The sequence below is a fragment of the Populus alba genome, chromosome 3, assembly GCF_005239225.2.
Source record: "Populus alba chromosome 3, ASM523922v2, whole genome shotgun sequence".
NCBI classification, from domain to species: Eukaryota; Viridiplantae; Streptophyta; class Magnoliopsida; order Malpighiales; family Salicaceae; genus Populus; species Populus alba.
In genome coordinates, this window is record NC_133286.1 from 19,500,906 (window position 1) to 19,558,582 (window position 57,677).

Here is a 57,677-nt window from a genome sequence, read left to right on the forward strand (position 1 = left end):
TATTTTAATAAAATAATCCATGTATTTTTAAAATGTAAAAAATAACTGTGAGTGATCACTGTCTTGATACATGCATGTACTCCAATTATAGGAAATTCTCTTTTTATTTCATATCCATGATGAACAAATTATAGGAATCAGGGTGGCGAGATTGGTATTTTCAATCCAATATTTGAGTATATTATTTAATTAACTCTATAATGGTTTTTCCATCACTTCAAATAATGATTAGTTAATAAGGAAAACTAACAAATTAATTATTCATTACCAGTCTTAAACAGTGATATTTAAAAAAAAAATGGTGAATTTGGTTTTTCTTGTTTTAAAAGAGAAGCATAATTCAATAATATGGTGTTTTCTCCTGTGTGGAAGTTTAAATTTATCTTCACAAGAAACTTTGGGGAAATAATCACTAAAAAATAGAAATAAAAAACCTATAAATTTTGCATATTGCTTGATTGAAAGAGTGAGCTCGAAAACATATAATTTTTCTATGATGATTGTCAATAGATTTCTCCTGCATAATTTGGCGGCTGCTGGGTTGTAACTTGTAAGTTCATGGCAACAGCAATCCCGTCTGCCCTAGCTAAGAACATCTCTGTGTAACTAGATTTACAAGAATAACCTTAACGTAACCTGTGAGTTCTTTGTGTTGAACAGGTTATAAAGGAAGTGGGGACGCTATGCATCAGATCGTGGAGACAAGTCCTGGATTTTCATAAGCGGAGAAAGCAGTGATTGAGGATATGATGCTTTGCTTTCTCTCTGTGTTAACCTTTATTTCAAGTTTTCATAAATTAAAAAAAAAAAAGGTGCTGGTAAATAAAAGAAAATAGACATAACAACAACCAAAGATCTGTAAATTTCGAGGAGCTTAGCTGGGCTCTTAAAGTCAAAGCAGAGGAAAAGATTTCTAGAGCAAGCAGCCAGGCCACAAAAAAGGGCACCCTCCTCTCATTCTGCTATCTTTATCTTTTCAGATTCTTTTTCGTACATGACCTAGACTACCCAGAGTTTGAATAATTCATAATGGTAAGTGTGGTTTTCGTAATATGACCATAATGACCTCTGAGCAGATGTTCTTCGGACACAATTTTAGCATCCAATTAATGTAGTTCAGATGTTCACCACAGCACCAAGAGGTAACGTAAACATTTGTGGTCAGCTTACCGGTAATTAATCTTTTGAATCGCATAACTGTTCAACATATTTGTTAATAAATTTCTTCATACTAATCAAGATTTCCTTGAAACTTATTTACTGATAGCACGAGGGGTAAAAATGGCATCATCGAAGCAGGTTATTACAGTACATATTCACATTTTAATTGGTAAGCTTATTATATATAAGCTCCTAGGCTCCTAGCTTTAAAGCATCAAACAATAAAGTGGTCTCAGAATTGTACAACTTCCTTGCCATCTTTTCTATTTCTTGTCTTGGTGTTCTTAGTGGTTCATGGATATTGATCCCTTCTGGGTTACTGGGGGGTGGTTCATTATTACTGATTTTAATTTCATGGCACCAGCTAGAAAATTATCAGTGTGTGAAAACACGACAAAATTGCAAGCTATGGTACTTTTTCTTGGTCTTCTCTTGATTGTTCCTCTTCTTGCTCGTCCCATAGATTTATCCAAGAAATTCACAGCTTCCTCGCCATCTACAAGAGCAAAACAGTTTACCACAGAAATCCATCCACAAGAATCAAAGTACACGCCACCTTCTAGAACCACTGCTGATGCTGCTGCCGTGACAAGCAGCACCACCACGGTTTCTGCCACTCCTGGTTCTGCTTCACGTCAACAGTTTAAAGCAGCTTTCCATGAAGTACCTAGCGGTCCAAATCCTGAGTCCAATTAACAAGTAAGCAAGAGGAACCATGATTGACTGTGGCCATTATTGTTTTCATGATTATAATGATGATCTTCCTCAAATTTGATTAGCGAGTCATTAAGCAGTTGCCGACATCATCTTCATTGTCTATTTTGTCCTACAGAAGTGCTAGATATTGTGTATATATAGCAACTAGCGAGCAATACTTCATTAGTTTCTGTTTTTCTGTGTGTGTTGAATTGTTAGAGTGCAGGGGCTTATACTGTTGATCTTAAAATGTTAGACATTCTCAGAACAAGAATAAGTAAGTGCTACATCTGTAGTAAACTATGTAATGCGATGGATATGCTCAAGCTCATCATGTGAGTATAATTATAACCTGGCCTGGTAGTCCTTTTCTTTTCTCCCTTTTTTCAACAATTATTTATCAGATGAGTGGCGGGTGTTTTGGTTAGTTCTAATCGACAAATATTCAAAGTCTGGTATGTGACCAGTGCATGATGGGTTGCCATGATGGATTTAGTCGCAGGGGTACTGTGTTTTAGTAGTTGAGTTGGTCAGTTAAGGATGCAAATTGTAGCCAATGAAGATATACCTCAACTGACAGTAGAATCTCTCTCTAAAAGGTCTCGTGTTCGAGCCTAAAAACGATGGAAGTTGTGAGAGTGTGGTATCTGTGCACAAGGGCAGACATGAATGGTGTCAGATTTGTCATCAAAACAATGTTCAGTACTGAGTCCTCTTTGTTTTTTCCTTTGTCGCCATTGTAAGAGCTCTTGGGTTCTTGCATTTGTCTTTACAAGCACAAGAAAACAAGATACATCACACCCATAAAAAGTCGATTGGTATGATTTGATAATCATAGATAGCAAGGAACCTCTATAATTGAAGCTTTCCTATAGATAATTGTTTGCTGTATATGACATATTGATGTCCCCAGATTTTGAAAAATAGGCCAACAAAGTTTACAATTGCTGACTTCATTTAATTTTTTGCACTTGGTTCAAATCCCAAGAGAAAAAAGGAAGTATGTATTCACATCTCATTTAGAAATGGGACTGAAGTAAAATTACGTTTTCTTCCTTAATTATCTACGATATGCTTAATCGGAAACGGAGAAAACACAAGATAATAGTATAATACACGATTTCGGATTTAGTGATTAAATCAAATCCCAAATCATTCTGTTAAATCAGTAAATCAAGAATAAAAGTTGTCAGTAACCTAGCAAGAAATTAGTTGAAAATGAAGCTGAAAATGGGATTGGGATTCACGTGAATTTGAATCACATTTGTAATTTAAAAGTAGAAAAAGGATCTATTCAGCTAAGCTTGTGGCCCTTTTCGGTGGAAACAAACATAAAGCTATGTTGGCCTCTGATTTCCTACAATTTGTATTGTCACTGTCAAATATAATCAACCATTCAATGCACGACATACTTTTGCATTTGTTCTGTTTGTTAAGAGGTGTTTTTCTAATTTTTTTAGTTTGGATTTAGGAAAAAACCTCTTACAGACGAGTAAGAGAGTTTATTGATTCAATAGCGACAAGCATTGCATCAAAAGAATCAAGCAAGATGTGAACCGACACCAGCTTGTGATCTCTTGTCTTGGGTGAGAAACATTAACTCTTTGAACTTTACAATCGTAACGCAGGACTTTCCACGGGAGGATTGCCCTTTGAAAAAAATTGGCGTATGCCACCATTTGCAGTGAGCGCACGGTATTCTTTAGTAAAAGGTGAAAGAATAGCTCGCTATGTGCTCATCACGTGGCTTCATGAACGTTTTTATTTTTGTGTTTAAAATTAATTAAAAAAAATTAAAAATTAAGATTTATTTTATTAATTTTAAATTAATATATTTTAAAATCATATATTAATATAAAAATAATTTTTAAAATATAAAAAATTATTATTTAAAAAACAATCACAATTACGCTACATATACGCTGCTTTAGATTGCAGCTCTTCATTTGGTGTAAAAACGCTTTTAGCGATGTGGGATTTCTCTTTGGCAACGGTTTGTTGCTCTGAGAGTCATTAGTTATGATCCCTCATTCAGCTCATTAGCCACAATAAAACGATCGAGAACGGTCGAAACCCATTAGCTAGAATATCAGCGCGGTCGAGTAGAAGTCCAGAGGTGGAATGGCTAGGGAAATCATTCATTCTACTCTTCTTAGAATTATTTGGTGCTCTTGCTTTGTCCTTCATTTGAAAGGAAAGAGAATATGTTCCAGTTACTTGTAGAGTATTTTAGAGTTCTCTTTTTTGGTCAAGTACGAACCTAACGGAACGGTGTGTGGAATTGCCAGCAACGGCCTCACTTCCATGGTTTGTGTTGTGACCTAAGATTAATTGAAATGGTTCGTATCAATTTGGTAAAGTTACGTAGGGATTGGTGTTTAGTTAACTTAACGAAGCTTTAACTTGAAATGCAGGGCTCGCCGTAGGAGAACCCCTTCAAAAATTAGCGTATGCCGTGATTTGCGGCAAACACACGGTATTCTTTAGTAAAAGGCGAAAGAATAGTTCGCTTTGTGTCTACCGCACGGCTGCGTGATTTGTATTGAAGCGGGCATGTAAATTTATAGCAGCTCTCATTTGCTAAGGAGCACTGTTTATCGATGTGGGATTTCTCGTTCAAGGAACTTAGCAAATTTATGAAGCCCGGCATAAAAAAGGTGTGCTAGTCTACATGAAGTGGTGGAACGTCTCTTGTACATTTGCTATTACTGCGTGGCTCGCGTTTTGTCATTAGTTTTATATTTTTTTTTAGTAAATAAATAAATATGTAGGTTTTTTATTATATTTTTTTGACAAAAAAAATAATTATAAATTAAAATACTTATAGATGCATTTAATTAAACAAATTGATATTTAATTAAAAAAATAACTAATATTAAAATATTTGATATCATAAAAAATTAAATATGCAGAAAAAAAAACGAAGAAAAAACACAAAGATCAACTTCTAAAAAATTAAATGTTGAATGAAAAAATTAAAAATAAATTAATTTTAAAAAATAACCTAAAAAATATCAAAATCAACTTTTGTGAATCATTGAAACTCATAATAGTGGTCATGAGGTCAATATTGACTGCCTGAAAGATAAACATAAAAAAACAAGTCAAAATTTTCAATAAAAATATTGAGTAAGAAAAAAAAATCAAATATTCAATGACATAATTAAAAATAAAACAACTCTATAATACTTAAAAAAATCTAAAGTCAACCCTTGTCAACTTTCAAATCTTTGATTCTAGTCATGAAATCGAGACTAACCCTATAGAAAGTCATTTAAAAAAAACTACTATAAAAAGATGAAATAAAAAAAATAAAAAAATATCAACCTGCATTAATTTTTTAAACTTGTTATCAGACAAAAATGATGAAGTCCAATCCCCAGCAATCAAATGACGAAGGATGAATCCAAGAAAAAAAAAAATTACACAAAAAAATCTAAAAATATATAATTAAAAGAATAAGGGTGAAAATTAAAATAAAAAAATAAATAAGAGGGCTCTAAATTTGTTTATTGGAGGCTTAAATTGGAAAGAACAACAACTTTGATTAAAAAAAATCAAAAAAAACAAGGATCAAATTGAAAAAAAAATACATCATAAACTTGGATTAAACGATGAAATTGAAAACCAACAAAATTTTTACAAAAAAATCAAGGAAAAAAATAAAAATTCAAAGAATAATCATAGATACAAAAATAATAAATGTCAAATTGAAATTCAAATACTAAATTAAAAACAAATAAAACTCTTATAAAAAATTAAAAAATAAAATAAAATATTAAAAAATTAAAATACTAAAAGTAACAAAAACATAAGAGTGCTTCCAACAAGACAATAAAAATATCAATTTTAACCACTAAAGGCATCACATTCCTGTCCAAAGGACGCAAATGCCTCCAATACTTTGACGCATGGTTATCACCAACAATTCTTTTTAATTAAAATATTAATTAATCAATTTTAAATGATTAATTTGCCCTCTATAGCTACTATGATAATAAAAAAAACTTTATGGAGGTACTAAAAAGCCACTGTACGAGTGATTTATTTATTATTGAATTTCAAGGACAATTATGTAATTTTAATGTATTAAAAAACAAAATAACTAAAATACCCTAAACCAAAAGCTTATTTTTTGGTTATCCGGGTGGCAAATGGATCATTTTATTGCTCTTAACACATGGAAAAATTACATGTACCCCGACCCCATGCAAGTCATCACTGACAGGGCGGTCATACAAAGACTAAACTACCCCTAACTAATAGCCGTTAATTTTTTCTATGAAGGCCAAAAGGTTTTTTTAACTGTAGCAATACATAGTTTTATATATACATATATATCCACAATGATTCACAGATTCAGTGTTTTGACAGGTACAGTTAGGTTTTTGTCGATGGTGTGAAATGCCTGACCATATATATATATATTTTTTTTCCCCATCTAATAACTATACCATGAAGGCTGAAATGCAGGTCTTGACAAAATAAAAAACATGTTTATTAATTTCTTTTCTCAAGACAGTTTCCGTCTCTTTAAAACCAATGAGCTGGGATTATGAGTTTTTTTTTATAGATAAAATTGATATATAAATAGATTGATTACATGTTTGAAAAAAATATTTTTGTTATTAAATTATTTTTAAATAATATCTCTTTAATATATATAGCTTTGCATTATTTTTTTTTAATTTTTTTTATTCAATCAATTTTATTTATATCTTTATTTTTATTATCGTTTTGTTGAATACAAATGTTATTTTGATAAATAAATTTAGTAAATATAGTTGGGTAAATATCTCATATTTTAAGATTAAATAATTTGATTTATATTTTTTTCTAAGTTTTTTTTATTTTTATATTTAGTTATCATTTATGTTTTTTTTTTCTTTCATTAAAATACATATTATTTGATTTATTTGATTATATATGTATATAAGTTTTTTTTAATTTTCACTTAAGAAAAATTTAAATACAAAAGCATATTAAAAAACCTATATATATATATAATTTTTTTATCTGAAAAAAATATCTAATCCGTGCAAAACATGATCAAGTATCTAGTGTACAATAAAAGGGAATACATTGACCATGAATTTACAAGTAACCATTTAACCCCTTGTGTCCGGGTCAATACGATCGGACATAGGTACAGGTACGAAATGCCTGTGAGGCACCACGTGAAAAGTTTAGACATGGCGCGACCGTGCTTTGACAGGTGCGATGGTGGCGTTTGATATTTTAATAAATAATTATTTTTTAAAAGTATTGTTCATTTAAAAATATATTAAGGTAATATTTTTAAATTTTTAAAATTCATTTTATATATATGAACACGTCCAATAATTAAAATATATATGTATATATAAATAATTATTTAAAAAATACATAATTAAGTTGAAAAAACAAACAACCTCAAAGTCAATTAACACAAAAAAAAACCTTTAAAAATATATGTTGAGAATACGGTTGAATAGTGCTTGTGAAAAAAATGATATATTTTTGTTTTAAATAATTTTTTTAATATTTTAAAATTATTTTGATACTCTAATATTAAAAAATAAAATTTTTAATAAATTTTCAAATAAAAAATAATATTTATCATATTTCTAAACATATTCTACTAAACATAATTGTCTGGCTAACAATTTTACTTTAGTTTATGACAACAAATCATTTAGGTATCAACCCCATAGCATGAATGGATGAAATTGTTTCAAACTACTTGTTTTTATTATTGTTATTCGCACTTTACATTTAATATAAAATATCTTGATAGGCTATATCATCCCTAGTTTTCAATAAAATTATGGAGTATCTTGTTTTTAAAACATTAAAATTCAAAATAATTCAAAGAAAAAAAAGTATATAGAAATTGAAAATTTTAATTTCTCTATTAGTTTTTTTAAAGATAAATATTTTATTAATGAACAATACCTAAAACTAATAACGTTACCTTAACAATTATCATCATCTATGAAAAACATAACTAGGTATATTTCAGTCTATCCAGGTAAATAAAATAAATTATGGAGTGGAAATGATAAATCATGGAGTGACAATAACGCTGCATTTTAAAAAAAAAAAACTTTGAGATTGGATGAACTTTCTAATATCATGATTTAGTAGACTGGCTAAAAAACCAATAAAAATATAAATACGATGACTGACATAACACCAAATTTTAAAAACTAAGAGGGAGCAAACATGGTAATTATAAATAAAATAAATAAAAATAAAATTATTTCAATACCACATTCGAAATTTATACACTTCAATTTGTATCTATAATTCTTTTAGATTTTAGAATCTGACTAATACAACACGAGGATCCATTTAGTGCGATCAATGTAGCTATACGTTTATTTTTAAAAAATTGTTAGATAAATTTAATTTACCACATTATTTATAAACTAGATAAATAATTACTAAAAAAATTTATTTGTCTATACTTGCGGTATATCCGACGTGGTAAAACTAAAAGTCCACAGGCTTTTTAAACTTTCGTCCACGTCACCAACTCAACTCGGCCATATCGAGGTTTCAACTGTGCACGTAATCACGTATAAGGAACCAATAACCCCACCTCAGTTTTGGACTCCCAACCTCGGGCTTATCCCTCCAAACCTGAGCTCCGGATCCAGCTCAAACTCCTCTCTCGAGTCGACTCTCCCCACTTTCACTCCGTTAAAACCTCCTTCTGGCTTCTTAAAATCACAAACCCCCAAGACCTGTTCTCTCTTTCATTAATCGCATAAATTATAGAATTGGAGGTAATAAAAAAGTTAATTATTTTAATTTAATTTTTTTGTTATTTATTTATTTATTTATTGTCTCATAATTCAATCCAGTGACAATGCTTGTTCAATGGAGATCGTTATCACACAGAGTCCGTGATTAGTCGTGCATACTTTTTTGATCCGTTCAATTCTTCAAATTAAGGTCTGTTTTTTTTTTTTTTAATTAATTTATTTAGTTTTAACTTCCTTCGAGTCACTGATTTTATCTAAATTTCGAAATTCAGTGAACTGTGATTTGAATTTGATCGGTCAGTTTTATTGATTGAGAATTTATTTATTTTAATTTAGGTTATTAGCAGTTTTATTTGGTGATTTTTGAGCTGAAATCATGGCACAGAGTAATTGGGAAGCAGATAAAATGTACGTGATCTTGTATTTCTATTTCTTTGATTTTTGTTTTGTTAATATTTTTTTTCAATTAAGTTAATGATTAGGTTTTAGATCATGTTTTGGATTTTTCTCTTAACTGGCTATGTTTGGTAGGCTTGATGTGTACATATATGATTATTTGGTGAAGAAGAAATTGCATGCCACCGCAAAATCATTCATGACAGAAGGGAAAGTTGCCCCCGATCCAGTAGGTAATGTGCGAAATCCTACTTTTACTTTGCTTTTTGAGGAGCATATTTTGACGGGGACAGTAGTTTGTTACACTGGATATAATTATGCGGGTGTTTTTGAAGTCAATGGAAGTGAAAGTAGTCTACTTCTTATGGCTTGGCTTTGAACTAGCTGCTTAAACATGGTGTAAAAGAAATTGAAATGTTTAAGATGTAAGTATAATTTCTAGTTTGAATGTGCAGCAATTGATGCTCCTGGGGGGTTTCTTTTTGAATGGTGGTCTGTCTTCTGGGATATTTTTATAGCAAGGACTAACGAGAAACATTCTGAGACTGCCGCAGCATATCTAGAGGTGAGTTTTTAGATTTTAATGAGAGTTGTAAACCTCCCTGTTGAATATGGATCTTGTTTTGATATTCTTTAGCTGGACTTGTGGTATTGATATATAGGCACAGCAAAGCAAAACAAAGGAACAGCAACAGCTGCAAATGCAGCACTTCCAACTAATGCATCACGCGCAGTTGCAACGAGGAGGTAATAACAACCCTACCATGGGTGGTCCGGTAAATGCTGTTGGTTCCGAAGGAATGCTTAGGCAATCAAATGCGAGTGTGTTGGCTGCAAAAATGTACGAGGAACGATTGAAGCATTCCAACCAAATGGAATCTGAAACATCCCAACTGCATCTTGATGCTAGGATGGCCCTTCTCAAACCAACTACAAACCATCCAGGGTAAGTTTCGTTATAGATGTTAGTAGACAGTGTTTTTACCACTTATTTGAGTGCTGATTCTTTTGCGCTAACACAGCCAGTTGGTCCAAGGAAATCCTGGGAATGTTACTGCTGCACTGCAACAAATCCAGGCACAAACTCAACAGACCACTGTAACTACTTAAACAGCAATAACCATATTCTCTGTGACTATGCGTTCTGTTTATTTGCCTTTTCATTTTCATCGAGTTCTTGATTCAATTTCAATTGGCAGGATGTCAAACAAGAAGTGAACCTGGGTGCTTCCCAGAGATCTTTGCCTATGGACCCTTCAACCATTTATGGGCAGGGAATCATGCAGTCAAAACCTGGAATTGGAAATTCAGGTAAATGCACGGGATCTTGTATTGCAGAACTGGAACTCAATACGAGGGCATATAATTTTCACTGTATCCCTGAAATGGAACTCAATATGAGGGTATATAAACATGTGAATCTACAAATTGATTTTCACTGTATCCCAGAAATGGAACTCAATATGAGGGCATATAAACATGTGCATCTACAAATTGATTTTCACTGTATCCCTGTTTGGGAAAATTAAGCACCTTACTTTTAAGAATAAACTCTTGAGCTAATCTTGAGTTACCTAAATCTTAACTAAAAGAAGAAACAAGAACTTCCACCGCCCTGAAATTACTTTCCTTATTGTTTCCTATGAGATCTCTGGGCCTTTTGACAAAATCTCTATGCAGTTTACAGTTAGTTACTTCAAAAGTTTTGGTAAGAAATAAAAAGAAATATAAGCATGCAAGTACCACGTGCTTCTACTCTAGATGTGGTGATCCAACTATAACATATAGTATGTCAAAATGGGAAAGGTAAAACTGCAAAGTCCTGCAGAGTGCTCGCACTTTTCTCAGTTTATTCGTGCTGCATAACTTGCTTTACTTGATTTTTAACTATTAATTGAGATATTAATGTACTAGCTAGATCCAAAAGAATCTTTCTCCACCAGTTTCCAACCCCAAGAACAGTGTTATAAAGGTCTAGAAGGCTGAGTGTCTCCTGTCTATGTTCATAGTGCTGTATCAACTATTCGTTTTCTTATTTAAGTGAATCCATTAAGGATTCCTCTGTTAGCTAGGTACCTGGCTACTTGCACATCTGAATTATTATTTTGAACAAAGGTCTGCACATATGCCCCTTTATTTTGCATGGTCTAATATGTGGGACTGTTTTTGTATGTACTTATTTCCTACAGTATGGGACAAATACTTTGGCCCATCATCATTGTGCAGTGTGAAGCCTTTTTTGAAATCCAGATCTTGCATAGTAACAGTAATCAATTGTTTCTTGCATATCCAATTGACAACCTTCCGTCATGTCCAAACATATACAATTGACCATCTTCTGTTATGTCCAAAAAATTAATCCTGTCAATTCAAAAAGTATAAATTGTAAACTGACTTGTTTATGATGCCATGTATATCAAAATAGATGTGTCTCATGGTTGATTTAGATTTTAGATAACTAACAAAATGTATGCAGTGCATGGAGGAATGGGGTATGTGGAATCAAGAAAAAAAATAAATGTCTATTCACCACGGGTCCTTCCTCCAACTTATTCTTGAAAATTCCAGAAGAATTCTACTGTACTAATCCTCTTAAAGTTTTATGTTTATAATATATTTTTTTAATTATTTCTAATTTATGTATCCAGGATTGAATCCTGGTGTCAATGGTCTTCCATTGAAGGGATGGCCCTTAACTGTAAGTTCTATATTGGAGTTCATTTTTATGGGGGTATAATTAAATATATACCTAGCTATTCACAACCTAGGCCATTATAGAATATACAGGGAATTGAACAAACTCGGCCGAGTTTAGGTGCACAAGTTCAAAGGCCTCTTTTACATGCTGCAAGTCAGTTTCAGCTTTTGCCACAGCAACAACAGCAGCAGCTTTTGGCACATGTCCAGGCACAAGGGAACCTTTCTGCTTCTCCAATGTATGGAGATATGGATCAACGGAAGTTTAGGGGGTTGCCTAGAGGTCCTTTGAATAGCAAAGATGGCCAACCTAATGTAAAGGATGGATCTATTGGTTCTCCAATGCAATCAACTTCATCTAAGGTAGGATTTTCTTCCTTATAATAATTCAAAATTTGATGTTCTGAACTATTCTAATTGGGTCATGAGTTCTTAATGCTCTTTGTGGTGGGTTTGTCTTAAACAGATGAATTTGCCACAGATGCAACAATCATCCTCTCAACAACAAGATCCTTTGCAACCACAGCAAGGACAGCAGGTTGTGTTTCCTTAAACACACATTATGATACACACCTGGTTTAACCTAGAACAAATTGTGAAGTTACTTGAAACCACATGCTTAAGTATCCACTCTCATGCACTTACCCATGAGTTTTTTATTAACTAGTGCCATGATGAATTCCTTTTCTAAATATGCAATGCATGATAATATTGGTAAATCACTGACCAATGCTTGTTTATGGTGTAATAGAATAACCGAAAGAGGAAAGGCCCTTCATCTTCTGGACCTGCTAATAGTACTGGTACAGGAAATACAGTAGGCCCTTCTAATTCTCAGCCATCTACCCCATCAACTCATACTCCTGGTGATGGAATTGCCACAGCAGGCAATTTGCAGCATGTCAATAGCATGTCAAAAGGCTTGATGTATGGTGGTGATACAACTGGAGCTCTTGCATCATCCACAAACCCATTGGTATGTTCTCTTAACAAACTCACTTGCTTTGACATGAATAACCTAGAGATGCGAATGGAACATCAGGAATCTGCTGTTTGGAACCCACAACTACACCCCATACTGGTTTATGGAATTCAACTAAAGTTTTAGGACAGAATAACATCAATTATTAACATGTCTTGCCTTTGCTTGGTATTCATAAACATAAGGTAGTTGATGGATTTATTATCTGAAATATATGGTCACTAGATAATATTCCGTGAAGGAAATTCTTCAAATTTCATCTTCATGGTGATTCAATTGTGATGTCGTTTGATGATTCTGTTTGTTGGTGGGGGAGGGGGTTGTTGTCTATGTTGTTGTTGGTCCTGCTAGTGGAAAAAATGTCAAGTCCAGGGTTCAGTTTTTTGTATCGTTACAAAATGCAATTATTTTATATTTTTGCCCAATGAAATTTCTTGTCCAAGTATATAAATCCTTTATTGAGTTCTGAGCTTGTGCTGGTATGTTAATGTATTCCTCCCGATAGTGCCCGAAGTTGGTCCTAACCTTTGCCTGTCTTTGATTTTACATCTCTCTGCAGGAAGACATTGAGCATTTTGCAGATGTTGGCTCCTTAGATGATAACGTGGAATCTTTTTTATCACCTGATGATGGAGATGGAAGAGATTTGTTTGGTACCTTAAAAAGGACTTCTGAACATGCTGCTGAAGCTTCAAAAGGTAGGCAATGTTTTCAATTTCTTCTGCTATTATTTTGTTCGAATTGACCACAGCAATGCTTGTTCCTTAACATCTCAGGTTTCAACTTCAGTGAAGTTAGTTCGATACGCAAAAGTAATGGGAAAGTTGTTTGCTGTCACTTCTCAACAGATGGGAAATTGTTGGCCAGTGCTGGGCATGACAAGAAGGTATAATCCATTGTTTTGTAGCGAGCAAGAACTAATTTCATTTCTGATTTATGTGTTTGGGGAAATTTTGATTATTGAACTTTTTACTTCTGTTTTGCTTGCGTTGTTTTGAACTGAATTGCTGATTAGTTAATGCATACCTCCACCAACGTGGAGAAATGTAACGAGCTTATAATACCCATTTTAAATCCTGTTTTTGATTGCCACCCTTTTATTTGCTTTCACCATTTTAAATAGATGATTCAAGTTGGTTTAGAAACCATTGCTTTCATTCCAAGGTTCAATTAAACAGAGCATGAAATTGATGTGATATGCATTGGGAAACTATTCACTAAATCAATGTTATGCGAGGGTATACATAAAAAATGCAGTAATTTAGACAGCATCTTTGTACTTAAGTGATCATTTTTATTTATTTTTTATGTATATGGCACATCTTGTTTGCCCTATGTGCTTCAGCTTTCTATTCAGCAATTAATTGATGGATAATGCACCAAGATAGATTAGCACTGTTACAGTTATGTAGTACTTGGGCTTATCCATTGGGTTAATACTTAGCACAAACCTGCTGCTGTTGTATTTCATTGTTCTTGCTGCTGCATATGCTAGGCTAGTTTGTTATTCTACTAATCTTCTTTTTGTTGTCGCTGTTGTTTCCTGCTATACTATCTCTGTATGGTTCTGTTGGACCTGCAGATGAAGAGTGTGCCATTCCTAAACCTGAAGAGCAAAGGCCTATATAGACCTGATAGGCTGATACAAGGAAGCGACCATGATTAATGTAGCTTATCTGAAGTTAACTAAGACCTTGTTACTTGTTGAATAGGAAGTCAACACAACTAACCTTCTCAAGTTTAACTATTGACGCCAACCACTTTAGGTAGTTTAATTGTGTCAATTTACTATTAAATGTTTCAACACGTCAACTTGGTATGTTCAGAGATGAGCAACTTCACCAGTAGAATCGCAATCTTAGCCAAAGCTTCATTCATTACAAACCATGGTTTATATAGTTCATGTTTGTTGAAGAAAGTAGAAGCATCATGAGAATACAGTGAAGAAGGCAGATGATTGTAGAAGGGACATGATCTCTGAAAAATAAAGACAAGAGCTCCCTCAATTTTCTCAATTTATTTAAGATGATTGCTGTACTTAAAAAGTAATTGTACAGTTGCATACTGTGGAAAGAAGTGTTTACAGTTTAGCTGAAATATTCTCAGATAAAAACGTGATAATGGAAATGTCTCAAATAACTAACTGAATGCGCAAACTTGGTAACCAAAATGTGGATGCCACATCAGGACACTTTTGTGTTTTGCTTTTACTCTATCCTGTTACTGCAGCTTAATGAAACATCAAATGATAACTCCCATAACTCCCATAACTACCCTTTTTTGTTTTTAAATAGTCCCATTAAGAGAAATAGTAAAGTTTCATGTATACTATGCTTTAAAAATTGAAGCAGGTAAACATTTTGGACACCTTGAATGGAAAGGTGGACAAATTAATGTAGGACTAAGCCAGAATAAAACCATTCCATTAGATATCTGTAACAAGTTTGGGTTATTTTTATCAGCAAGAGCAACTATGAACCGTGAAAGTTGGTATCTTGTTGTTAAGAATTGATGTGGATTTATATGTTTTCATGTCAGTAGGTTGTTCTTTGGAACATGGAAACTCTGCAAACAGAGTGCAATCCAGACGAGCATACCCATATTATCACTGATGTTCGTTTCAGGCCAAATTCAACTCAGCTGGCAACATCTTCATTTGATTCAAGTGTACGTCTCTGGGATGCTGCAGGAGTGAGTTTTCTACCTCCAACGCTTCTCATATTAATCATTCATTCTTTTGGATCAACTACTTGTCAGTTCCATAACTTAATTGCTTCCTTTTCCTTTCAAAAACTTTTGGCCATGGGATAACCACGTTTCTATGCTTGCATTTGTTTATTTAATTTCTTGCTTTTGGGGGTGCTAGTTTTTTAATATTGGTAAATCATCACTCTTTTTATTTGAGTTGCATGTCTATATTAATGTCATTTCAATGATCTTTACAACAGCATGAATCTCACCTTTTCATATATTCATTCTATTGAAAGCAATTTTCAATTTAGATAGCAATCTTTTGAAGTGCTATTTTATTCCCTCGATTCATCTTATGTTACATTGAGGTTCTGGTTAGGATGTTCTTTGAAATGTTTTGCTTCTACTCAGCCTGTACATTGCAGCTTCTCTTGTATTATAGTTTGCCAAATACAGTTGGTAAAACATGGTTGTTGTCCCTTTGATCTTGCTGATGTAAGTTTAGATCCTACAAGTGATTTTTTGAGAAAGTTTGATATTCTGGCATCCCTTCTCTTTTAAGTTATAGCCTTTTTATGCCATATTTTATTATGAACTTATGGAAATAGCATCAGGTCCTTTGTGTATTTGAAAGACACAAAAGGAATTGGCATCAGTTACTTTATCATGTAATACTAGGATTATAATGTGGTTTATCCTCGCAGCCAAGATATTCCTTGCAAACATATACGGGGCATACCTCACATGTGGTGTCCCTTGACTTTCACCCGAAGAAGAATGATGTTTTCTGCTCTTGTGATGATAACAATGAGATTCGCTTCTGGAACATCAATCAGTATTCTTGCACCCGGATATCCAAGGTTAGCCATGAAGCTCCTTTACACACACGCACACTGTGCTTTTGTTCTTGAATTTCTGATGGATTTTATTTCTTGTCCATTCTAAATCTTGGTCATTTGTTGGAGCAGGGAGGGACCACACAAGTTAGATTTCAGCCAAGAATCGGACAACTGCTGGCTGCAGCTGCAGAGAATGTTGTGTCCATCTTTGATGTTGAGACTGACAGACAGACACACTCATTACGGGTATTGGTCTTAAACCTAGAAGTTGAGAAAACCAATGAAACTCTGCTTTTTCATGTTTGTTATTTGATCGCCATTAAAATAAATAATTTTTTTTTGATCTAGGGGCACTCCACGGCGGTACACTCTGTTTGTTGGGATGTGAATGGAGATTACTTGGCATCTGTCAGTCAAGAATCTGTTAGAGTGTGGTCATTGGCCACAGGAGAGTGCATTCATGAACTTAGTTCAAGTGGGAACAAGTTCCATTCTTGTGTTTTCCATCCTGGATATTCCACTCTCTTGGTTATTGGAGGCTACCAGGTACTTTTTGCTTGTCTTATGGTGATGATATTTAGTGTTTAAGTTCTGACTGTTTTTATTTGCCATGGAAATGAGCTGTTTCCTGTAATTGAACCTGCTTTGGAGATGAGTACTTCGAGTTCCATTTTATTTAAAACAGATCAACCTTGTTATATTAAAAGGATTTTTGTTTCAGTTCTAACCCACCTTTTGTTTGTTCATAGGAAACTCTTGTGCTTGTATTTTGGGAAACGATGTATCTTATCTTTTTAACTTCATGGGGTCATAATATCCATTTAAGGAGAACTCTTGCACTTACAATTCTTGATATTTTTCACTCATGTTGGTTTCTACTCTCTCTTCCCTGGTTGTAATCATTGTTCTAATTCAGTCATTGGAGCTTTGGAACATGGCTGAGAACAAGTGCATGACGGTTGCGGCTCATGAGTGTGTGATTTCAGCTTTGGCTCAATCACAAGCTACAGGGATGGTCGCTTCTGCAAGTCATGACAAATGTGTGAAGATATGGAAGTAAGTGTCGGCCATTTGGTGCTTCAAATCCCCCATCATCAAGTCTAATGGCCCTTCCATTCTCTGACGTGGTCTTCCAGGGAAAAAAAAAATATACAGGGATGCATTAACTTGATTTATTTTCTTCTACCAGTTTAATATTATTTATATGTAATAAGGGGATTCGAGGTTTCTAGGTTTCGACTTGCTGTTTGAATGTTGCCTTTAGTTATGATCTGAACACAAATTACCCAGAATGAGTAGGTGGAAGTATACTTGCTTTGCTTTGAGAGGTCTCGCATGCTGATGATTGCTATAAACGGCATCTGAGTTTAAAGCTTTGTGATGGAACATTTCCTATATGCTTCTATTCCGTATTGAAGATTATACCGTCATTGCTAGGATTGATGATTGAATGTGAAGTTGTTTCGCCGTATCCTCCACCTTAGGTGACGTGCTGCGTTTGGATGTGAGTTGGATACATTTGTTTCTACCAAAAAAAAAAAAAAATATATATATATTATATATGTAGATTTTTTCAATGTGTTTTTATACCTAAAAAGAAACTTTTAATCGGAAGTGTAAATTTAAAAGTCTGTATATATTTAGGGAAAAAATCATTAAATGAAAATAGAAAAAAATCAAGTGATTAATATAAGTTTTATGTTTAAAGATTTTGTTTATTGAAGTTGAATTTTTATTTAATTAAATGGTAATAGATACATGATGGGGAAAAAAATTATTTATATAAAACATGGAAAAAATTTAGATAAACTAGAATAATAAGAGATATTAATTTAAATATAAACTAAAAAATATTGAAAAATATATCAATTAAAAAAATAAATTTAGAAAAAAAAAAAAACCCAAATTCAAGCAGTTTGCCAGCGTGCCTAACCTATGATTTGGTCCTTAATTTTTTTCTTTATTGCAGTATCTTCTACTTTTATAAAAGAGTAAAATAAGTTAATGTTAGCTCGACAATTATTGGTTATACATTTGATTGTGAATAAAGTGTAATTTAAGTTGATTATGGTAGTTAAATGAAAATCAAGACTCAAATTAATTTAACTCCTTTTCTTTTATATTTTTCAAAACCTTCACCATTCTAATCCCTCACAACTATCATATCTCTTTCTTTCTTTTATGTTACAAACAAAATATCAAATAGCAACTTTTATATGTGCAAATAATCACACTCTAGGTGATATCAAAATTTTCCTATGCTCAAGCTACAATTTCAATGATATGATATTTTTTTTTCAGAATTCTTGTTCAATATTTTAATGAAAAATTAAATAAATATGCTGGTGAGAGAGTGCGTGTATGAGAGGAGGCATCAAATATAGGGTTGGTTTGACCAATTTTTTATTTTGAGCAAAACAACCCTAAGATTTTCAATTAGTGGCCACAGCTTCCATTTATAAAACTCGTGTTCACTAGATGTTTATCACGTATTTATGTGCATCCATGTCTGAGGGGATGCAAGGACCGGTTTTTTAAATATTTTAGGGCAAGCCAAGCACTTAAAAATATTTCTATAATATTTTTTTATGTATTATAACTCTCAACTAAAATATTTTTCCCCATCAACAATACCCAAGTAGTCATTTGACAATACAAGAAAAAAACAAAACAAAAAATAATATGATAAAAAAATATTTTTTTAATAACAATATCAATGGCCATCACTTTGATGCTTCCTCTCATACACGCCCACTTGCTCACTAGCCTACTATATTATATTTTTTATCCAATTCTTCATTAAAATATTGTACAAGAATTCTAAAAGAAAAGATCTCGTACTATTGAAATTGTTGCTCGAGTAGAAGAAAATCAATACAATTAATTAATGATTTGTACGTGCCAATCTAAAGAATTTAGAGCAAGATATTTTTTTTTTTTTATCAATAATTTAAGTTTAGCAAGTGCATTCAAGATTCAAGATAAGAGTAAAAACCTATTTGGGAATGTGGTGAATACCTTGTTTTTTAAAAAATTATTATTTTTTATGTTTTTTAAATTGTTTTGATGCTTTAATTTTTAAAAATATAAAAAATATTATTTTAATATAAAAAATACTTTAAAAAACAGCTACAGTTACATTCCCATATAGCCATATAGTCACTTGGGTCATCCATTTTTTTTTAAGAAAGCACTACAACAAGTTTTTTAAAAAAATCTAGATTTTTCTATGAACCTAACTCGGTGTAAACCTTGAATTTACGAGTCCAAGATCGGTCCACCAGCAGCCACGTTTGAGAGCTACGCTCGCAACTGAAGACGCAGCCGCTGTTCAAATAGGTGTCCCATTACCGACCGACATGGGTTGAATTTTCTTTTTCCTTTCCTTTTCTTTTTATCTTTTATTTTTATAAGAAAAGAAAAAAAGCCAACCAAAATGCGCATTACGCAAATCGAATAACTAGCTTGATAAAGAAGACACCGCCTCGTACTCGTGTCTTCTTTTGCTTTCTGTATCTCTCTCTCTCTCTCTCTGCCTCTCTGTCTCTTCAAATTGAGAAAAATGGAAAATAAAGATAACAACAAAATCCCATCAACAGAAGAATCGAAAATGCAATGCCAATGCGATGATAACAAGAAAACCCCATCACCGAAACATCTTCAGCAAATTGAAGAAGATAATGTCCGAGAAGAAGAGGATTTCCTTGATGAGTTCCAGTGCTCTGTTTGCCTGTAAGTATTTGATTGCCACCATCTTTTTGGTGTGAATCTCTTTCTTTATATATATATATATGTTTTAAAGTTGAGATTTTTCATGTTGAAAGTTACTATTACTATTCTGTAATGCTTAAAGGCTCCTATTGTTGTTTGATTAGTTTGGGAAAATTGTTATGTTTATATCAAAGGATAAGATAGGGCTCTTGATGTTGGGTGGTAATGAACAAAAGCTATAATTTACTGTTTTGTGCTAAAAAGAAACCAATTTTCCAGAGTTCAGCTGAAGACTAGCTTGATTTGGTAGACGAGAAAAAGAAAAAAAAGAGGTCACATTGCAAGATTTTATATTTTTGTTTCGATTTTGTGCTTCACCCTTGTGCCTCGATTGTTTATTAACTGTGTTGGGCTGCTAATTCATGCTTAAATGATTTACAGTTAAGATTTTGTGAAGCTTTTTCAATTAAATTTATGATAAGGGTTCAAGTAAGATGGAGTTCCTTTGTTTTTAGTTTGGATTTAGCTTTTTTAATTTCTGTAGTAACAAGTTGGTTGTTTGGTATCACTGTATTCATTTAAAGAAACTAGGTTGTCAAGATCATTTTTTGAAAATTTCATCAACTCTGTGTGTGTTACACCGTGTACTGATGATGCTGTGTATTGAAAATATGTACTCGAGCATTTCAATTTGGACCATGATTCAGATATAAATTTTGGGGAATTTAGATTGAAATGGAGAAATTTCAGGAAGCTTCCAGCTTCCTCCAATAGTAACAGTGATCATTTGTAGAAACCTTTTGTATAGAAAAATTAGAAAGCTTACTTGAGGATGTGAAATTTTCATTTCCAACTGTTTCGATATTCTCGCAGACAATTTTAAGATGATTGGCTCTTATTTGCAGAAAAAAATGTAGAATTCTAACAGCTTCATGCTCATTTTTTATATTAATTAATGCTTCTTTATGATGTTGATGGAATTTCAGCATCTGTGGTTGAAGAAGCAAATGAATAACTAATCTAAAGTTCTAGAGGCACACAGACTATCCATCCTTAGATCTTTTGGTAACCATGTTTGTTTCCTATGTTTGCATGCAAAAATTTGAGGATCATGTTAATGACCAAAATTGCATCTTTGCAGACTTGAGGACCCCATAGTTATTAATTAAGCAAATCTTCCAACCTATTTTTCTCTAGTGCATGACATGTTTAAAGGGAGTTTTCTTTGTGTTACAGGGACCTACTTTACAAGCCAGTTGTATTAGGTAAGGAGGCAAAATATTGAAGTTTATACTCAGTGTGTGATCTTATTTTTATAAATCCCCCCTTTTTTTTTGTAGCATGTGGCCACCTTTCATGCTTCTGGTGTGTCTTTTATAGCATGAATGGGCTGCGTGAGTCACACTGTCCAATTTGTCGGCACCCGTTTAATCATTTCCCAAGTGTGTGTCAATTGCTGCATTTCCTGCTTATGAAGATGCACCCTATAGCCTATAAGAGAAGGGAAAGAGAAGTGGGAGGTAAATATCTTGCACATCCTTTTCTTTTTCTTTCTTCTTACTGCTTGAATTTCTAATTTTGATCTATTAGTTTCACTGTTTTTTGGTCTTGGGCTATTGACAACTAGCCAATCAAGAATGTTAGAACATCCTAGTGCTAGCGAGTGTATACAAAATGCAGTCGTTAGTTTCCAGAGGAGAATCACTCTTACAGCATACACTCTTTTGCTATGATACTAATTCCTGTACTTGCTTTGCAATTCTGGCCCAAATTTGGCTGAGAAAGAGTTACAAATAGTGAAACCAAATTGTTTGTTTTGGCTGGACATGTGGACTGATTCTGCTTATGTTATTGAAGGGAAAGAAAAATAGCTGCTGATTAATTTTAAGAACAGTAGATAAAACTGTTTTCCTTACTTGAAAAAACTCTTAAAATGGTCTTGTAATTGTTGAAAAGCTTTTTGGTAAATTTTATATTTGAATTACCTGTTCCACCTCCTCAAACTGTCAGCTCTCTCTCTCTCTCTCTTTGATGTACTGTAAATCTGCCATTTGCCTTTTCTTTGTACATTATTAAGGCATCTCTTCATTTTGCTAAAGAAAGAGAAAACAGAATGAAAACTTCTTTTGCTGTGTCATTTCTTTGTTTTAGTGCTCAAATGGCCAGTGAATTTAGTTATAATCATCCTATATCTGCAAAGTGGTGTTGCTAATGAACAGTTGCACATGTTCTTGCTTGTTTGTGGTTAAAAGGAATAGAAGCAGAGCCTTTGGGATGTCAATAACACTTGTAGAACTACAGCTATTAGATCTGTGAAGGCAATTCACATGACTATTTATATTTTTATGGGAACAGATTTTGGAGGGTTGAATCTTCTTGCCCCTTTGCAATTGCTCTTTGTACATTCCTTTCATTTTATTAGGTACCTTGGACCTTCCATTGATCACACTCAAGTGCAACCCTTAATAACACCACCACGGTGCTGAACCTCTTTAGTGGTTTTACTTATTTAACATTCTGACTGATAATGTCAATTGAAACAGACTGATGCTATATTTTCTTATTCGGTTGTGCAGAAGAAGAAAAGAAAGCTGGCCGCTTTTCACCGCAGTTTGTTCATCATCCATTTGGATCACATTCTGGTGAAGAGCTGGATTTCCCAAGCTATTCTCTGCATTTCCCCATTCATCCTCAAAATAAGTTGTGTTATTTTCCAAAAGCAATTGCTCATAGAGAGGAAAATATGAAAATTGTGCCTTCAACACTATCAAGTAGATCTGACGGAACTACAAATGCAGCCATTGAAAATTGCAACTTGATTAGGACAGAGTTTGGACATGGAATTAAGACTCAGGCCTCTGTTGCTGACTTGCTGTGTGCTGAATGCAAGAAATTGCTGTTTCAACCAGTGGTTCTTAATTGTGGCCATGGTAATCTCTATTAAGCTGCATTTTCTCATTGAAAACAAAAGAAATAAATTATTACTATCATTTCCTCAATCTAATTTCTTCTTTGTGCAGTGTATTGTGAATCTTGTATCACCAGTCCCATGCAAGGGATTCCTAGGTGTCAAATTTGTCAAAGTTTGCATCCAAATGGGATCCCGAGTGTTTGTTTAGTCCTAGAGCAGTTTTTGGAGGAGCAGTTTTCTGAAATATATGCAGAGAGACGAGAAGCTTTTTCCAAACAAACTGATTGTCAGTATGCAAAACCTTTAACTTATAGCTTATCATTTCCTCTCATTAGTGTTTGGGCTTCGTTTCCAAATCTGAAAATGGGTTATTAAAGTCACTTTCTTGAAATATAAATTTTCTATTAAGTTACACCATTCTTTTTTGGGGTAAAACTTAAGCAAATTAACCTGTCGAACCAACGTTGGCATGTAATGTGATAAAATTGTATGTCTGAACTGTCTCAACCTTTTTATCCATTTGTTTTTCGCCCAAATTGGTTTTGCATAGATATTCTGACAAATAACTCCATTCCGTTCCTTTACATGTCACTTGTATTTTTCTCTCAATATCCACGTGTTGTACTTGGGCGTTGTGTGTGTGGGGGCACGTGTGTGCCTGCTCATCATGTTTGCATGCGGCTTTCTTGCTTGCTCTAGCATGGAAAGCTAAGAGCATGAATGTTTTGTAATTGAAAAGGGATGAAAATACTCCAATAGCCAACTAGCACACATTTAAACATGATGTGAATGTGTTCACAGTAGCACAGCAATCTAAAAGAAAAATAGTATATGACACCTAAAATGGTTGCACTATTACCCTTTCTAAACTTGAAGGATCCTTCTTCACAAGTCGGTCAATCAGGAAAGGAAAGGAGTAATTGAAACCAAGTAAGATTGACTTTACGACAAATCTGACCCTACCATTTTCACATTTTCCTAGAATGCGAATGGGATTCTAAACTATCCATTTAGATCTCAAACAGTTTATGCAAACACATGCAAATTTTGATTTGGGCCCTTGCGCATTGAGGGCCTGGCAACTTGTTTGCATGAGCATCAGTTGGTTGGTGATCCTCCTTGAATTTGTTCACATTTTAAAGTATTCTTATATTGCAATTTTTATTCTGTGTGCCTTTTGCATTGAATGTACCTTGACTTCAGGTTCAAGTTCAGCACAAACTCAACAATTAGCTACACAGTCATCATCAGTACCTGCTAAGGTCTATTCATCATGGATATTTGGCAATGGACCCAAGGTTCACATTAGAGTTGGTTGTGATTCTTGTGGGGTAATGTTGTTCATCTTCAGTTCCCTTTGTCTATCTTGTTTGATAATTGAAAAAGTATTCATAATTTATTTATGAACAAATTTCAATCTCAGATGCATAATTTCCTTTAGAAGTTTTGGCACTTCTATTGAATGCATGCTCAGAATGAGGATGACATTTTCTTACTTGTTGCTGCATCTATCCTCAGGAAATCTCTTACTTGCCCTCACTGTTTCTGTTTTTGTGCTTATTCTCATTAATTGCCCAACAGAAATGAACTCCCTTCTCCAAAATCTCTTAGACATGCCAATCTTATTAGATGAACATATAATTTTTATTTAGCCAGCAATGTAAATGCTACTGTCATCCTAAACTGGGTTTTTGTTGCTTTATGCAACGAAAGATGGTAAATGTTCATAGTAAGTACATCAAGTACCGATAGACAATTCAGTTTCTTTTTACAATACATGTAGTATTGACACAATGCCATATGGAAGTACTCTATTAGTGAATTAAAAGCTTTGAACTTTCATAACAGATGATACCAATAATTGGGGAGAGGTACAAATGCAAAGACTGTTCAGAGGAAATAAGTTTTGACATGTGTGAATCATGCTACAACAATCCCTCTGAAGTGTCTGGCCGATTTAATCAGCAGCATAAACCAGAGCACAGTTTTGAGATTGTGCAGCCACGGGGCATTGGTGAATTTATATACATGCTGAATCTTGATCAGTCTGATGACACAGATGGCTCAGATGATGATGGGCATGATTTTCTTGCTCAAGTCTTGTCAGATGATGCTCTACAGGATGTAGAGGATGGTTCTAATGATTTGTTAGAAGTTTCTGATTTGGTTTTGTCAGTCGATGCTGCACCAGATCAAGAAGATGATCCTAGTGTCTCCTAGGTCATCAGCTTTGACTAGAGAAAATTGACAAGGTACCACCAGCAACACATTTCTGTAACCCTCTCAAATTTCCTAATGGCTGTGTTGTATGCAGATCTGCTTTTGAAAATTTGAGAAATCTGAACTGTTCCCACACCTGTCATTGAATGCAGATGCCTAAACAATCATATTAATACAAAAGGGTTCGAGTTTTGGACTTTCTAGAAGATGGAACTCACAAATTCCGCATCCCCACACGTCGCATGCATGGGAATAAGCTAGAAACACATTCAAAATGTATCATTTTCCAGCTCTACTTTGTTTGAAGCTAGAAAGCAATGTGGTCTGCTGAGAAGTTTCTTTAGCAGCATAAATGGCCTCTTCATTATCACATCTCACATCTTCCATATGAAATGGCCACTTGAATCTATTACACCAACAAAAAACCACAATATATTAACATTACACCAACAAAAAACCACTAGATATTAACATCAAGGGCACTGCATATACTTGTATTACTATCATAAAATTTCAGTTGTAAAACATAGATTGCGATGCTATTTAAATATTGGGGCCTGTTTTTCAATGGTTGGCACTTTGTAACTGTTTTGATGCAGATAATTGCTTCCCTTCTGGGCATGTTGGGCTGGTTGCACCTGCTGTCATAGGAGGGATATCATTCAGAAATAATCTGTTGAATAGAACGTCGTTGGTATTGTCGTCGGGTGATGTGTTGTTTCAGGTACAGCTCGAACTTTAAGTTGAGATGAAGACGAAAACTGTTTGTTTTATGAAAAATTATTTTTTAAATTTTTATGTGTTTGTTTGTTATTAAATAGTTAAAGAAAAATTTGACTTATTTATGAAATTTTTTTTCTAGAAGTTATGAAAAATTTATGTATTTTGTTTTGAATTTGTGAAAATTTGTTTTGAAAAATTTAGAAATATCATATTTTTTTCTGATTATATTAAATTTGGTGATTAAATTTTTAATTATTATGTATTTTGTTTTGAATTTTTTTTAATTTCATTCTTTAAAATTTAATTTAATTTGATTTTTATATTAATTTTAGTTTTTATTTTTATAATTGTTATTTGCTTTTCTCTTTTTATTTTTATAATTGAAATTTTTTTATCTATTAGATTTAATATTTTTTATTATTATTTATTTTACTTGAAATAATTTATGAAATTATAATTATTATTTTTTTAATTTCATTATCTTTCAATTTTTTTATTTGTTAGATTTAATTTTTATTATTTTGATTGTTATTTATTTTATTTGAGGTAATTTATGAAATTAATTTTTTTTTTCAATTTCATTTTTATTTATTATTTTAATTTGTAAGATATATTTCTTATTATTTTAATAATTTGAAAAAAAATATTAATAAGTGATTTTCTAACTTATTTTTTATGGCATAACTAAATAATAAAAAGTATTTTTTAATTTATTTTTTATAATATTATTAAATATTAAAAAATAATTTATTTTTTTTAAAAAAATTATTTTTCAAAAAACAAACAGGATAAAATTGTTTTGGATCCCATGCCATTTTCTTTTTACCAGCCGAAGTGGAGGGAGCTGGATGACTTCCCCTACTCTGTTCTGATAGCTGTTGGAAATTCCTCGCCCCTAAGAATCCTCATGGAATTGTGCATTGTTTTTTTGTTTTTTTAATTGTTAAAAGTTAGTGGTTTACTATTGGGTTAAAATTTTATGATATAAAATTCCAGAAAGGTCTTTAAATAAAGCTTATAAGTTACTATTCAAGATTATTTTTTATTTATCTTATTATATTAAGATTTTTTTCCAATTTAGCTTGGAACTTTTAATTTAATTAATATTTTATTATTTAGTAATCATAATGTTAAATGGATTCTATTAATTATTTAGGTTTTAATAAGGAATCATTTTCCTAGAAGGATTTTAAATCTAAAGCTAGTATAAATAGAGATATCAAGTTTATTTCTAAGAGAACATTCAGGCTAGTATTTAGATGTATTAACACTTTACCTAAAAAGTCAACAAACTCAACGAGTTATATTCAACACAATTAACAACCAATTCAACATAAATCACATAACATGTAATTCAGTTTCTTTTCAGGTCACTTCATAATTAACAAACACAATTTACAAATAAAAAATATAATTTTATTTTTTGTTGATATAATAAATTAATTGAGTTTTTTTTAATTATGAATTGACTTGAAATGAAATTACATGTTATGTGATTTATGTTGAATTGGTTGTGAATTATATTGAATATAACTTGTTGAATTTGTTGATTTTTTTATTAAAAATGTGAAAGGCCGAGAAAATGCTATTGGTATGACAATTTATGAAACGTGCAAATCTGACATGTACATCTAAGTGAGTCACATAGATTTGAACTATTTATATCTTAAAACTGTGCTATTTTGAAAAATAAATGTTAGATATCCTAGTCTAGGTATATATTTTTATCTACTATTTTATTTTTGTAGAAAAACTCGAGAAATCCTTTTTCCTAGAAAAAAAATGATAAGCTATAGATTACATGAAAATTATGAGCTGATTTGACCGTGAAATTCTTGTTTGGTTATTATTTTTGCTTAAATGGTTCCATGTGTTGCGAAATTAAATCAACTCCAAACTAGATTGTAATCGAGTGACTTCTCTTTCTATTGTTATAAAATTCATAAATCTTTCTTGTAACAAGGAAATTTAATTCAAATACAAATACAAGATTACATATGCTAATCTATTAAGCCACAAGTTTCTTAAATGATAGCAAAAATAAACATAACCTATTAATAACATAATTGAAATACATCAATAGGCACGTTAAAACTTAAGATAAAGTCTTAAATTAATCAATAGGTTTAGGTTTAACTAGATAGGATGCATGCGTTACATTGTGGACTTGCCTGAATTTTTCAAATGCAAAAAATAAAAATAAAAAATACTAAGGTGAGACAAATATATATATATATAACTTGAGATTTGAGTTATTGACTTAATATAAGCTCGACTAGTTTAAATAATATGAAAAAAAATATATAGACAAAAAAAAAAAACTAACAACATAAAAAGGGTAAAAAAAATGAGCTCATCTAGATTAGAATGTGTGGTTGTGAAACCGGGGTGACCCTATTGAAAACAAACCAAATAAAAGCATAAAACCCAAGTATCAATTAACCCAAATGTTTAAGGGCAAAATTTTAAAAAAAAAGCAATAAAATAAAATAATGTCAAATGTTAATCCGTTCATGTCAATCTGTTCATCCCGTGATCATGGGCATAGAATTGAGATAACTAAATAGAGAAAAAAATGAAAAAATAATTTTCAATAAATAAAATATATAAGGATGAAAGTGGAAAAAAAATTCATGTCAATCCGTTCATCCCATGATCACAGGCATAGAATTTGGATAACTTGATAGAAAAAAAATAAAAAATAATTTTCAATAAATCAAATGTATAAGGATGAAAGCAAAAAAAAAAATTCAATTTTAAAAAAGAACCTAAAAAATATATCAAATTCAACCTGTGGTAACTTTCAAAACTTGTGACCTTAATTATAAACAAGAGACCAAACCCATATAAGGTAAACTCTAAAAAATAAAGAAGCAAAATGACAAATCAACAAAATGGTGAGGGGTGAATTTGAAAAACAAATGCCAAAAAAAAAAAGGTTCCAAGACAAGAGAAATAATAATAAAAAGAATGAGAATTAAATTTGATATAAAAATAAATAAAATCTGAATTTAAAGGATTAAATTGAAAACAAAATTCAATTAGAAAAAGGATAAAACAAATCAAAAGAATGAGAACCTAATTTGATATAAAAATTAAATAAAATCAAATGTTAAGTGATTAGATTGAAAACAAAATTCAATTAGAAAAAGGATAAAAAACAATAAACAAAATAAGGATCAAATTTGGTATAAAAATCAAATGACAAGGATGAAATTGAAGGAAAAAACAATTAAAAAAATAAGAATCAAATTGGATATAAAAAATAAATAATAGTACATCTTTATATTTTTGCAAGGATAAGAGAGAGAAAATAGGGAAGAGAATAAAAAAATCAACCAATTCCTCTTTTGCCAACATGTGCGACACCATTGAAAATTAGACGATGTGATACTTTTAAAATTTGCCCTAAAAGCGGTGTTTAGGCATGGAGTGACGCCACATGCACTGTTTAAAAGGCGTGTCGACTTACATTTGTTGGTATGTGTTATACAGGCATCAACAACTTCTTTCTCAATTAATATTCTAATTAATAAAAAGACTAAGTCACCCTTTACCCTTCATTTAAATTGTAGGAAAACCAACTCCTAAAGATGAAAATACCCCCCCTATATGTGACTTTTTCTTTTTTGCCTTTAAGGGTAGACTTGTTTTCATGCTGTGCTCTAAAAAAGGAAAAGACTGTTTTGACCCGACATCCCTTTAACGTTTTTAGCCTCAAAAGGTATATAAGTCATTTCACTATGCATTTTAAAGATTTAAAGACCAAATCACCCTTGATCAACTCTTTATTTTTGTTTGCTTTTAAGGGTTTAGAAGTCATTTTATTGTGTATTTTAAAGTTATAAAGATAAATTATTCCTTGTTAATAACATAATGACAAATTGGTCATATAAAAAAGACAAAAATAACCTAAAAGAGATGAGAAGGAAAAAGTAATAAGATTATTTTATTAGAAGGGTGAAAAATAACTATATTATTTGATGAATAATATGATATGTCTAGTGATACATGGATTTTACCATGCCAATTATAGTAGGGTCGCGCTGCAATGTCATTGGTGACGACAGGGCTTTTTGTCGTGCCTTTTGATGAAGTGTTGTGTTGGAAAGGTTTTTGGATTTAATCATACAATTATGATTAATGTTCATGAGTCGCCACCTATTATTATGATCACTAGAAACCTATAGTTTGCGAGGTCTGGGTAAGGGATTGGTTGAGTAAGGAAAAGACGCATCACCCCCAGTGCACCTTACTTAATATAAGCTGCATTGTTATTTGATTATTTTTCTAGTTTGAGTTTCTATTTGTTGGTATGTTTTAAGGTTAAAGGTTCATCTCTTTTTATGAGAAAGTTTTTACCTTATCGGATTAAATCCTAACTATTCTAAAGTTAAAATTCAAGCACCACATTTTTTTTATGTCTTGTATCTTTAATACTCGAGGGTATACTTTATCATGCAATTTTACACCTAACGGATATTAAAGTCTACATCTGGACCCTAAAAAAAAAATTGTAAAAGGGTTTTTGATATTTTAGTCAAACCCTAATAGATAATCATAAACTAGTTACATATCTCTTTTGCATTTTAAAACATGAGAAACATGCAATTTTTGTTCTTATGAAGATATGCTTTGAAAAATTTTAGGATTTGACCGTATGCATGAAAACAATTTTTATTTTTTGAAAATAAAAATTAATTTAAGAGTTTTGAGATTTTTTAGAAAAATTTCGGAGAAAACCATGTATTTTAATACCAGACTTGTATCTTATAGTGTAAGTATACAAACCCGATATTATGCAAAATTGGTGAAAACATATGCGAGAAAATCATAATTTTTTTTAAAGGATTTTTGAATATATATATATATATATAATATTATAATATTATAATTAAATATATATTAAACATATATGATATTATGCACTGCTGCTGTCGGTACTGGAGAAGGAAGAAAGCCAAAATGGTGGTGCTGATGGGCCGCTGCTGCTGTGGAGAAAGAAGGAGAAGCAATCAGTGGCGAGGGATAAGTGTGGTGGAGAGGGTGGTGGTCAAGCTGACCGTGACAGTGGTGGCGTCACTGAGAGCTCGACGGAGAGAGAGAAAGTGAAGAGAGAGGGACGACAGAACAAAAAATTAGGGAAACATAAAGATTTTTACGTGACGTTGGACTCGATCCCCCCTCGACCATAAAATCTAGATCTATTTATAGAGGGTGGAAGAGGTACATTGTTTCTTTAATGATGTCAACTCCTAGCTTTTGGTTTGGTTGGGAAGAGTCCCAACCATTTATTCAAAGTGAGTATCGTGAGTTGTCAAATTTACAGGAAAATGCTACTTGAGTTGGCCTTTTTAGGCCGACGGCGGGGCCTTATGCTCTCAATCGGTTTGAAAATTTTAGTGTAAGTTGGTCAAATTTGCTTGACGTTAAAAGCATTAAATGCATATGTAAAATAGCCTTCATGAATTGTCATTTTAGAAAAAAAATAAAAAAGAAGATGAACAATAATTAAAACGACGCTGTTTTGGTCAAGTTCATTTCAGTCCCTTTATTTTTGATGTATCTTATATACACCCCTAATTGGCTTCAAACATTCAATTTTATGCAATCGAGTCCCTGGAAAAAACATCAATTTTAACCTCGGATTGGCGCGCCTTTTTCAATATGGTCCTTAGTATCGGATTTAGGCAATTTAACTCTTAATTGAATATTAAACTTTTTATTTCTTCAATTTAACCATCGGTTGTTTGTCAATTAAGCCTCTGTAGATCAACGCCTCTTATAAAATGATTATTGTCTTAGAATTTTTTTAATTTGACCCTTAATTGATCTTAAAACTTTAATTTTCTTGTGATTTTATTCTTGATTTCAATCAATTAACTTGGTAAAAATTAAATTTGATTTTTTAAAATTTTAATTTTCTCAATTAAGCCCAAATTGGGCCTTCGAACTTAAATTTTTACTAATTAAAATTAATTTGACCCGTTAAAATATAATTAAGTCCTTACACTTAATTAAATCCTTAAATTGGACCTAAATTAATTTTTAAACATAGTTAAAATTTATTTTGACCCATGATTAAATCAAATTTGCCTATTAAAAATTTAATTATGTCATTGAATTTATTTTTTATGCAAATTTGTCTAATAATCATTTAATTTGACATTAAATTTGTATTATTTTTCTATTTTTAGGCATAATTGGGTACAATTAGGCCTTGAATTTTCTCTAAAATTGCAGTTGTATTTCCTAGCCTACTATCTCTATGTTACTAGCTTTTATTTATTTATTTTAAATGAATTTTGAGGAATAATCTAGAATTGGCTTAGGACACCAATTTTTTTTTTTCAATATTAATCTTATAAAGTGATAGAGATGAGGTATTAAGTTCAAATTTCTTTTACAATCCATTATTAATATTCTTTAAGAAAAAAAAAACATTGGAGTCCTACAATTGTTTTAAGGCTAGATTAACATTCTATCGTATGCATACAGGTGAATCTGATAACAAACAAATCCTCAATGCTCCATCCTCAAACCCGGTCCAACTCCCATTAAACCCGGTCTAAGCCAACAAAGCACAAATCCCTCAATAAACCCTATTCACTTTTCTCCTCCGCTTGTTCACTCTCAGAAAACCCCCGTCATCTTAAAGGACCCTCACCTTCCTTGTTCGTTTGTAATGGCTCTCTCTCTTTCAAGACCCAGACACAGATCCCTCTCTAACCCTTATCTAATCCACCTCTTCTCTTCCTCTTCCACAACTCCATCAGATGACCCCTCTGTTTCCGAACCCCAGCAGCAGCAACAGCAACAGCAACAGCAACAGCAACAACAAAAGTCCTCTCTCTCTAGCTATTTCAATGATGTCAAAGCCAGTCTTAAGCAACAAAACCCTGAAAACAGGCCAAATTCTCCACCTTCAAGTAAACCCACTTACTCAACAAACCAATCATTCTCAAAACCCACAAGCAATATTGCTTCTTTTGATGAAATCAGAAAGAATCTCTCTGAATTCAGGCTTCGATCCTCTGATCCACCACCCAGAGAACCTAACTCTGCTCCCTCACAGGAGCCATCTTCTAAGCAACAGATCTCATTTCAAGAACTTTATAAAAGAAATGTTCTTGCAAGATCGACGGGTGGTAGTGGAACCACTCAATCAGGTGGTAGCAATGCTAACCAACCCATTTCAGGGAGGCTAACATTTGACGCAATTAGAGAGAGTTTGAGGCAGATGAAGGGTGGTGGTGATAATAACAATACCGCGGTTGGGAGAGGCCGTGTTGGGGAATTGTCATTTTCGAGTTTTAAGCTAAAGCCAGGAAACGAAAATGAACCAATGAATAAGTCGACTATAATTGGTGGGACTGAGGGGTTGCCGAGTGCGGTATTTGGGAGGGAAATGGAGGGGGAAGGGAGTGCAAAAGGTGAAATGAGTACGGAGTTTGTGAAAATGTATAGTCATGGAGAGTTGGGAGATAAGTTGAGGATTTTGCGGCCAAAGGTGAAAAGGGGTGAAAAGGGGTGGTTTACGTTGAAGGAATTGAACGAGAGGTTGAGGAAGTTGAGGGAAATGGAGGAAAAGGAGACAGAGTCGAGGATTGGTGGGGTTTCCTTTAGGGATTTGAGGGAGAGTTTAGTGAAGTTGAAAACGTCCAATGATGAGAAGGCTATAAAGAATTCGGGTGAGTATTTTTTTTGTGTTGATTCTTGAGATTTTTTAAAGTTTGTTTGTTGGATTTTCGGTGATAGCTACTTATATTGTTTTTCAGTGGATCGTAGTTCGATAAATATTTTTGTTTAGCTTGATCAGGAGAAGTGCTATTTCACTTTGTGCATAAGTATCTGTCGCTTAAGTTTTAGCAGATGTTTATATACTCCATTTTTGGGGCTTGGCTCTGTAAACAAGATGAAGAATGCATTGAATTTGTGATAATTTAGGACTGTAACACGGTTTGCTCTGTTTAACCTTTAGATTTATCCCCTGCGAGAAAATGAATGCAAAATTGCATCTTTTTTTCTTTTTTCTAAATGTTTCTGCAAATGTTGTCATTGTCATGTTCTTATCCTGCATGAAATGATATTTCATGCAAACCTCCTCTCTATTGTTTTTATGCATTGAGAGATGATGGTTTATCTTACTATTTACTGGTCAAATTTATTGTTTCAGTTCAGAGACTGAATCTCATGGGCCAGTTACGTGCTTCAAATGTAACGCTGCAGCCTCCAAAGAAGCACTTAGTTGAGAAGGCAAGTATAGTTTTCTTTTGATATTAATTTTGCTTTTTGTTTGGAAGTGTGAACCTTCACAAGATTCCTTATTTCTGTAACATTGAGATGACATCACAATTTGTGATGCCCAACTTTAATCATGATGTCCACTGCCTTAAAGTTTTAGTGGACATTAACAATGCTGCAAACAAGGATATGATATTTCTGCATTATAATGTGCTTGCCCTTCTAGTTTTAATTCATACTTGCACATAAGAATACATCTTCTAAGAGTCATGGACACTTGGTCCGGGTCTTTATATAGGATCATATTTTGCTTTGCATTCCAGAGTGCCTTTGTTTAGTTGACAAAATTTGTCTGCAACCGTTTGAAAGGATGTATTTTCTGATGAAAACAATTGAAGTGGTTTAGTGATATGTGTTAATTGTTTATTCTCCATGAAGTAGTTCTCTTCTTGATCACCATTACCAGCATTCAGTGTCTTACTGCTCTTATGGCTTCATATATGGTTTGTGCAGTATTTCCATCCAGATAACATGTCTTCTTCTGAGAAAATGAAAATTGAGCTTGCAAGAGTTAGAGATGAATTTAAAATGTCAGAGTCAGACTGTGGATCTACACGTGTTCAAGGTAAAGGCCTTTCCATTTTGGTTTTATAGTGATTAATATAAAACTGAAGCAAATATTGCTGTATACTTTGGCATCTGTATACTTCGCTAATTTCTCAAGCATGTTATTGGGATGTATTCTGGTTGTGCAATACCTAAGCTGACTGAAGCAAGTTGCTGTGAAAAAGGAAAAAAAAATTGCAATTGTGTCCAACTTCTGGGACTATTATTCGTCTTCTTTTGAATTCCAGTTTTAGTGGTCTGATTTTTGGCATCTGTATGCTTTGCTAATTTCACAAAAGTGTCCTTGAAGATGTGTTCTGGTTGTGCAATACTTATGCTAACTGAAGCAAATTGCTGTGAAAAAGGAAAAAAAATGTATTAATTGTGTCCTCCCTTTGGGACTATTATTTGTCTTTTCTTCCTGTGAATGCCATTTTTAGTGTTTTGACTTCAGAAGTTAACCCTGCACTGCACCTTGAACATGGCTGGAAAAATGTTATGATCTTGGCATGGCCTTAAATTTTTGAAAATGAAAAAAAAAAAAAAAGGCACCCAAAGCAACTTCAAGTCTCTCTTCTGGCTGGGGTGTTGCTTGTGATGGAATTTCTCAACCAATGACCTCAAAACAAGCTACAATCTTGGTTATCAGTGTTATCTATAGAAGCATTCAAGCCTGTTATTCACCCTTTATGGGTTTGATGCTTTCTTGGAGTTAGTGTATGGACCATTAGATTCTCTTGGGTCATGATAATTTTGGATGGTTTGTTGTGATGGAATTGGATGCTTGAATAGGACATGGTCTTTGTATAACATGAGAAGAAATGTGAGTGTATATCTTGCTGCTCTTTTTTTTTGCTTTTTGCTTTTTTGGAATGATTGCAATACGTGGCTGTCTTTTGTTAATAAGGAGGTTGTCTTAGAGTTTGTTTGTTATGATTTAGCAGCCAGATGTGTCAGATACTTCAAGGATTGGCCATTTGGGCTTCAAAATGGATTATAAGGCAGATTTATTTAGAGTTTGTAAATTATTATTTAGCAGTCACATGTATCAATACTTTAAAGGATTCACTGGTTGGACTGGAAAATAGATTATCAAGCAGATTTATTGAACTGACAAAGGATAAGAGACATGGAGTTGCTGTTACCTAGAACAATCAGGGGACACGTGAATGAACATGGATTTCCATTTTCTAGCATTGACTAGGTATCATTCTCTTAACAGAAGCAATGTGGAAAAGTTCGCATGGCAGTGTGAGTTGCATCAATTATACGAAAATCGAGTTATTTATTTGCTGTTTCCAGTTCCATAGTGGGCTGGTCTTGAAGCTTGATTCCTGATCTCGCTCTCTTCACCCCTCTTATTTCGGTTACTTTCTTTAATACATACCAGGTTTGCATGCACATTGTTTTCTTCGTTATGTTACATCTTTTTTCTGATTGTTTTGCAGTGGCACTACTGACAACTAAGATCAAGCATCTCTCTTCGGTTCTGAACAAGAAGGTTAAACTGGAGCTGAAACAATCCTCTATTTCTTACATTTTATTGTCTTGGAGTGTTGATGCTTCCTGCTCCTTGAATTCACATTTACATGCCATTTTACTAGGGTGAAGGGATAAATGTTTGTTGTGACTGTGGTTATCCTAATTACAGCAAAGAGAAAGTTGACAGAAAGTGCTATATCAACATCTGTAGAAACATATTTACTTCTTTGTTCAAGTACACAGTCTGAGATGCATAAACATAGGGCCCATTATCATTTTTTGCCTTTAATCTGTACTTTGCAAAGTGGAAGTTATCGGTGCTTTTGCTTCTGCTTTTAGGTGCTTTTCAAAAGTGTTTTTGGCTTGAAAAAACATCAAATTGATGCTTTTTTTTAAATGCTTTCTGATGGTTTTGAAGTGTTTATTTCAAAAATAAAAAACATTTATGAAAAAAAATTATTTTGATGCATTTTTAATCGAAAAGTTATTTTGAAAAGCACCCTGCACCACAATCCCAAACACACTAAAGTTTTACTGGATTCTGTGGGGTCATTGCACGGAACCTCATGTTGCCTTGGGTACTATCCAATTTCCATCTCTCTTGATGTGCAACTGGATGGTTGTTTGCCAAATGGTCTTAGCTAAATGATGCAATGTTACTAACTGCAACTTTGAGACCATTCTACATGGTGATTTTTATGTTAGAAGAATTGTTTTATCCCTTTCAAGTGTTTAGGGGATAACCTTCTGTGCTGCTATTCTGATTTTCTTTCGCACAACTCTGCAGGATAAGCATTCTCGGAAGGGTCTTATAGGGATGGTTCAAAAGAGGAAGAAGTTGTTGAAGTATCTCCGGAGGACTGACTGGGATTCTTACTGCCTTGTTCTTTCAAAACTTGGTCTCCGAGACAATCCAGATCACAAGACCTTGACTAGACAATAATGACGAGAACTAGAATAGGGCAACCTGTAAGTTGATTTTACCAAAATTTTGTATGAACTGTGTAGAAGAAATTGTTCTGTTCCTTCATAATGTTTTGTTCTGAAACAAGCAATGCTCATACAGGCTGCGATGAAGTTATGGTTATTGAAATATTCAAGTCCAATGGCAGTGAAAATAGAAATTTCTTGGGCACTGCATATATGGAATTAGTGGAACTTAAAGAAGGGAATGATGCAAGTCTCTTTAGAGGGCATGATTTGCTGATAACACTAGTTTGTTTTAAAATAGAATGTTGGTTGGTTGACCTACTGTTAGCTCGATCAGATTGTAGTAATGTCGAAGGTTAAGAATTAAGCCTTTGGGAGGAGGGGGATAAATTTTTGAAATATGAATGGAGTGTTTGTGGAGATAAATCTGACACTGACAACTAGAAGAAAAGCTTGAGAGCATGCAAGAATTATGAAGTTAGAGAGCATGCAAGAATTATCAAGTCACGAGGCAGTAAAGTAAAAAGTGCAGGGATACAGAAATCAAACACAGATATCTAAATTCAAATCCCAACTTGATTTTTTTTTCAATCTACTACATGTTTCTATTTACACTAGCCAGGAACAAGGGAGCGACAGAGAGTGAGAAAGACCAGGTAATAAATAAATTCATGAAAAACGTAGAGATTAAACGTGTAGCTTGTGGAGCTACAATTGCTTACATAGAAAGGGTAATAAAATAAAATAAAATTGAAGCATGGAAAGAAAATTTCTATCGCCTCTGGAAGTTGAAGGCCTTTATAGAGAAGGCGAAAATGAAGGCAAAGAGGACAGTCCACCCAAGAACCACGGCTGCAACTACTCCAAGAAAATCGTGGTCAAAACCGAAGTAATCCTTGACATATCCTTCCACTGTTTGAGTTGCGGTAATGGGTTCCTGTATATCTCCATACTGTGACACAACCAATCCATACAAGGACCATGACACGGGGCATCCCCAGTAGTACCATCTCCACCATATAGGTATCCGCTGTCATAGATTGCCCACGCAGAGAAATGACGACCATATTAGCCCACGACATAACTAGTCACTGAAGGAAACTCAATGCTTTAAGTAATTAAGATGGCAACCACTTACAGTTCGGGGGATTATAAACCCTGAGAAGAGGTTCCAGATTGCATAAAATGCTGTGGAAACTATGGCAGCTATGTGGTGGTTTGGAGTCACAGCTACAGCCATCATTCCATACAAGGTGAAGTATAATAGTGTGAAGTACATAAAGAATAGATACCAAAAGAACTTGGCAGCAGTCCATTCAAATCCAATCATTGCATAAACTATAACGCCGTAGACTGCAGCTTGAACAAAGACATATGGAAGCTCAATCAGGGCCTGCAGCATAAGATAGCGTTTGGTCAACGAAACGTCCATACAATTCTGACTTGACGAGGTGAATTCTGAGACGCTAGCTTAATGAGCTCTTACCTGTGCAAAGGCATAGGGCAAAGCTGAATACATTCCAGCAGCCCTTTCTCTGTAGAAGACAGTTCTTTCAACAGCCACCACTGGCTGCACAGCTGTTCCGTTTTGAAAACCAAGGAAGAGAACTGCTGCATACATCGAACCCATTGCGTTGGAAAGATCTTGGGTGGTTTTCCTACAGTTCATAAGATAACTTAGATGAGTAGGCAGATTGCAGCAAAACCATCAAAGCCGGAACTGTTAAGTTGTTTTTGAGTTCCTCATCGCGACTTACACTTTGGAACCAAGGTCCCAGAACATTGTTCCAAACATCAAGGCTATAAAGGTTGTGAAAAGAAATCTCACGGCAGTGTATGGTGGGTTCCTCCAGTATGACCACCGTTGCTTCCACAAGCAAGCCATACATTGTGTGAAGAATGATGTTGAATACCGTGTAGGGAAATGAATGTCCTTAGAGCCGGGAGCAGGCGTGCTCAAGTCCGCAATGAGAGCTTTGTTTCTCCTGAGTTATGCCACACATCAGCAACAAACTTTAGACAAATCCAACTCAAGATTTTTAAGCAAATGCTTTACTATTCCTTGCCAAAGCTAATTTGGGATGGCTTTAGAATATTTTTCAGTTTAACCACGTAAAAGAAACACTTTATCTGACCTGAACAGATCTGAATTCTTGTAAATATTAGCAAAATCAACCTCCAAAGCCATCTCTTGTGATGAAGCGGTGACTTCCAACATCCATGTTGCTGGATTATAACCATCTTTAATTTTACTCACTCCTTCAATTGCCTTCACAGATAGAAAGGTCAATGAAGTAGTCAATAGTTAGTTTGAGCATAGGTTAGAAGAAGCTCACAACTCTTTGTGTTGTTTGATTATTGATCAAATCAAATTAACATACCTCAAAGTATTTAATTAGATGGGTAGAATGGTGGCCCAATGGCCCCACATATATCTCTTCTCCTCCTCGCTTCATCAGGAATAGCTGCAATGCCGTGTAAACAATCCAGCTTATTATGGGGATACAGTCATGACAAAGTTGTAGCCCAGATAGTTTTTAGCATTTTTATTACCTCATCAAAAGCTTCAAATATATCAATACTGGGCTGGTGGATGGTGCATACAACTGTTCTTCCTGTGTCCACAGTGTTTCTTACTGTTCTCATCACAATTGCAGCAGCTCTAGCATCTAACCCTGAAGTTGGCTCATCCATGAATATGATGGAGGGGTTTGCAACTAGCTCTACTGCAATGGTTAGCCGCTTGCGCTGCTCAGTGGACAAACCATTCACACCAGGCAACCCAACTAATGCATTGCGCAACGAATCCAACTCCACAAGCTCCATGACTTCCTCAATGAACATCTGAAACCAATTTTGGCAATGGAGAAGTCAGTCAGGTCAGGTGTAGCTGACCAAAAAACCGTTATATGATACCTCTGGAAGCAGAGGAGTTAAATGGAAGCTTTCTAGCACAGACATTATGGAAGATCAACTTCAGCAGAACCGTTCTTAGCTAGAAATAATAGGACGTTGATTAGTAATGCTAATCAAGTTGATTGAACTTGAATGGATGACAAGCAGACCAAAAGGAAACAAGTATCGGAAGGAGAAAAATTCACAGAACCCAAATCTGCAACCTGAATCTCAGATGTCTGAAGTAAATTTAAGAAAATGGGTACCTACCTTTCTGGTTTCGGAATCAACTTCAGGGGGTAGACGAAGCCAGGCTGAGTAGAGTAAGGATTCGTAGACAGTAACATGTGGAGAGTGAATGTCATTTTGTTCACAGTATCCTGCAATTCTAGCAAAAGTTTCTTGCTTCTTTGGGTACCCAGAAATTTTGATGTCTCCCTCAATATATCCACCAGTTTTCCTACCTGCCAGCACATCCATCAAAGTCGTTTTTCCCGCACCACTAACACCCATCAAAGCTGTAAGGACTCCAGGCCTGAAAGCACCACTCACACCCTTCAAAAGCACCAATCTATCCTCAACTACTCCTTGAATTTTCATTTCCTGAAATTTTCAATACAAGATGATCAGTTTGTTCACGCTCTGTAAATATCACATCAAAGCAAGGTATGATCTTCTTTTTACTAAATTTTGATACCTGTGGCATGTCAACGGAGTAAATAACATCATCAAATGTGATGGAATGTGGTTCAAATGGAAGAACCATTCCTCTCTTCCTGTTATAGCTGGCCTCACCAATGGACGCAAAATCATTTCTATTAATTTCATCTCCATTATCTGCTTGTAAATTGCAAATGTATTGGCAATTAGTGTCTGATAGGCTAGGAAACGAAGGGACCATAAACGCACTTCATCAATTGAGTTGTTTTACCTGTTTTGTTTTTGTGGCTACTTCCATGGTTTGATAACTGAACAGCTCCTCCTGTTTTGCCAACAGAACCTTCCCTTTCGGATTCTTCAAATATAAAAGCTTGAGGCTTCTCAAAAGCTGCCAACATAAATTTGCAATATATAAATATAAGCTCCAACTTTCAAGAAGTATGCAGTTGAGGGCTTCTCAATGACAATTACCATTGAGGAAAGTGAGGGCCAAAACGAAGCAGACATTGAACAGTAGCATGAATCCTACTGTTGCCCCTACTCCTATCCAATACCAATTTGCTTCAGTGAAAAATTCGCGACTCTTCAAAACTTGGATTCCTAGTGGTTCTGTGGAGGTTCCAGGAATCTGTGATTTCAAAAACAATTTCAGATGCCAGTTCAGTATTGAGAGCCAAGGGAGAAAATATATAAATGGCCAGTTCAAGAAACTTTACATGACTCCAGCTATGTCCAAGGAACTCATTCACTACTATTGCGTTTTGCCCATACATCAATGGTGAAAGCCAGTAACCCCATATCCACCACTTTTTTATTTGCTCTGCGGCGTTAAACAAAAAAATTGATAAATAATTTCCTCCAGGTTGAGTAGCAAAATACAATCTTTAAGTAGAATAGTATAATTAATCACCCTACCTCGAGACAAGATGAAGCCACCCAATGCAAAAAGTGTAAGCAGCGCAAAAGACCCAAAAGTGTTAGCAACAATCATGTTCCTTCCAGCTGCAGCAATAAATCGAAATAATGCAGATGCCATCTGGTTAATTAGCAAAAGCAGAAAGTACTGCCTTAAAAGCCTGAAAAAAAAGATTAAAAGAAAATTAAAAAAAAAAGATTAAAAGAAAATAAACACCACCTTGTTATAACAGCTGGATCATAATGGATTCTTGTGCTAGTTTACAAAAAAAAAATAAAAATTTGTTTACCTTTCAACATTTGGATCAAATCCAATTACATAATAGGTTAGGAACACCCACGCAGCAACTTCAACAAACGTGATGGGAATTTTCAGGATCCATGGAGGAATTGAATATGCCCATGGAGGAAAGAATAGGAGTTCCCTTTGCTTGTAAAACACAGGAAGCTTTGCGATGGTCATAGATAGCTCTGACATTCCATTAAACATGATCATGATCACAGTGAAGAACAAAGCACCGGTATAAATTCCTCCATCGGCAACGGTATCATGATGCATCTTGGTCCGAAAAAAGAGTGACATGGAAATCAATGCCACTATTGTCAGCTGACAGAAGACAGTAAAAAGTGTCACATTGGATGCAAAATCTGAAAGTAAGAGAAACTTGGATATTGTGACAACTATCCATAATTACCTGGCATAACTTGAAGATATAGACAAATGAGTTCCTCTTCATGAGCAAGTATTCTCTTGAGAAGTTAGCTTTAAGCAGATCCATCTTTCCAGCTCCATATTTTTTGCTTACCAATGCAGCTGGATGGTTCTTAGTCTTGTCAAAAGGTATTGAAAGCTCATCTGCGATCTTTCGTCCCACGTTGAATGACTGAAATGCCTCAGAAAATTCGTTGACCGTGACAAACCTGTAAGGCTGATCTTTAATTGCCCAATACTGCTCTTGATCTTTTTTTGATGTCACCTGCAATGAATTTGTTCATTATTCCTGAAGATTGTGACACTTACATAAGGCTCATATATTGAGAATAGGAGATCCTATTGTTGTCGAGGTTCCATGTAAAAAAGCCTTGTTTATGCTTACTTCTTGAAGAAAGTCTGCCACGCCTTTTCTTTCGGGACACTTGAAGCCCATATGTTCAAAAAATCCAAGCACCTTTTCACGAGGACCCTGGTACACAATTTGGCCATCTGACAGGAGAATGATGTCATCAAAGAGGTCATAAGTCTCCGGTGCTGGCTGGAGAAGTGAGATGACAGCAGTGCAATTGAGAACGTGAATAGTTTGCTTTAATGAGTTCACAATTTGGTAAGTTGTTGAGCTATCCAGGCCTGTAGAAATCTCATCCATAAGCAATGCCCTTGATGGTCCAACCAGCATTTCCCCTACGACAGATCATTGGAGATTTGTGTACATTAAATGGAGAATGAAATGAAATGAAATGATTGTTCTTGATATGAGAATGGACTGATGGAGATGTTTATATACCGGTTGTAACACGCTTCCTTTGTCCTCCAGATATACCCCTTATCATTTCATCCCCTACCAAAGTATCTGCGCAGACTTCCAATCCTAATATCTACAATTATCGGAGAGAGAGAGATCATAAAAGGTTTAGATATTATGTTCACGGTTTCTGATGAAGACTTTCATGACATTTATGTAGTATATATTGATAAATAAAACCTTCAAGACGTAATCGGTGATGACATTGGCCTCTCGACCTTGTGTTGCTACTCCCTGCAATTCCAGAAACATCAGAGAAAGAAAGTTACTTTCCGAATCATCGTAGCTTATTCTAGCAAGTTCAACTCTTCTGATAGAGGTCTAACAGGCAAAATAGTAATATCTTTCCTCACCTTCATGAAGACATCAACATCTGGATCAGGCTTGATGTTGGCTTCTTTCTCTCTTCTCGACAACTCTGCCAGCATCTCTGTGAATTGCCAGAAATTTTATTTAGCAATGCTTGGTTTATGAATAGATCAACAGAGTGAATTGTGTTTCTTCTGGAATTTGCAACGAATTCTAACCATGTAGGTGGCCAACCCCTTGGCATCTGGCAGAGAATTCCAAAGTCTCCCTCACGGTCATTTCTCCTATATGGAGATCGTGTTGACTGACATAGGCAGCTGTTCTTTGTGGTACAAATTCGTTCATCTCATGACCATTGTAAGTCACATGACCAGAAAACTACAGGAAAGAATTCAGCTTCTCAAATTAAAAATGAAAACCAAAAACTAAATCCTCAAGGAATATACAATAATTTACGAGAATATATCCCCACCTTCAGACTAGGATCAAGCTTTCCAGCCATTGCCAACAACAGTGTGGTCTTCCCAGAATTCGGAGGACCCAAAAGCAAAGTCAATCTAAAACATGCAGGTGGCACAAAAATTAGGAATAGGCAATATATTATTGAAATAATTCTTAAGCAAACAGAGATTATCTTACCTTGATGGCTTGATGATTCCAGTAACATTCTTAAGGATGGTGAGCGGCTTCTTTCTACTTGGAAGGACATGAAGAGCAATAAAAAACCCCTACAAAATTGATGGAAAAGTGATTAGTAAGAAAAAAATGAACAACGAGAAAGGGTAGTATCTTATAATTCATATTTCAGCAGTAATAAATGGTGTTCATTGATTGGAAATGTTGTTACCTCTATTATATTAAAAATGAACTTGGCGAATGAAGGCAAAGCACTACTTCCTACGTAAGCTTCTGCTTCAATATTTAGATTCTCGTACCGAACTTCAATTGTTGGAAACTCAATTCCAACCCTGAAACACCAATTATTACAGAAAATCAAAGACCTTCATCGTCCAAAACAGCAAACAAGAAAGGAAAAGCAAAATATGTTTTCTTTTTTTAAAATCAATCCCTTGTTGAGTTATGCTATGAATGATCAGAAACTAACAAATATCCATTAGGCAAAACATCATGTTTCAATGCAAGAACTTGCTTTCTTTCTGACATTCTCTCTATAAACCAAACAGCATACACAGGAATGGAGAAACAAAGGGTAAGTTCTTACCTTTCAACACGGTTCTTGAGTTTCCACAAGAACTTCTCATTATCCTCGTCTGCAACTTTGACCAACCTCTCAAGCAACTGTTTTCTCTCTTGGACTCCAAGGTTTTCAATATCTACCTCACTAATTATACCTCTTGACGCACTCGTTAATATACCTTTCCTTAAACGATCATAGGTAGGTAGTTTCTCAAGCGCAGCCCATTTTAGAGCCTCTTCATCATCTTCTTCTCTTGAAGATCTTGAAAACACTTCCACAGTGCTGTTTCTCCATACTGACGAACCTCTAGAACTACCTCTAGAAATAACAGCACTCTCCATTGATAATGGATCAGAATATTTAAACAGCAACTAAAAACAAAACAAATCCTAGATTTTGTTTCTTTTTTTTTTTCTTGGTTTGGGAACTTGTTTCAAGAAATCTTAACAAAAAGCTAAAATGAATATTCAGCCCAGATTGTGTTTTCTTCACCTTCAAGGGGAAACAAAACCTATAGTGGAGCGACCATGAACAAATTAGTTCGAAATGTCAAGACATATATATAGTAGAAAAACTTGACTGTACGTACAGTACAGGCGGCTTTTTTTAAAAGAAATCTTAACAAACAATCAAAACCCAGATTGTGTTTCCTTGAGCTTCAAGGAACGAACCTGAAGCGTAACCCCGTGAAAAATTTACGTCAAATTGTCAAGATATATATAATTTTATAGGAGAAAACGGGGATAGAGAGAGAAAATCGTTCATGTTTCTTTGCTTCCTATTATTTGAACAAGTTGACCAGAGTGTATTTTATTTATAATCTGTGGTAAAAATATTTTTCTTTTCAAAAAGTCTACCCTAGAATTAACATAAACTGTTCCGCTGCTCACATGTTAACATGTATTTTATTTTATTTTTGAGCTACATCATTTATTTAATTTTAAAAATGTATTTTTTTCCAAGTTATTATGATCATTTTTTTTATTTGGTTTATCATTGTTTTTTTAATAATTTAGTTAAAATAAAACTAATTTATTTAATATAATCAAGTTTATAACCCCGAGTCGTGAAATAAAAAATAAAACTTACAACGTATTGCAGGTCACAATTAATAATACCTAATTTGAGTAAAGATAAATAGATTTTAATATATACTTTAAAATGACAAATATTTTTCTTTTAATCGAATAAATCTAATAATTACTATTGTTATTGCAGTTGTAATAGTACTATTAAGTTGAATAATAAAAAAGGCTTTGTAATATCACTTAAATATAAATAACTTAAGATTATTACAATAAAAAACAACAAAATTATTATAAATAAATGAGTGCACAAATTTAAGCTCACAATAATAAAATTGTTAAAAAACACGTCCATAATAGATCCTTTTTTTCTTACGTTAATTTTTTTAATTCAACCCAAAAAGTAGTACTGTGCAGTTGACTATTCTAAAAAATAAACATAATTATAGATTAGGTATGAAACAAAAGGAAGAGAATCGTAAAGTCTAAAATCTTGTCCTTGTATTACTTGTGTTAATAACTCTATCCTGAAACTCCTTTATTAGTTTTCTATTGGACTAAAACATTTAACCAATAAATAAATCTTAAACCACACACACACACATTATATATATATATAAAAGGGGAAAGAAAATGAGGTAAAAGAATGGAAATTTTCTTTTTCTTTTTTTTTTTTTTTCAGATGGGATGGGAATGGAGTTAAAGAAATTTAGGGGAGAAAGGTATATATATTTTTTAAAACCAAAATAAAATAAAATAGAAATCTTTGATTACTATTAAATGCCCTTAATTTGAAAGTAATAAGTAAAAAAGATGCTTTTATAAATGAGGTTGAAATTATAATTTTATGAAATTTCCATCAATTTCCCTCCACTTGGAGAGACCAAAAACTATGGATCCTCAAAGAAGATTCATCCCATTTTCATCGTCAAAATATTACTAAATTATAAGCTGAAAACATATAGATGATGAAGTTGTTGAAGAACTTAATCTATGTAAGAAATCATTTTTATTCCAAAATAATCTTAGCCTCGAAGGCCAATCATAAGTGCGACTTAAATGGAAATTGCTCTTTCTTTTATAGTTTTGTGGCATGCAACTCATCAATCTTTTGTTAAAGTTGAACCAACTCGATATATATGCATATATAGACAGAAAAGACTCCTCCAAATTAACTCGCTACAACTTAATTAATATGATATTTCCAAGTATTAAAACCCTTACAAAATGGTTGACCGGATAATTGGCTTGGCTGCCACTCTTCAAAATTCAAATGTCCCGAATCTGAAAGTGAATTCCAATATTTTTGTCTGAAAAAAGATGGGATAAGAGATAAGTTGAAGAACGTCTGAAGTTGCTTTGTCTCCAAGTTTCATAGCCATGGATGCCTTAATTTCCCCAACGTGGCAATTTTAGTTGTTTAATATTAATGCTGACATGGAAAGGTTTTGGCCACTAGCTAGGGTTTCCACAGTTTGGACCCACAGAGATGCACCAATATTCGTGTGAGATCATCCATGATGCTATTTGGAAATGTGTGAGATCATTCGTGATGCCATGAAAATTAGGGTGTTAGAAATTAATTGCCCACGTAGAAGGGTTAAACGTGGACTAATAAAAACGTGTGAGATCATTACATTTGACCTCTCTTTTCAATTTATATATAGTCATGCTAATTAAGTCCATCGTGAAATGATGTAAAGTCGAGTCATAAGCCACGTAGGTTAAAACAACGATATTTCAATATTTAAAAAATAATACAATGATATATATTTTATAAACAATTACATTGGGATTTAATTCTATTATAAATTAATTTGTATTCATTTTAAGTTCATGTTTTAAAACACTCAGCTCAGGCCAGAGATAGATCAATTAGATTTGAATTTTATTTATCAGGTTCAATAACCATAAATATCAAAATATCAAAAAAATTACTTGAAAATATAATTACGATTGTTTTTCAAATTATTTTTTATTTAGAAATACTTTAAGATAATATTTTTTTTTAAAAAAAAATTATTTTTGATATCAATGCATCAAAATAATTTAAAAATACTAAAAATATATTAATTTTTAAAAAATAAAAAATAAATTGTTTTAAAGTGAAAGCAAACAGTAACATGTTAAAAAATATAAAAACAGAAGCATCAAAATCAACATCAACTAACGGTAATGTATGAGATCATTCATGATGCCATGCCAATTTGTTCTTCTTTTTACTCTTAAAGACTAATTTTATCCACATACTCTATATAAAGTAGGTGTTAGAAATTACCAAGACAAAACGTATCCTGACGTTTTTTTCAAAGAAAAATATTGTTATCTGTCTCCATCATTGTTTTTTCTTTATTATTATTATTTTATTTCTTTCGCAACCATTCATAGTCCGATTTTGTTTTTTTATATTCATAAAAAATGGAAGTTCTCTTTGTCCTTGGAATATTAGGATTTATTATTTAGTGGTTAAACTAGATTTTATTATCTTGGAATATTAAAACTTATTAGGTCTTTCTATTTTATTTGGTTTGGTGTGTCTATAAATATATATAGACATTAATTTGTATAAATAAATGAATAAAATAAACACAATTTTTATTAAATAGAAATATTTTAATTTATTTTTTAGTAGTTAAATTATAATTTATTTTAATTGTTCTATATCACAGTTGATGCAATCATTGAAGAGGTTTAAGGAAAATGTTGATAATAGTGACTTTGTAAATCCTTCTTAATTTGATATTGTAATCGAGAAGATTATCTTATTATTTGATTTGAAATAATTAAGAAAGTAAAGACTTACAGGTCGGGGTGCTGTAAATCCTGAGAAGAGGTCCATAACCCGAGAAATGCGACGGAAGCTATGGCGGCGATATGGTGGTTTGGAGTCAACCCGACAGTCATCATTCTATACAAGGTGAAGTATAATAATGTGAATTAGTGCATAAAGAATAGATACAAAAAGAACTTAGCAGCAGCCAATCAAAACAAACACAAATAACCATCAATGGCCAGCATCAGTGGGTGGTTGCAAGGTCACTTTTATTGGAAATACTGGCTGCGACCTTTCATGATGCTAAAAATCCTGGCGGCGCCCCCAAACACCCCCCCCCCTACACACACACACACACACCAAAAAAGGGGGAGGATGCACGAATGGAGATTAACAGAGAAAGAGAGATGACAATAATTTAGTAATGGAAATTAAAACAATAAACAATAGGAAATAATTTGAACATTACATGATGTTGTTACACCTCAACCATGATAGCTAAGCTATCCTTTGAACCAATAGCCAGCAAGTCAAAGATTTCTAGCCGATATAAACTGGGTTTTGGAAAATACAAGAATAGTTTTCTAATGTGAATAAACAAGGATCTTTAATTAAACACCAAACATGCTTAATTTGAAAATTATTTAAATAGATATAAACCTTAGAATTTGTATTGAATCAAAGTCAGATATATTTTGAGGAGTTATATATTTTTTTCTTTTTATACTGATTTGGTATCCTAACTTTGTATGATTCCTGGTACTATTTTGAGGTATTCTTTCTTGGTTTTGGCAAAGAGAAAAAGAGCACCTGCTTGAGCCTTGTGGGCTAGAAATTTGGATTAAAGATGATAGTCAATGATGAGGGCTTTTTATGCTTTTGTAACCATTAAAATACAGTTAGTTTAGAACTTTTGGATTCAACTATAAGAAAATCCCACCATTTAATTTTGAATTTTCTACGCAACCTAACATAATCATACTAGCAAATCCCATTGTTAAAATCACTTGCTGAAATACGATTTTAATAATTTTGATACTTCAAATATTGACTCCATGTTGATCTTAATTGGATTCCATTTTTTTTTTTATCATAAGATCATGATTTAACGAGTTGCTTAGGCTTTTTTATAACCATGTTTGGCCACTAATCTCTTCCTCCATAGTTAATTCTTCCGCAAAAGTGTTCCTTGGTGTATATGAAGGAGTTCAGCCTTGCAGGTGGCCAAAACTTGCAAAACACCACCACAAACACATCAAAGTAAAAACTCCGGCGACCAGCCTAAGCGACCGGAACACTAAACAAAGGAGAGAGTATTTTTGTGATTTATTAATGACTGACACAAGCATTCCACAAGCTTGTACAGTGGAGCGCTCTTATCACTTGCAGCAGCAGCACATTTTGTTGGCTGTGCATGGAGACTCGGGCTAGCGGTTCAGTGAGAAATTATACTGGACTCTCTAGAACTAAAAGACCTTGAGAAGTTAAACCTCGGACCCAATCATCAAGCTAGATCTCGTGTCACATAGATAAACGTAGAGATTAAACGTGTAGCTTGTAGCTTGTGCAACTACAATTGCTTACATAGAAAGCGTAATAAATAAATAAAATTAAAGCCTGCGAAGAAAGTTTCTATCGCCTCTGGAAGTTGAAGGCCTTTATAGAGAAGGCGAAAATGAAGGCAAAGAGGACAGTCCACCCAAGAACCACGGCGGCAACTACTCCAAGAAAATCGTGGTCAAAACCGAAGTAATCCTTGACATATCCTTCCACTGTTTGAGTTGCGGTAATGGGTTCCTGTATATCTCCGAACTGTGACACAACCAATCCATACAAGGACCATGATATGGGGCATCCCCAGTAGTACCATCTCCACCATATAGGTATCCGCTGTCATAGATTGCCCACGCAGAGAAATGACGACCATATTAGCCCACGACATAACTAGTCATCACTGAAGGAAACTCAATGCTTGAAGTAATTAAGATGGCAACCACTTACAGTTCGGGGGATTATAAACCCTGAGAAGAGGTTCCAGATTGCATAAAATGCTATGGAAACTATGGCAGATATGTGGTGGTTTGGAGTCACAGCTACAGCCATCATTCCATACAAGGTGAAGTATAATAGTGTGAAGTACATAAAGAATAGATACCAAAAGAACTTGGCAGCTGTCCATTCAAATCCAATCATTGCATAAAATATAACGCCGTAGACTGCAGCTTGAACAAAGACATATGGAAGCTCAATCAGGGCCTGCAGCATCAGATAGCGTTTGGTCATCAGCGAAACGTCCATACAATTCTGACTTGACGAGGTGAATTCTGAGACGCTAGCTTAATGAGCTCTTACCTGTGCAAAGGCATAGGGCAAAGCTGAATACATTCCAGCAGCCCTTTCTCTGTAGAAGACAGTTCTTTCAACATCCACCACTGGCTGCACAGCTGTTCCATATTGGTAACCGAGGAAGAGAACCGCTGAATACATCGAACCCATTGCGTTGGAAAGATCTTGGGTAGTTTTCCTACAGGTCGTAAGATAACTTGGATGAGTAGGTAGATTGCAGCAAAACCATCAAAGCCGGAACTGTTAAATTGTTTTTGAGTTCCTCATCGCGACTTACACTTTGGAACCAAGGTCCCAGAACATTGTTCCTAACATCAAGGCTATAAAGGTTGTGAAAAGAAATCTCACGGCAGTGTATGGTGGGTTCCTCCAGTATGACCACCGTTGCTTCCACAAGCAAGCCATACATTGTGTGAAGAATGATGTTGAATACCGTGTAGGGAAATGAACGTCCTTGGAGCCGGGAGCAGGGGTGCTTAATTCCGCAATGAGAGCTTTGTTTCTCCTGAGTTATGCCAAACATCAGCATCAAACTTTAGACAAATCCAACTCAAGATTTTTAATCAAATGCTTTACTATTCCTTGCCAAAGCTAATTTGGGATGGCTTTAGAATATTTTTCAGTTTAACCACGTAAAAGAAACACTTTATCTGACCTGAACAGATCTGAATTCTTGTAAATATTAGCAAAATCAACCTCCAAAGCCATCTCTTGTGATGAAGCCGTGACTTCCAACATCCATGTTGCTGGATTATAACCATCTTTAATTTTACTCACTCCTTCAATTGCCTTCACAGATAGAAAGGTCAATGAAGTAGTCAATAGTTAGTTTGAGCATAGGTTAGAAGAAGCTCACAACTGTTTGTGTTGTTTGATTATTGATCAAATCAAATTAACTTACCTCAAAGTATTTAATTAGATGGGTAGAATGGTGGCCCAATGGCCCCACATATATCTCTTCTCCTCCTCGCTTCATCAGGAATAGCTGCAATGCCGTGTAAACAATCCAGCTTATTATGGGGATACAGTCATGACAAAGTTGTAGCCCAGATAGTTTTTAGCATTTTTATTACCTCATCAAAAGCTTCAAATATATCAATACTGGGCTGGTGGATGGTGCATACAACTGTTCTTCCTGTGTCCACAGTGTTTCTTACTGTTCTCATCACAATTGCAGCAGCTCTAGCATCTAACCCTGAAGTTGGCTCATCCATGAATATGATGGAGGGGTTTGCAACTAGCTCTACTGCAATGGTTAGCCGCTTGCGCTGCTCAGTGGACAAACCATTCACACCAGGCAACCCAACTAATGCATTGCGCAACGAATCCAACTCCACAAGCTCCATGACTTCCTCAGTGAACATCTGAAACCAATTTTGGCGATGGAGAAGTCAGTCAGGTCAGGTGTAGCTGACCAAAAAACCATTAGATGATACCTCTGGAAGCAGAGGAGTTAAATGGAAGCTTTCTAGCACAAACATTATGCAAGATCAACTTCAGCAGCACCGTTATTAGCTAGAAAGAATAGGACGTTGATCTTGATCTAAGGATAAATCATAAAATAGAAATGGTAGTTGAACTATGTAATGCTAATCAAGTTGATTGAACTTTATTGGATGACAAGCAGACCGAAACAAGTATCGGAAGGAGAAAAATTCACAGAACCCAAATCTGCAAACTGAAGTAACTTTAAGAAAATGGGTACCTACCTTTCTGGTTTCAGAATCAACTTCAGGGGGTAGACGAAGCCAGGCTGAGTAGAGTAAGGATTCGTAGACAGTAACATGTGGAGAGTGAATGTCATTTTGTTCACAGTATCCTGCAATTCTAGCAAAAGTTTCTTGCTTCTTTGGGTACCCAGAAATTTTGATGTCTCCCTCAATATATCCACCAGTTTTCCTACCTGCCAGCACATCCATCAAGGTCGTTTTTCCCGCACCACTAACACCCATCAAAGCTGTAAGGACACCAGGCCTGAAAGCACCACTCACGCCCTTCAAAAGCACCAATCTATCCTCAACTACTCCTTGAATTTTCATTTCCTGAAATTTTCAATACAAGATGATCAGTTTGTTCACGCTCTGTAAATATCACATCAAAGCAAGGTATGATCTTCTTTTTACTAAATTTTGATACCTGTGGCATGTCAACGGAGTAAATAACATCATCAAATGTGATGGAATGTGGTTCAAATGGAAGAACCATTCCTCTCTTCCTGTTATCGCTGGCCTCACCAATGGACGCAAAATCATTTCTATTAATTTCATCTGCATTCTCTGCTTGTAAATTGCAAATGTATTGGCAGTTAGTGTCTGATAGGCTAGGAAACGAAGGGTCCACAAACGCGCTTCATCAATTGAGTTGTTTTACCTGTTTTGTTTTTCTGGCTACTTCCATGGTTTGATAACTGAACAGCTCCTCCTGTTTTGCCAACAGAACCTTCCCTTTCGGATTCTTCAAATATAAAAGCTTGAGGCTTGTCAAATGCTGCCAACATAAATTTGCAATATATAAATATAAGTTCCAACTTTCAAGAAGTATGAAGTTGAGCAGGTAATGACACTTGCCATTGAGGAAAGTGAGGGCCAAAAGAAAGCCGACATTGAACAGTAGCATGAATCCTACTGTTGCCCCTACTCCTATCCAATACCAATTTGCTTCAGTGAAAAATTCGCGACTCTTCAAAACTTGGATTCCTAGTGGCTCTGTGGAGGTGCCAGGTATCTGTGATTTCAAAAACAATTTCAGATATCAGTTCATTATTTAGAGCCAAGGGTGCAAATATATAAATGGCCAGTTCAAGAAACTTTACATGGCTCCAGCTATGTCCAAGGAACTCATTCACTACGATTGCGTTTTGCCCATACATCAATGGTGAAAGCCAGTAACCCCATATCCACCACTTTTTTATTTGCTCTGCGGGGTTAGACAAAAAAATTGATAAATAATTTCCTCCAGGTTGAGTAGCAAAATACAATCTTTAAGTAGAATAGTATAATCACCATACCTCGAGACAAGATGAAGCCACCCAATGCAAAAAGTGTAAGCAGCGCAAAAGTCCCAAAAGTGTTAGCAACAATCATGTTCCTTCCAGCTGCAGCAATAAATCGAAATAGTGCAGATGACATCTGGTTGATTAGCAAAAGCAGAAAGTACTGCCTTAAAAGCCTGAAAAAAAGATTGAAAGAAAATAAACACCACCTTGTTATAACAGCTGGATCAGAATGGATTCTTGTGCAAGTTCACAAAAAAAAGAATTTTTGTTTACCTTTCAACATTTGGATCAAATCCAATTACATAATAGGTTAGGAACACCCACGCAGCAACTTCAACAAACGTGATGGGAATTTTCAGGATCCATGGAGGAATTGAATATGCCCATGGAGGAAAGAATAGGAGTTCCCTTTGCTTGTAAAACACAGGAAGCTTTGCGATGGTCATAGATATCTCTGACATTCCATTAAACATGATAATGATCACAGTGAAGAACAAAGCACCCGCATAAATTCCTCCGTCAGCAACCGTATCATGATGCATCTTGGTCCGAAAAAAGAGTGACATGGAAAGCAATGCCACTATTGTCAGCTGATAGAAGATCAGTAAAAAGTGTCACATTGGATGCAAAATCTGAAAGTAAGAGAAACGTGGATATTGTAGCAACTATCCATAATTACCTGGCATAACTTGAAGATGTAGACAAATGAGTTCCTCTTCATGAGCAAGTATTCTCTTGAGAAGTTAGCTTTAAGCAGATCCATCTTTCCAGCTCCATATTTTTTGCTTACCAATGCAGCTGGATGGTTCTTAGTCTTGTCAAATGGGATTGAAAGCTCATCTGCGATCTTTCGTCCCACGTTGAATGACTGAAATGCCTCAGAAAATTCGTTGACCGTGACAAACCTGTAAGGCTGATCTTTAATTGCCCAATACTGCTCTTGATCTTTTTTTGATGTCACCTGCAATGAATTTGTTCATTATTCCTGAAGATTGTGACACTTACATAAGGCTCTTTTTATTGAGAATAGGACATCCTATTGTCGTCGAGGTTCCATGTAAAAAACCCTTGTTTATGCTTACTTCTTGAAGGAAGTCTGCCACGCCTTTTCTTTCGGGACACTTGAAGCCCATATGCTCAAAAAATCCAAGCACCTTTTCACGAGGACCCTGGTACACAATTTGGCCATCTGACAGGAGAATGATGTCATCAAAGAGGTCATAAGTCTCCGGTGCTGGCTGGAGAAGTGAGATGACAGCAGTGCAATTGAGAACGTGAATAGTTTGCTTTAATGAGTTCACAATTTGGTAAGTTGTTGAGCTATCCAGGCCTGTAGAAATCTCATCCATAAGCAATGCCCTTGATGGTCCAACCAGCATTTCCCCTACGACAGATCATTGGAGATTTGTGTACATTAAATGGAGAATGAAATGAAATGATTGTTCTTGATATGAGAATGGACTGATGGAGATGTTTATATACCGGTTGTAACACGCTTCCTTTGTCCTCCAGATATACCCCTTATCAGTTCATCCCCTACCAAAGTATCTGCGCAGACTTCCAATCCTAATATCTATAATTATCAGAGATAGAGAGAGCATAAAAGGTTTAGATATTATGTTCACGGTTTCTGATGAAGACTTTCATGACATTTATGTAGTATATATTGATAAATAAAACCTTCAAGACGTAATCGGTGATGACATTGGCCTCTTGACCTTGTATCGCTACTGCCTGTAATTCCAGAAACATCAGAGAAGTACTTTCCAAATCATCGTAGCTTATTCTAGCAAATCAACTCTTCGAGAGAGGTCTAACAGGCAAAATAGTAATATATTTCCTCACCTTCATGAAGACATCAACATCTGGATCAGGCTTGATGTTGGCTTCTTTCTCTCTTCTCGACAACTCTGCCAGCATCTCTGTGAATTGCCAGAAATTTTATTTAGCAATGCTTGGTTTATGAATAGATCAACAGAGTGAATTGTGTTTCTTCTGGAATTTGCAACGAATTCTAACCATGTAGGTGGCCAACCCCTTGGCATCTGGCAGAGAATTCCAAAGTCTCCCTCACAGTCATTTCTCCTATATGGAGATCATGTTGACTGACATAGGCAGCTGTTCTTTGTGGTACAAATTCGTTCATCTCATGGCCATTGTAAGTCACATGACCAGAAACCTGCACGAAAGAATTCAGCTTCTCAAATTAAAAATGAAAACCAAAAACTAAATCCTCAAGGAATAAAAAAATTTACGAGAATATATCCCCACCTTCAGACTAGGATCAAGCTTTCCAGCCAATGCCAACAACAGTGTGGTCTTCCCAGAATTCGGAGGACCCAAAAGCAAAGTCAATCTAAGACATGCAGGTGGCTCAAAAATTAGGAATAGGCAATAGATTTTTGAAATAATTCTTAAGCAAACAGAGTTTTACATCATGATTATCTTACCTCGATGGCTTGATGATTCCACTAACATTCTTAAGGATGGTGAGCGGCTTCTTTCTACTTGGAAGGACATGAAGAGCAATAAAAAAACCCTACAAAATTTATGGAAAATTGGTTGGTAAGAAAAACATGAACAAAGAGAAAGAGTAGTATCTTATAATTCATATTTCAGCAGTAATAAATGGTGTTCATTGATTGGAAATGTTGTTACCTCTATTATATTAAAAATGAACTTGGCGAATGAAGGCAAAGCACTACTTCCTACGTAAGCTTCTGCTTCAATATTTAGATTCTCGTACCGAACTTCAATTGTTGGAAACTCAATTCCAACCCTGAAACACCAATTATTACAGAAAATCAAAGACCTTCATCGTCCAAAACAGCAAACAAGAAAGGAAAAGCAAAATATGTTTTCTTTTTTTAAAATCAATCCCTTGTTGAGTTATGCTATGAATGATCAGAAACTAACAAATATCCATTAGGCAAAACATCATGTTTCAATGCAAGAACTTGCTTTCTTTCTGACATTCTCTCTATAAACCAAACAGGGTTAGCATACACAGGAATGGAGAAACAAAGGATAAGTTCTTACCTTTCAACACGGTTCTTGAGTTTCCACAAGAACTTCTCATTATCCTCGTCTGCAACTTTGACCAACCTCTCAAGCAACTGTTTTCTCTCTTGGACTCCAAGGTTTTCAATATCTACCTCACTAATTATACCTCTTGACGCACTCGTTAATATACCTTTCCTTAAACGATCATAGGTAGGTAGTTTCTCAAGCGCAGCCCATTTTAGAGCCTCTTCATCATCTTCTTCTCTTGAAGATCTTGAAAACACTTCCACGGTGCTGTTTCTCCATACTGACGAAACTCCTCTAGAACTACCTCTAGAACTACCTCTAGAAATAACAGCACTCTCCATTGATAATGGATCAGAATATTTAAACAGCAACTAAAAATAAAACAAATCCTAGATTTTGTTTCTTTTTTTTTTCTTGGTTTGGGAACTTTTTTCAAGAAATCTTTACAAAAAAGCTAAATTGAATATTCAGCCCAGATTTTGTTTTCTTCACCTTCAAGGGGGAAACAAAACCTACAGTGGAGCGACCATGAACAAATTAGTTCGAAATGTCAAGACATATATATAGTAGAAAAACTTGACTGTACGTACAGTACAGGCGGCTTTTTTGAAAAGAAATCTTAACAAACAATAAAACCCAGATTGTGTTTCCTTGAGCTTTAAGGGGACGAACCTGAAGCGTAGCCCCGTGAAAACCTTACGACAAAATGTCAAGATATATATAATTTAATAGGAGAAAACGGGGATAGAGAGAGAAAATCGTTCAAGTTTCTTTGCTTCCTATTATTTGAACAAGTTGACCAGAGTGTATTTTATTTATAATCTGTGGTAAAAATATTTTTCTTTTCAAAAAGTCTACCCTAGAATTAACACAAACTGTACCGCTGCTCACATGTTAACATGTATTTTATTTTATTTTTGAGCTACATCGTTTATTTATTTTTTAAAAAGTATTTTTTTTCTAGGTTATTATG

At 34.2% G+C, this 57,677-nt stretch overlaps 5 protein-coding genes and 2 non-coding genes across 9 annotated transcripts; 3 read left to right on the forward strand and 4 right to left on the reverse strand.

The window, feature by feature from the left end:
* Positions 1-3,492: 3,492 nt before the first annotated feature.
* On the reverse strand, positions 3,493-3,606 carry LOC118054759 (U5 spliceosomal RNA). The gene has a single exon (XR_004688550.1). It is a non-coding gene; the product is annotated as a U5 spliceosomal RNA (small nuclear RNA).
* Positions 3,607-4,270: 664 nt separating this feature from the next.
* LOC118054758 (U5 spliceosomal RNA) lies at positions 4,271-4,387 on the reverse strand. The gene has a single exon (XR_004688549.1). It is a non-coding gene; the product is annotated as a U5 spliceosomal RNA (small nuclear RNA).
* Positions 4,388-8,417: 4,030 nt separating this feature from the next.
* LOC118054629 (transcriptional corepressor LEUNIG_HOMOLOG) lies at positions 8,418-17,652 on the forward strand. The gene is made up of 19 exons (XM_035066267.2): positions 8,418-8,627; positions 8,706-8,796; positions 8,943-9,014; positions 9,138-9,235; positions 9,458-9,567; positions 9,665-9,948; positions 10,025-10,100; positions 10,202-10,313; positions 11,651-11,700; positions 11,781-12,062; positions 12,166-12,237; positions 12,451-12,675; positions 13,241-13,379; positions 13,458-13,567; positions 15,223-15,372; positions 16,077-16,232; positions 16,341-16,457; positions 16,560-16,757; positions 17,128-17,652. The coding sequence occupies exons 3-19, from the start codon at positions 8,983-8,985 to the stop codon at positions 17,269-17,271; spliced, it is 2,355 nt and encodes a 784-aa protein (XP_034922158.1). The 5' UTR covers positions 8,418-8,627; positions 8,706-8,796; positions 8,943-8,982; the 3' UTR covers positions 17,272-17,652.
* A 1,981-nt stretch (positions 17,653-19,633) lies between these two features.
* On the forward strand, positions 19,634-25,851 carry LOC118054630 (E3 ubiquitin-protein ligase PRT1). Of its 2 annotated transcripts, none has more exons than XM_073408216.1 (8): positions 19,634-19,943; positions 21,159-21,187; positions 21,263-21,442; positions 22,499-22,852; positions 22,943-23,119; positions 24,037-24,164; positions 24,682-25,085; positions 25,653-25,851. In XM_073408216.1, exons 1-7 carry the CDS (start codon positions 19,774-19,776, stop codon positions 25,051-25,053), a joined length of 1,410 nt encoding a protein of 469 aa, XP_073264317.1. In that variant the 5' UTR covers positions 19,634-19,773; the 3' UTR covers positions 25,054-25,085; positions 25,653-25,851. The 2 variants fall into 2 exon arrangements, with proteins under 2 accessions (XP_073264317.1, XP_034922160.1); XM_035066269.2 differs by lacking the exon at positions 25,653-25,851 and adding an exon at positions 25,206-25,621 and having other exon boundaries at positions 19,636-19,943.
* A 6,450-nt stretch (positions 25,852-32,301) lies between these two features.
* Positions 32,302-37,203, forward strand: LOC118054632 (uncharacterized). Of its 2 annotated transcripts, XM_035066271.2 has the most exons (6): positions 32,302-33,467; positions 33,953-34,032; positions 34,534-34,645; positions 36,075-36,127; positions 36,896-37,077; positions 37,175-37,203. In XM_035066271.2, the coding sequence occupies exons 1-5, from the start codon at positions 32,462-32,464 to the stop codon at positions 37,049-37,051; spliced, it is 1,407 nt and encodes a 468-aa protein (XP_034922162.1). In that variant the 5' UTR covers positions 32,302-32,461; the 3' UTR covers positions 37,052-37,077; positions 37,175-37,203. The 2 variants fall into 2 exon arrangements, with proteins under 2 accessions (XP_034922162.1, XP_073264318.1); XM_073408217.1 differs by having other exon boundaries at positions 32,303-33,467; positions 36,896-37,203.
* A 372-nt stretch (positions 37,204-37,575) lies between these two features.
* On the reverse strand, positions 37,576-45,133 carry LOC118054631 (pleiotropic drug resistance protein 1-like). Its single transcript, XM_035066270.2, has 24 exons — positions 44,560-45,133; positions 44,185-44,305; positions 43,977-44,065; positions 43,810-43,894; positions 43,556-43,715; positions 43,382-43,458; positions 43,209-43,262; positions 43,011-43,101; positions 42,606-42,907; positions 42,204-42,485; positions 41,799-42,115; positions 41,509-41,669; positions 41,310-41,413; positions 41,065-41,221; positions 40,865-40,981; positions 40,631-40,770; positions 40,204-40,536; positions 39,592-39,882; positions 39,420-39,503; positions 39,174-39,307; positions 38,796-39,023; positions 38,525-38,696; positions 38,177-38,431; positions 37,576-38,068 (listed from the first exon to the last, which is right to left on the reverse strand). Exons 1-24 carry the CDS (start codon positions 44,874-44,876, stop codon positions 37,811-37,813), a joined length of 4,329 nt encoding a protein of 1,442 aa, XP_034922161.1. The 5' UTR covers positions 44,877-45,133; the 3' UTR covers positions 37,576-37,810.
* Positions 45,134-49,719: 4,586 nt separating this feature from the next.
* LOC118054633 (pleiotropic drug resistance protein 1-like) lies at positions 49,720-57,160 on the reverse strand. The gene is made up of 24 exons (XM_035066273.2): positions 56,714-57,160; positions 56,333-56,453; positions 56,125-56,213; positions 55,946-56,030; positions 55,694-55,853; positions 55,520-55,596; positions 55,355-55,408; positions 55,157-55,247; positions 54,757-55,058; positions 54,354-54,635; positions 53,948-54,264; positions 53,687-53,847; positions 53,492-53,595; positions 53,241-53,403; positions 53,050-53,166; positions 52,816-52,955; positions 52,389-52,721; positions 51,753-52,043; positions 51,581-51,664; positions 51,335-51,468; positions 50,957-51,184; positions 50,686-50,857; positions 50,335-50,589; positions 49,720-50,223 (listed from the first exon to the last, which is right to left on the reverse strand). The coding sequence occupies exons 1-24, from the start codon at positions 57,043-57,045 to the stop codon at positions 49,966-49,968; spliced, it is 4,350 nt and encodes a 1,449-aa protein (XP_034922164.1). The 5' UTR covers positions 57,046-57,160; the 3' UTR covers positions 49,720-49,965.
* Positions 57,161-57,677: the final 517 nt, after the last annotated feature.

Coding starts and splice junctions, on each gene's coding strand:
- LOC118054629 (XM_035066267.2), top strand. CDS start 8,983: ATGGCACAGAGTAATTGGGAAGCAGATAAAAT. Junction 9,568..9,664: donor CTGCCGCAGCATATCTAGAG/GTGAGTTTTTAG, acceptor ATTGATATATAG/GCACAGCAAAGCAAAACAAA. Junction 11,701..11,780: donor TGAAGGGATGGCCCTTAACT/GTAAGTTCTATA, acceptor AGGCCATTATAG/AATATACAGGGAATTGAACA.
- LOC118054630 (XM_073408216.1), top strand. CDS start 19,774: ATGGAAAATAAAGATAACAACAAAATCCCATCAACAGAAGAATCGAAA. Junction 21,188..21,262: donor TTACAAGCCAGTTGTATTAG/GTAAGGAGGCAA, acceptor TTTTTTTTGTAG/CATGTGGCCACCTTTCATGC. Junction 21,443..22,498: donor AAGGGAAAGAGAAGTGGGAG/GTAAATATCTTG, acceptor TCGGTTGTGCAG/AAGAAGAAAAGAAAGCTGGC.
- LOC118054632 (XM_035066271.2), top strand. CDS start 32,462: ATGGCTCTCTCTCTTTCAAGACCCAGACACAGATCCCTCTCTAACCCT. Junction 33,468..33,952: donor GAAGGCTATAAAGAATTCGG/GTGAGTATTTTT, acceptor TTATTGTTTCAG/TTCAGAGACTGAATCTCATG. Junction 36,128..36,895: donor CTTCGGTTCTGAACAAGAAG/GTTAAACTGGAG, acceptor ACAACTCTGCAG/GATAAGCATTCTCGGAAGGG.
- LOC118054631 (XM_035066270.2), bottom strand. CDS start 44,876: ATGGAGAGTGCTGTTATTTCTAGAGGTAGTTCTAGAGGTTCGTCAGTA. Junction 41,222..41,309: donor TTGGACATAGCTGGAGTCAT/GTAAAGTTTCTT, acceptor TTGAAATCACAG/ATTCCTGGAACCTCCACAGA. Junction 39,504..39,591: donor TATTTGAAGCTTTTGATGAG/GTAATAAAAATG, acceptor ACGGCATTGCAG/CTATTCCTGATGAAGCGAGG.
- LOC118054633 (XM_035066273.2), bottom strand. CDS start 57,045: ATGGAGAGTGCTGTTATTTCTAGAGGTAGTTCTAGAGGTAGTTCTAGA. Junction 53,167..53,240: donor CACTTTCCTCAATGGCAAGT/GTCATTACCTGC, acceptor TTATGTTGGCAG/CATTTGACAAGCCTCAAGCT. Junction 52,956..53,049: donor TAGCCAGAAAAACAAAACAG/GTAAAACAACTC, acceptor ATTTACAAGCAG/AGAATGCAGATGAAATTAAT.